We start from the raw sequence: 72,089 nt of genomic DNA on the forward strand, positions 1-72,089 counted from the left end.
AAGACTTTATGAGAACATTCTCTTTTCAGAAATTCTTAGCTCCTGCTTACCATAAAATGGAGCAGCATCTGTATTCAGCCCCATCACATTGAAGAGCACTTATGCCAAACATTTCAAACCATGCTGCAAACTGTTCGGCCAATAGTTGGCCTTCTATTCTGTAACAATGTACGAGTGTCACCTTCTTGTAGATTACTGCTGTATCCTGACTCTCCATGGCTAAAGTGAGGGCTGCACATGCTGGAGATTAGAGTCGAGACTGTGGTGCTGGAAAAGCACAGCAGCTCAGGCAGCATCCGAGGAGCAGGAAAATCAACGTTTCAGGCAAACGCCCTTCATCAGGAATGAGGCTAGGAGCCTTGGGGGTGGAGAGATAAATGGGAAGGGGGTGGGGTTGCTCAGATGCTACCTGACCTGCTGTGTTTTTCCAGCACCACCTCCTGTCCCTCCATGCCTGTTTGAAGCAACTAGATCTTGAGCCCTGAAATCAATTGAGTTTGCAGTCGGACCTCCTAGCACAGAAAGGAAAGGTTCCAAAATCAATAGAATTGAACTTTACTTCATCGTCATATTGCCAGTTTGCTCTATATTCTGTGTGACAGTTATGTAAAAATAAAAATAATAGTTTCTATGGTTGTAACGGGTTTCACTTATGTTGCTATAAAATATCTATTCCATGCTGTTGTCCTAACTTGCAGATGTTTCTACATCTTGTTCACTTTTCCCTGATTCTACCCCTAGGCTGACCCAATCAAGCAGTGAGCTTCATTAGTGAACAGATTCACATAATCAAACACCGAACAACCGATTACTGCACACACATTTTGAAGGAAGAGAAAACTGCAACACTGTATCAAGTCAGATTTGCACAGAACATGTACTGTTTGTTTTTAACAGAACCTACCTTTTGTCAGTGTCATAAACTGTTTGTGTTGTACAATATCAAGTACTGAAATTCATTGTACATTACCCAGGTGTAGTAATTGGAGCAGTTCGCACGGACTATGAGATGCCTGATTGGGGTTGTTAGCCTGGGCCGATCAGGAAGCCCTGGCTGACAGATATAAACAGGAGATTGAGAGAGCCTCCTCACTCTGGGGACTGCTCTGAGAAGGCTGGTCAGAGACCGTGTACCATACGCATGTGACTTGGTGACGGGGGATAGCAGCCTCTGAGGAGTTATTTCACCAGGTTTGTTGCTACTTTCTGTGTAACCATCATGGGTTGAATTCCCTTTATCCATCTACATAACTTCACCAGTCTACCAAATGAACTCTGCTTACACATGTAAACAAAGTTTCCGCTGTATTTCTGTTGCAGTTCCAGTAGTGTAGTAAGTATGTTCTGAGTAAACTCGCCCTTGACTCTTTGACCAGCTGTTTTTCTTGCAGAAGGATGCAGGGTTGACCAGTCTACGTCGTCAGATTTGCAATTACTGATGATGTTTGTGTACTCATGGTTAACAGCAGCATACCTTCTGAAGCAGTCAATGGAGCCTAATGAAACCGACACACACAATGGGTAGAGCTGAATTTTGAACTTTGAATGAGTTTAATTTAAAGTCATCTATTGATAGTAAGTTAAAAAGTCAATCACAGCCTTTAAAGTATTTTAAAATCCCCATTTTAATGTTATGGTATTAACGATCCTCAATCAATCTTTATGTTTCATGCAGTCTCAGCAATTTTCATTGTGTATTTTTGGACTTTTCCTAAAGGCAGTTCCTGTGTCTGGAGTCATTTTGACCCACAGAGCTTTGTTCTGCAGCAACATTAAGTGGCAAAGTCAGAGGTCATTCTGGGAACTGAGCTGGTAAGTTGCACTTTAATGCCATAAAGAACATTTTGTAAGTTTGGGTTCTTTCAAATTGCAATCACTGCACCAGCAACAAAAGTGCATTGTGTGATATAATAAATACTATATAGAAGCTCTGATATTATTCTGTAACATGCAGCGAAATCGCAATATTAAACTCTGTTCGAATCACATGCTGTGCTAACACGCCTGTTCAAGCTATGTTATTCAATCTAGAGATGGGGAAAAAAGAAGTGTTGAATCATAAACAAAGTAAAGCTTGCATCAATTATACAGAATAACAGACTGTGGAGTGTGTTCCTAACAATGATGCATCTCAGGAGTGAGATGCCATTGATAAAGGAATCAAACTGCCCTTGATTTATATTGTTCTTATCAAGTCTAATTCCCTTGTAACACTTTGCAATTGCTGAAAAAGAATTGAAGCATACATTCCCCCGTGACTCCCAAAGGGCAATTAAAAAGTCTGATTTGGTGAAGCAAGCCATTCTTTCCATGTAAAACAGCGCAAGGAATAATTTTCATGATTGAAACTCAAAATAGAGGAGGATGCTTGAGTGTTAGGCTGTGAAAATGAACAGTCATCACTCTGAATACTTGGAACTGAAATTCCATGCGAGTAGGTTTCTAAGACAGCCTGGGAAATGGTGTAACTAGGTAGCAGATCAGGATGGTTTCAGCTTGCAATTAAAACAATTAAAACTGCATTTGTATAGCGTTTTTAACATTGAAAAATGTTAAAGGTGTTTAAAGGAGTCAGACAAAATTTGACATCAGACTACACAAGGAAAGATTAGCATAGATGATGAAACACTTGGTCAAAGAGTTAGGATTGTAGGGCTGGACAAGGTTACAGAGAGAGGAAGGGATCGGGACATGGAAAGGTTTGTAAACAAACTATTAATATAGGTCAGTAAATTGAGAACTGATGGGTAGATCAGTGGTAATTTAGGGGAAAACTTCTGGATTAGCTCAAGTTTATTGATGTTGGACAATGGGAGGCTGACCAGGAGGCCATCAGAATAGTCAAGTCTAGATGCATATCTGACAAATGCATAAATGGAGATAAGCATGTTACTGAGGGTGAAAATGGGCAGTCATTAATGACAGAGCAGATATTTGGCCAGATGTTCCTCACAGTCTCAAATCTTTTCAAAGGAGGTTAAATGTAACTGGGGTTGAAGAGAATGGCGTTAGTCTTCTCCAGAATTAGTTGGAGAAACTCCTGCTTGTTCATGTTTGGGTGCTGGAGAAACAGTGCCAAGAACCAAGGACCATAGAGGAGGTGAAAGGAGTGAGGTAGAGTCAGGTAGCATTGTAGCACACATGGAAGGTGTACTTTTAGATGGCATTATTCATGGGCTTGATGTAAACGGGAAATCAAAGGGAGCAGATCCTTGAAGGACACCAGAAGATCTGGAGTGACAAAACAATACATTGCAGGTGGTTCTGTGGCTACAATTGGATTGATGAAAGTGACGTTTATGAACAAGAACAATCTCACACAGTTGATAATATGTGGCACTGGAGGAGGATGTTGTGGTCAATGTCTTTGAAGGCTGAAGACAGATTGAGAAGGACAAGGGAGTATAGCTTATTATAGTCACAAAGAATGTCATCTGTGGCTTCGAGAAGGCCTGTTCCAAGGTTGTCACAGGAGCAGAAGTCTGGTGTTACAATCCTGGTGAGGAACTATGGGAAAGGTGCACACAAACCTGAGTGCCAAGAACACATGTTGGGCAGCATCCAAGGAGTCTCCTGCTCCTCAGATGCTGCCTGGCCTGCTGTGCTTTTCCAGCACCACACTTCTCAACTCTGGTCTCCAGCATCTGCAGTCCTCACTTTCTCCCCTGACAAGAACACATTGAAGGACTTTGGGTAGGAAAGGAAATGTGGAGATGGAATGATCAGTTGTTGGGGTGGAAAGAACAAATATGCTTTCTTTTTGAAAATATGAGCAATGGCATCATATTTGAAGGGGAGGGGGATGGTACTTGAGGAGAAGAAAATGTTAACAATATTAGCTGACCACTTGCCAAGAAAGAATGTTAGCTGGTCAAATGTTTAGTGGGAATAGGATTGAGGGAGCAGGAGGTAGGTCTCATAGAAAAAAATTGAATTGTGAAAAGGGCTTTAAAAGAGATAGGAGAGAAACTAAACAAGGTGCAAGTTCAGGTTTAGATTTAATTACTTACAGTGTGGAAACAGGCCCTTCAGCCCAACAAGTCCACACCAACCTGCTAAAGCGCAACCCACCCATACCCCTACACCCAACACTACAGGCAATTTAGCATGGCCAATTCACCTAACCTACACATCTTTAGACTGTGGGAGGAAACTGGAGCAAACCCACATAGACACGGGGAGAATGTGCAAAGTCCACACAGTCAGTCGCCTGAGGCAGGAATTGAACCCAGGTCTCTGGTGCTGTGAGGCAGCAGTACTAACCACTGAGCCACCGTGCCACTCAGGTTTACCTGAGACATAGTTTGGTTTGGTGGGTGGGATGTAAAGGGGACAGATGCAGCAGAAGACGCTGACTGGATGGTATTCCCACATGATCCAGAGAGATGATTTGGAGATGCCGGTGCTGGACTAGCTAGTGTGCTTCCAATTAAACCTGTTGGACTATAACCTGGTGTTGTGTGATTTTTAACCTTGATCCAAAGAGAGGGAGTGTCTTTGACCAGCCATTGTAAACCCAGTGGTTTTAGAATTGGGAAGGAGCTGGAGGTAGGGATTCACAGTACCTGCAGCTCCCAGCTCCCCAGTGGCTATGTTGGGTGGGGAGTGTGTGTGTGTGTGTGTGTGTGTGTGTGTGTGTGTGTGTGTGTGTGTGTGTGTGTGTGTGTGTGTGTGAGACATCCTTACACTGGGAATCTTGTGTGGGGATTCTTGAACAGCCAGATAAGAAGTGTCGCATTCCCATGGAACCAGCAATTTGTCCCAGACTTTCTGGCCTCTAAGGCATGCAGATAACCTGGGTATGACCCACATGGTGAGGGTGTGAACCATTCGTAAGGAGCAAGAGGTAACATCCCTAGTCCATAAACGTTGACAAAAACAGAAGTGGAGCTTATGAGCAGTGAATCATTTATTAAGGAAACCCTGTAGAATTTCACCCCTTATTATCTTTAGATGGCAACTGTAAGGTGACATTTATACATCTTCTACAATTTTGCATTTTTAGTCAGCCTTTTGTGGAGGTGGCAGCTGTTGTCAAGGTATGCTGATGGTCATCAGATGATTGTCCAAATCTATTTCTCTCTGTGCAATTCTAATGGATTGTGTTGAATCACACAATCAACTAAGTCTGACCTGTCTTCAGCCAAATCCATAAGTGCCCACTTTCCAGCACAGGGCACTGGATTGTGATCAGCAGCTGGAAATGTGTCTATATTTTCCTCTGCCTTTCTTTTCTTTTCTCCCTTGCTGCCTGTTCCTTATCCTTCCAATCCTTTCAATCAGCTTTCACCCTTCCCAGAGCCAGCTGCTTCCTCCCCCTCCATCTTTGCTCCCCTTCAACTTTGTTCCAATTAACCCCTAACCTTTAAGCCTGTCTGACCAAAAATGGCACTTGGACTTGACACCCCATGGGCAACATTGCAGGACATCAAAACGTTTACATAAATGTAGATAGATTTGCCATAGATCCCTTTTGTTTAAGTTATTTATTTACATATGGAACACAGCACACTTTAAAAGAAATTAGTCAGTCACAGCTGGAAAGCCGAGATATAAAACACAAATGCTCCATCCTTTGCCAAACGCTTCCTGTATTGCTCTCCAAACCCTCACTGCTGGCCTTTAGTGATATCCTGCTCGGGTGGGATTGTTTGAACTTGATGCGTCTGCTACTTGTTAATGCCAGGAAGATGTGGGACTGTCGCTCTGAATGTTTCTGTTGCCTGTCAATCTGCACTGAGATCACAGCGAATTATGGAGATCTTTTCTCACAGCACAATCATTCCCTCTCTGTGTTTCCAAGTCTGCATCAGTTCCTGCTTCCAATTCCCTGGCTGCAGATTGCTTTAATGCAATTATACACTTCCTTCTTGAGCACAGCTTAAGACTCAAACCAGTATGCTTACAACATTTTGCTTTTGTTTAGTCTCCTGTCTATTTTTGAACCAGTTCAGCAAACATGTGAGGGAAAGCTTTGCAACTGCCAGGGTTTATTGTACTCTTTCACGAGTCACATTTCACATATTCTGGTAAAATCTAAACCTTCCTCAGTGCTTGGTTCTCCAAGAGTAAAAACAAGCTGCTCATTTTCAAGCCCAAACTAAATAAAACTGCTTCTTACTTGCCGACACTTTTCATCGTAAATGAACCTATGTGTAGTATTTCTGCACTTATATTTGCAAACTGCCTTTGATGTGGTAAATCTCAAACTTAAGGACAATCACAGGCCATCGTCACAGGCAAACAGCAACCTGAAGCAAGAACTGTTAGCACATGTTATCAAAGCGTGGTCAAAGAATGAGGTCTCAAGGAGGGTTTACAAAGTGGAGGGAGAGGTTTCGGAAAAGAACTACACCCAGAGGGACATTTCACTGAAGTACTGTGGGAATGCTGAATTTTTGGAGGTCTGGAACTGGAAATCTATGAGTGTTCTGTCGCACTCCTACCAATGCTCCAGCAGGAGTATTTAGGAAGCACGAGGACCTTTTTTTCTCTTTCTTCCCCAGGGACACTTGGGCCCTGACAGAGAATGGTTCAGTTTAAGCACAGACTGGGGTAGGGAGTTTGACATTAAGTCTAGATAGCTGTCCTATCTTGAAGTTATCCTGGTGCACCAATAGAGCAAGATGGAATCCATTTCCGAATATTCAATCCAATTCTGCCTCCTTGAGTGATCAGAACGGAGGGTCTCCCTCAATTCACTGACACCTTGCCATGTGACAGCAAGCTCTTGCAACCTAGGAAGAACGCCCACCGAGGCAGAGAGAGAGGCCCTTAATTACCACTCAAGCTCAATATGAGCCATGCCCACTACCCTTGCCCCCAAGGCAGCAGGAAGACATCAGGCTGGCCTGTCCACACTCGCCTGCTAGCCATCCCAGATCCTGAGCCATCCCTGAGTGGGCTGGTAAAATTCACCCGGTGCTTCAGATTGTCATTCCCTTTCCACTGGGAATCAATGTCCCAGAAGTTGAAAGTTTGAAGTTCACACAAGGAGTGGATCTCAGATCTTGTCAGTATGTTGATAAAGAGGGCAGATGTAGATTGGGCATTCAAAGGCAGCTGACCAGGTCAACAAGAGCAAAGCTGGACTGGACCTGTGCCACCATGTCCAAGCAAGAGTGCCCTAAGAAAGTAGCATTAAAATGAAAAATAAGCTATCAAAAACATTGCTCTAGGTTAGTGATATACTCAGGATTTTAATTATGTCTATTTTACTGACGATACTTCTGATCACAAATGTATCATATGGTCTCCCTGAAGTAGTTCTTTAATTGATCCCAATCATGTGCCAATCTCACCATCCACACAAGTATTTTGTATACTATAATGATGCATCAAATACTGTTCCATAACACAGCCTGAAACATAATGGGACTTTATGACGGGCTCAGGTTCAACATCCTAATGGGGTGGCACAGTGGCTCCGTGGTTGGGGCAGCACAGTGGCTCAGTGGTTAGCACTGCTGCCTCACAGTAATAGGGTCCCAAGTTCAATTCCAACCTCGTGATTGTCTGTGTTTGCAAATTCTTCCTGTGTTTACATAGGTTTCTTCTGAGTGCTCCGCTTTCCTCCCACAGTCCAAAGATGTGCAGGTTAGGTGAATTGGCCATGCTAAATTGCCCCATAGTATTAGGTCAATTAGTCAGAGGGAGATGGGTTACTCTTCAGAGGGTTGGTGTGGACTGGTTGGGCTGAAGGGCCTGTTTCCACACTCTAAGGAATCTAATCTAATAGCACAGTTGCCAGAATGTTGAGAGCGATATGATGAAGTCTATAGGAAGTAATTTTCAAGTATAGCCTTTTGAACACTGATCTAATTGAGGATTTTGGCAAAAATCATAAATTGCAAAACAAAATTAATGAGTTAAGAAAATTAACCCCTGTGATTACGTTATCTTCACCAATTCAATTCTTAGCTCCAATTTAATACTCTTGATACCTAGATTGACAGGTATGGATTCAAGGATCCTTTGGAATTTAAGTACATCCTCTAGACTGACATCTTAGTGCACTGTAGAGAAACTTTGATGAGGAGATGTCCGAGTCTGATAGGCCAGGTCCTTCACTTCCTGGATGCACACCATGTTCGGCAATAGTATGGACATCCAAATATGGACAAGGAAGGTGGAGCTAGCCAAAGAAGACCCAGTGAGACATATTTAAGGCTGACCTTCAACAGTGGCACACCACTTGGGCTGGAGTGAAATGGGTCAGGGCTGGGAACAGGGTCTTGCTAACCTTTATCGTGCATGGGATCAGAGGATCTAAGCTTAACTCTAAGTAAACTCTTGAAACAACCACAATGCCCACATGAGAAATGTCATGTGCTCAAGAAAATAATAGTAGTGTAGAAGAAACAATTTTGAACGATTTAACTGGGTCATTTTCTAGTTGGATTGGCATATTTCAGTTCTTGCTGATGCTTGATTCATCAGTACTTTGCTTGCTTTTGTAGATTCTATCATTACTGAATTGTGGTTTGTTCAACATAACGTTTGATGGCAAATTGTGCAGCAGAAATTAACAGGTGAATTATGACATGAGAGAAGATCTGGGGGAAATACAGTAGGAAGTCCATGTTACCACTTAAGTGACTCAAGAATATTTCATGGGAATGATTGACTGTTTTGAAAAAGATAATATTCTATCATACAACTAAGGTACAGGATTTCAACACTCGGGGGCATATTTTTAGGGTGAGAGAAGAAAGATTTATGAGGGGCAATTTTTTTTTTCACAGACAGTGGTTTGTATGTGGAATAACCTGCCAGAGAAAGTGGTGGATGCAGGTATAGTTACAACTTTCAAAAGACATTTGGATTAGTACATGAATAGGAAAGGTTTAATGGGATATGGGCCAAATGCAAGCAGGTGGGACTAGTTTAGTGTGGGAACATGATTGGTGTGGGCTAGTTGGGCCGAAGAGTCTGTTTCCGTGCTGTCTGATCTAACTCTATAACCCAGGCTGTGTTATCTTGTTGCCAAAGTAAAGTTAGTTCCTTTAAACCAATCAATATTTAGTCTAATTACCATTAATTAAATGGTGATATTCAGAGTTTATTTGTTTTTTTCAAGCAAAAGGCACAGTTACAGGTCTCTTTCTCTTTGAAATGTGATTGATGAAGTCACTAGGTAGTTACAGACATTTTAGCTTCCATGACTATCATTGTTGCTTTTTGCTTTGTTTTAATGAAGTGCAGCACAGAAATTTAAATCTGACCATTGAAATATGACAGTTGGCAAAGGGGAGTTTTAGCAGGGAGAAATAGTGATTTACATTCTATTGATACAGATAACTTGAGCCATTAAACTTCACAAGCTAAATTTAAACTTGCCTGGTTGAATTTCCAATGTCTCCATTTCTAAGGCTTTTTTAATGCAGAGAATACTTGCAATTATCTAGTGCCTTTCATGATCTTAGTAAATCCTAAAATGGGTAACAGCCAGTTAAGTCTCTGCCAATCATAAAGGTGCACAGCAAGGAAACAGACCCTTCAGTCCAACTTGTCCATGCTGACTAGATATCCTAAATTAAGCTAGTCCCATTTGCCAAGATTTGGCTCAAATTCCTCTAAACGCTTCCTATTCATATACCTATCCAGATGCCTTTTAAATGTTGCAATTGTACCAGCCTCCACCATTTCCTCTGGCAGTTCATTCCATACACGTATTACCCTCTGCATGAAAAAGTTGCCCCTAAGGTACCTTTGAAATTTTTCCCCTCTCACCTTAAATCTATGTCCTCAAGTTTTGGGCTCCCCTTCCGTGGGGAAAAGGCCTTCACTATTTAACCTATCCATGTTCCTCATGATTTTATAAACCTCTATAAGGTCACCCCTCAGACTCTGACGCTCCAGGAAAAACAGCCCCAGTCTATTCGGCCTCCCCCTATAGCTCAAATTCTCCAACCCTGCCAACATCCTTTTAAATCTTTTCTGAATCCTTTCAAGTTTCATCTCATTCCAATAGGAGGGAGACCAGAACTGAATGCAGTATTCCAAAAGTGGCCTAACCAATGGCCTGTACAACTTTAACATAACCTCCCAATACCTATACTCCATGCACTAATCAACGAAAGCAAATGTATCAAACACCTTCTTCACTGCTGTCTACTTGTGACTCCACTTACAAGAAACTATGAACCTGCGCTCCAAGGTCTCTTTGTTCAGCAACACTCCCTCGGACCTTACCATGAAGTGTCTAAGTCCTGCCCTGATTTGCCTTTCCAAAATGCAACACCTCACATTTATCTAAATTAAACTCCACCTGCCACTCCTCAGCCCATTGGCCCATCTGATCACGATCACATTGTACTCTGAGGTAACCTTCTTTACCATCCACTCTACCTCTAATTTTGGTCTCATCTGCAAACTTTCCAACCATAACTCCTATATTCACATCCAACTCATTTATATGTGTCCTCACCTATCACGTGCAGGATGTCAATCTGATCCTGATCTAATATACATGCATGTACACATTGAAAAGTCTCTTGATATGAGGTGAGGTATCTATCAGAAACCCACAAGCAGCAGAACACTTTACCCCAGGTAGAATTAAACCTCTGAGGCTATTAGTACAGAGGCAATAATTGAAGTGAATGGGTGGATTCAACGGATATGTTTGAGCTGATTTTATCCCCTATTGAATTGTAGCTTCTCTCACTATAACCAAGTATTCTTATGGTTGGTTTGTAAAACATTTATGCTGACTTGCTTGGAAAGGATTGACTCGGGAAAGCAACCAACATGGTCAAAGGGTTTAGAGGGGTATGGGGCAAGTGCTAGCAAATGGGACTAGATTAATTTAGGATATCTGGTCTGCATGGACGATTTGGACTAAAGGGTCTGTTTCCATGCTGTACCTCTCTATGACTCTCTGAATCTATAACCCCTCCTACTCAGTCATACCCTCTTCCACCATCTTCCATCAGGCAAAAGATATAAACTTTTAAACACACATATGTACAGTTTCAAGGATGGCTTCTTCCCCACTAGATATCCTAAATTAATCTAGTCCCATTTGCCAAGATTGGGCTCAAATCCCTCTAAACGCTTCCTATTCATATACCCATCAGGATTTTAAAGGACCACTCAAATATTAATGTTGATCTTTCTCTCTCTCTCTTCTCTGCATCTGGAACACTGTATTCTGCACTCTGTTCTGCTATCCTGATATACTTGGTATGGTATGGTCTGTCTGTACAGCATGTGAATCAACACTTTTCACTGTATCTCAGCACATGTGACAACAATAAAGCAATCAAACAATCACGAGAAAATAGTTGGATATTATTCTATAAAAGTCTCATTTGTCCTTCTTTGTGTACTGGTTCAACTGACATAACTGGCTGATGGGATATTACTACTCTTCCTTTTTACTGCATGTACTTTCTGTTTAATGTTCTCAGAGGTAATGTTCTCAGCTCCAAGACAAGCTCAATGTTGATCAAAATCCTGGCTGTCACTGTGTAGAGCTCACTGATATACTCCCTGACAGATTGACCCAAGGCAGAGAGTGTGCCCATCTCAACAATAAGGACAATAGCCCTGAACCCAAACCTACACTTTCTCCAGTTGAGCTGAATGCTGTTAAAAGTTAGCTCTATTGCAACAGGTGAAAAATTTTAATTGTGTGTCCAAATACAAGCCCTTTATATGGTTCTATGGCCCTTCATGTAACGTCACTGACAGTAACATTTACTGGTGCCATATTGTTCATTTTCAGTATCTGCATCTTGACTGACACCATGACTAATACATTTGGCTTCAAGACCATTATGACCAGCACAAAGACCAGTGTTAATGGACCAGTATGAACTACTGGTCGCACCTCTCATAGTACACTTGTCTTGTTTTAGACTTTAAGATCATAAGAAATAGGAACAAGAGGCTGTTTGGCTGCTCGAGTCTGTGCTGACATTTAATAGGAACATGGCTGATCAGACATTCCTTACATCCAATTTCCTGCCTTTTCCTTGTAACTCTTGAATCCCGCAACGATCAAGAATTTAGCAAATTCAGTATCCACAAGCACTCTGCCCCCAGAGCTGTCTCTGGCAAAGAGTTCCAAAGACTCACCACCCTCTGAAAGAAGAAATTCTTCCTCATCCCAGTCTCGAATTGGTGTCCCTTAATGATGAGACTATGGTCCGAGACACCCCAATGAGGGGAAGCACCCTCTCAGCATTGACCCTGTCACGCCTGCTCAGAATCCAATATGTTGCAATGAGGTAGCCCAGTACTCCTTCTTTTTGCTTCTGGGAGCAAAGCATTTGCATCAATGCAACACTTTGTGCACTGTTCTTGGAATAACTTATGGTAGGATAGAATAACTGTTAACTATTTTCCTGTTTATTTGGCACTCTCAAAAGGCAACTGTTTCAGGCTGAGCAAGTCACTCAATTCAAGGATAATTAGGGATGGCTGGCCTTGAATAAAGAGACCTTGGAGTGCAGGTTCATAGTTCCTTGAAAGTGTAGTCACAGGTGGACAAGATAGTGAAGAAGGCATTTGATATGCTTGCCTTTATTGGTTACAGCATTGAGTATAGGAGTTGCAAGGTTATGTAGTGGGTGTACGCGATATTGGTTAGGTCCCTTTTGGAATACTGCATTCAGTTCTGATCTCCCTCCTATAGGAACAATATTGTGAAACTTGGAAGGGTTCAGAAAAGATTTACAAGGATGTTGCCAGGGTTGGAGGGGTAGAGCTATAGGGAGAGGCTGAATAGGCTGGGGCTGTTCTTCTTGGATCTTCAGAGGCTGAGGGGTGACCTTATAGAGATTTATAAAATCATGAGGGGCATAGATAGGATAAATAGACAAGGTATTTTCCTGAGGGTAGCAAAATTCAAAACTAGAGGGCATAGGTTCAGGGTGAGAGGGAAAAGATGTAAAAGACACTCAAGGGGCAACTTTTTCACACAGAGAGTGGTGCATGTATGGAATGAACTTTCAGATGAGATGGAGGCTGGTACAATTACAACATTTAAAAGGCAGCTGGATGGTTATATGAATAGGAAGGGTTTAGAAGGATATGGACCAAATTCTGACAAATGGGACTCGATTAATTTAGAATATCTGGTCAGCATGGAGAGTTGGACCGAAGGGTCTGTTTCCATGCTGTACAGTGCTATAACTATGCTGACAACACCAATATTCCCAGAAAGAACTTAATAAAACTGGGACACAATATCTTAGTGCTGTCAAGAAGAGGAAAGACCGTGATTTTTTTTTGTTTCCAGCCAGTGAGAAAATACTCCCAAGTCAATGTTTTCAAAACACGAAGCAGCAGCCAAAACTCAATGAGTACAATGTGTGGGAAAAAAATTGAAGTTCATGACATTGTTTCAAAATAAGGTTTAACATGAGCCATTCCTGTCTTACATAGAATCATAGAGATGTACAACACAGAAACAGACCCTTCGGTCCAACTCTCCGTGCTGACCAGATATCCTAAATTAATCTAGTCCCATTTGCCAGCATTTGGCCCATATCTCTCTAATTCTTTCCTATTCTTGCAACCATCCAGATGCTTTTTAAATATTGAAATCGTACCAGCCTGCACCACTTCCTCTGGCAGATCATTCCATACACACACCACCCTCTGGGTGAAAAGGCTGACTCTTATGTCCCTTTTATATCTGTGCCCTCCAGTTTTGGGCTCCCTCACCTTGGGAAAAAGACCTTGACCATTTATACCCTATCCATGCCCTTTATGATTTTCTAAACCTTTACAAGGTCATCCCTCAGCCTTCGACACTCCAGGGAAAATAACCCCAGGCTATTCAGCCTCCCTCTTTAAGTGAAAGTGAGGACTGCAGATGCTGGAGATCAGAGTCAAGAGTGTGGTGCTGGAAAAGCACAGCAGGTCCAGACTTCATCCAAGGACCAGGAAAATCGACCTTTTGGGCAAAAGCTCTTTGTCAGGAATGAGGCCGGGAGCCTTGGGGATGGAGAGATAAATGGGGTGGGGAGGGGGAGATGGGGCTGGGGAGAAGGTAGCTGAAAGTGTGATAGGTGGATGGAAGTGGGGGTAAAGGTGATAGGTCAGAGGGGAGGGTGGAGCAGATAGGTGGGAAGGAAGATGAACTGGTATGATAGGTCATGAGGGTGATGCTAAGTTGGAAGGTTGGAATTGTGATAAGGTGGGGGGAGAGGAAATGAGGAAACTGGTGAAATCCACATTGTTGCTATGGGGTTAGAGGGTCCCGAAGTGGAAGGTGAGGCACTCTCCTACCAGGCGTTGGGTGGTTAGGGTGTGGCAATGGAGGAGACCCAGGACCTGCATGTCCTTGGCGGAATGGGATGGGGAGTTGAAGTGTTCGGCCACGGGATGGTAGGATAGGTTGGTGTGGGTGTCCTGTAGATGTTCTCTGAAGCATTCTGCGAGTAGGCGTCCTGTCTCCCTGATTTAGAGGAAAGCGCATTTGGGAGCAATGGATTCAGTAAATGGCATGTGTGGAAGTGCAGGTGAAGCATTGATGGATGTGGAATGCTCCTGTTGGGCCTTGGACAGAGGTGAGGGGGGAGGTTTGGGAGTACATTTTGCAATTCCTGTGGTGGCAGGGGAAGGTGCCAGGAGGGGAGGGTGGGTTGGTGGGGTGTGTGGACCTGATGAGGGAGTCGTGAAGGGAACAGTCTTACCAGAAAGTGGATGGGTGGGGAGGGAAATATATCCCTGGTGGTGGGGTCCATTTATAAGTGACAGAAATATTGGCAGATGATGCGGTTTTTGCAGAGGTCAGTGGAGTGGAAGGTGAGGACCTGGGGTGGTTTTGTCCTTGTTGTGGTTAGAGGGTTGGGGTTTGAGGGCAGAGGTGCAGGCTGTGGATGAGATGTGTTGGAGGGCATCATCGACCACTTGGGAGGGGAAGTTATGGTCTTTAAAGAAGGAGGCTATCTGGCATGTACTGTGGTGGTACTGGTCCTCCTAGGAGCAGATGTGGCAGAGGTGGAGGAATCATGAGTAAGGGATAGTGTTTTTACGGGAGACAGGGTGGGAGGAGGTATAGTCCAAGTAACAGTGGAGTTGGTGGGTTTGTAGAAGATGTTGGTGTTGAGTCGGTCACCGTTGATGGGGAAGGAGAGGTCCAGGAAGGGGAGGAAGGTGTCCGAGATGGTCCAGGTGAATTTAAGTTTGGGGTGGGATGTGTTGATGAACTGTTCACTGGGAGCACGAGGTGATGCTGCAAACAAGGACAGAACCCCTCTGATCCTCACCTTCCACCCTACCAACCTCCGTATACATTGCATCATCCTCCGACATTTCCGCCACCTACAAACAGACCCCACCACCAGAGATATATTTCCCTCCCCACCCCATCCACTTTCCATAAAGATTGTTGCCTCCATGACTCCCTTGTCAAGTCCACGCCATCCACCAACCCCTCCTCCCCTCCTGGCACCTTTCCCTGCCACAGCAGGAATTGTAAAGCCGGTGCCCACACCTCTCCCCTTACCTCCGTCCAATGCTCCAAGTTTCACCTGCACTTCCACACGTCAGTCAATGTATCCATTGCTCCCAATGCAGTCTTCTCTACACTGGGGAGGCAGGACACCTACTCGCAGAGTGCTTCAGAGAACATCTCTGGGATTCCTGCACCAACCAACCGCACTGCCCTATGGCTGAACACTTCAACTCCCCCTCCCACTCCGACAAGGACATGCAGGTCCTGGGTCTCCTCCATTGCCACACCCTAACCACCCGACACCTGGAGGGAGAATGCCTCATCTTCCGCCTTGGGACCCTCCAACCCCATGGCATCAATGTGGATTTTACCAGTTTCCTCATTTCCCTTCCCCTCACCTTATCCCAGTTCCAACCTTCCAACTCAACACTACCCTCATGACCTGTCCTACCTGTCTTTCTTTCTACCCACCTATCCACTCCACCCTTGCCTCTGACCTATCACCATTACCCCCACCTCCATTCACATGTCACACTATCATGTATCTTCCCCCTAAGCCCACCCCCTCCCATTTATCTCTCTAACCCCATCGGCCCACAAGCCTCATTCCTGATGAAGAGCCTTTGCCTGAAACATCGATTCTCCTGCTCCTCGGATGCTGCCTGACCTGATGTGCTTTTCCAGCACCATACTCTAGCCCCTCCCTGTAGCTCAAACCCTCTAACCCTGGCAACATCCTTGTAAATCTTTTCTGAACACTTAAAGACTTTCGCTAATCTCTACGCAAATTCAATCAAATTTCATTGTAAAAATTGTTTTTGTCAAGTTCCTCCCTTAAACTCTACAAACAATTGGCTTGAACCTGGATCTTAGCCTAAGCTCCCTATCAAGATTTTGGCAGCTGCAATTCTTTTCAACATTCTTGTAGTGTGTCTATTTGGGACAGACTTGAAAAGTTTCCATTGTTGGGGTACGAGATTTAATCTTACAATGTTGACAGCATGTATTCCTGCTTCTTCAGTGCCAACTCTTTTGCACACAGCCAAGATAGGTCTTTATTTTTGTGCCAGCTACCAACTGAGGTTACCTTGCTTCAGTGCTTATTTTGGTATCAGGAGCAGAGGTTCATCAGTGGTCACTCCTTTGCATGTGTGCCAGCACAGCTGGGTCCTCATGTCCCTTGACTGGGGTGGCACAGTGGCCAAGTAGTTAGCACTGCTGCCTCACCAGCCTCAAGCAACTGTCCATGTGGAGTTTGCACATCCTACCCGTGTCGGCGTGGGTGTGTTCCAGGTGCTCCGGTTTCCTCCTACAATCCAACGATGTGCAGGTTAGGTGAATTGGCTACGCTAAATTGCTCATTGTGTCCAGGGATGTGTAGATTAGGTGCATCCGTCAGGGGTAAATGTAAAGTAATAGGGTAGGGAATGGGTCGGGGTGGGTTCCTCTTCAGAAGATTGGTGTGGACTTGTTGGGCCGAAGGGCCTGTTTCCGCACTCTATTGTTTCTCCGTTTAATGTCCCATTCAGTTCACTCTGTTGAACTGTCAGCCTCTTTTGAAACTGTTGGTCAACATAGAAACATAGGAATGTTGAAGGTAGGGACAGGAGGAAGCCACTTGACCCCTCAAGCCTGATCCACCATTCCTCATGATCATGTCTAATCAGCAAGCTCAATTCCCTAATCCCATCCTCCCACCATATCACTTGATCTCTTTAGCCACAAGAGCTATATCTACCTCCTTCTGGAAAACATACAATATTTTGGCCTCACCCATTTCTGTTGCATTGAATTCCACAGGATCACCACTCACTGGGCAAAGAAAGTTCTCCTCATTTCAATCCCTGTTCTTAAACTATCTCTTACCTTAATGGGAAATCCCCCATTGACTATTCACCAGGACTCTTATAGAGCCAGAAATATAAGGAACTCCAATGCCAGATTCTTCACCAACCACTCCCACCCTGGCATCTCCATCTTTTAGACTAGTGACCTGGGGGAGCCAAAGAGGCTCCATCATTTCCAAGTTCCATTCAGTCTCTTGCATCTAGTCAGGAACTGCCTGATGTCAACCCCTTTCAGTGCAATACCATCCATAGGGTTGTGGACGTTCATCAATAAGAGGAGAGCTGGGAAGTGAAGCACTGAAAGACTTCACTCCCAATTCCTTGTTCCTCCCTCTCTGATTGCACTCCTGATCACCTGGCACACTGAAATATGAAGTCACCTCCTCAGACCCATCACATCATTTTTTTTAATATTAGATTAGATTACTTACAGTGTGGAAACAGGCCCTTCGGCCCAACAAGTCCACACCGCCCCGCCGAAGCGTAACCCACCCATACCCCTACATCTACATTTACCCCTTACCTAACACTATGGGCAATTTAGCATGGCCAATTCACCTGGCCTGCACATCTTTGGACTGTGGGAGGAAACCGGAGCACCCGGAGGAAACCCACGCAGACACGGGGAGAACGTGCAAACTCCACACAGTCAGTCGCCTGAGGCGGGAATTGAACTTTTCTACTTTAACTCATCTCAACTTCATCAATCTTTTACAATCATCAAACTTTCAAAATCGAGCTTAATCTTGCCCAGGTTCATTTGTGAAGAGCACTCATTGTACCGGTTATCTTACAGTACCTGTGAAACCGTGAGGCAATGAGGAAACCTGTCAGATTTTTTGGAGGTCAGAAACTTGTCTGGCTTGCTGCAAGGACATTCCACTTATGTCAGAGACAATATCTTCAGAGGAAGGTGAAGCACTGTCTGTAACAAAACAAACGCAAACATATATGAGGTAGGGGGGAAGAGATCAGAAAGTGCCTAAAGGGCAAATATGTAATTTGCTGCAATTTGCTTGGACCATGAGAGAATTCACATAGATTCACACCTTTTCACCAGAGCTGGTATCATCAGGATTTAGATGTACTTTTTTGCAATTGCGGTAAGGCGTTTTAAAATCAAATTACTTTTCTATCAGCTAAACCAGGGAGGTGTAGGGAGGAGAAATGAATTTCAATCGGTGAGAAACTTGAAGAATACACTATTGGGGAAAACAGAAGTCTCAGCTTCAATTTGCAGTCTGCACTTTCAGACAGCAATCAGTAATGAGGCCACTTTTAGAAAAATGCATGCAATTCTGATCACCCTGCTACAGCATGGATGTTGTTAAACCAAGAAAGGGTACGGAAAAAAATCTCAAGGATGTTCCCGAGGCTGGAGGGTTTGAGTTATAAGGAGAGGCTGGATAGGCAGGGACTTTTTTCTCCAGAGTGTCAAAGGCTGAGGAGTGACTTTATAGAGGTTTATAAAATCATGAGGAGCATAGATAAGGTGAATAGCCAAGGTCTTTTCTTCAAGGTAGGGAAGTCCAAAACTAGGAGGCAGAGATTTAAAGTATGGGGAAAGTTTTAAAAGGGACCTGAAGGGTAAGAGGCTTTTCACACAGAGGGTTTGGAATCAGCTGTCAGAGGAAGTGCTCGAGGCAGGTACAATTGCAGCATTTAAATGACATTTGGACAGGTACATGGATAGGAAGGGTTCAGAGTGATCTGAGCCAAACGCCAGCAAATAGCACTAGTTCAGTTAAGGATAACTGGTCCACATGGGCGAGTTGGACCAAAGTTTCTGTTTTGTGCTGTATGGCTCTATGACTGCATAATCTCTTCCATGATCGAGTGGTTGGTGGGAGGGGAAATCCGCTAAGATTTGCACCCTGACTCGATCTTTGGAATGTACCATTATGTAGTAAAGTCATAACCTGAGGAAAGTATGTGGTAAAGTACCAGGACTAACTTTAGTAAGAAATAAGCCTGAGCTGGAATGTGCCTTTAGATTGATGTTGTGTCAGATTCCCCAATTAGGACCCCCCTATTCATACAGACTGTTGGTATTGTCAAAGCAAAGAGAGGTCAATCAGACAAGGTAAGCGAGAATTAGATGCATTCTCACAACTTTAACGCAAAATCAATGATTTGGTGCCTTCAGGACAGCGAGGAAGAAAAATTGAGAAAATAATCAAAGAAGCCACTAAGAATTCTCTTCTGATGATGGGGAATTTGTGACAGGCTTTGTTGATCATGACAGAAAGTTAGCATGAGTAGGAACTACCATGAGAGATTGCACACCCATCTGTGGCAGGCGAACATGAAAGAACATTTAATTGCCACAGTTGTTGAAATGGTACAAGCCTCCACCTGTGCAGACTTGTTATGCCAAGGTGCCTAAGTGAGGCAACCAAGCTGATGTACAGTTTACCTGTGAAGTACAATTGGCCTTATGCCATTGACTCTTAAAATCAATTAATGTGCACAGAGAAAACTTAAAGTGATGCCTATTAACTTCTTGTGCCTAGTTTTGGTCGATCGAAAGACAAGCACCTAGGTACTAACAATCTTTTCCTTTCTCTTGGCTTTGCAGGCATGTGAGGTGAGTGAGGTGAAAGATTTGTCTGAGTTTATTCTGTGTTTTGACATGTCTGTACAAATCAAATCAGTTTTAATGAAGGAGACACAGATCCCAGAGACCCACCACAGCAACAGTCTCACTACAAATAAGAGACAGATGATCATATAGATCCATATGAGTAATTCAGACAGCAGTAATGATTTGTTAAAATAACAAGTCTAGACCACACACTCATGTTGTATTTACAATTTGATACAGATTCCCTCACAACCACATAATGCTATCTGACCAGAGATAATGACTCACTTTTAGCTGCTATGTTACATGTGACCTGCACACTAATGGCTCTTTTGCAGAAGTACTTAGCTGGATGGCAAACCTGATCTCAAAAACTGCAAATCCACTCTGAAATTGCAAGGACTTAACAAACACTTAAAAATAACAGCAGGAAAATCCTGCTCATTTCTAGTAACTGAGACTTTGGCAGCGAGTTTAATCGTGTGTGATAGATTTACATGCAGCAAATGAGTGTACGCAGTGTTGGCCAAGGAGGCACATTTTATCAATTAACACACCCAGCACAGAGCTCTGAGCAACAGGATCACATATCTGAGATTTGGCCATGAGGGCTGAAAACCTGTTGCTGGAAAAGCGCAGCAGGTCAGGCAGCATCCAAGGAGCAGGAGAATCGACGTTTCAGGCATGAGCCCTTCTTCAGGAATCCTCTTACAAGGATGCCTTCCTTGAAGAAGCTCTCCTCCTCCCTCTCTCCAGCATTTGCAGTCCTCACTTTCTGCTAGAAGATTTTAACCTACTGCGAATTCTCTTACAAGGATGCCTTCCTTGAAGAAACTCTCTTCCTCCCTCATTTCCAGCAGCACATTTTCAGCTCTGATCTCCAGCATCTGCAGTCCTCACTTTCTCCTAGAAGATTTGGCCATGAGGGTCAGGACATCCATCTGATTTTTAAGCCATGAAAATAATGTTGTCTGAATGCATGGTGAAACAGGGCTTAGTCAGCATGGCTTCACCAAGGCAATGCCATACCTAACAAACCTGTTAGAACTCTTTGAGGAGGTAACATGCAAGTTAGACAAGGGAGAGCCAGTGGAGGTGATCTATTTGGATTTCCAGAAGATCTTCAACAAGGTACCATGCAGGAGGCTGCTAAATATGACAAGACCCCATGGTGTTAGGGACAAGGTACTGCATGGAGAAAGGATTGGTTGAGAGTGGAGATAAGGGGGTCTTTTTCAGGATGGCAACCAGTGACCAGTAGAGTCCCACAGGGGTCAGTGTTGGGACCACAGTTATTCACATTACACATTAACAATCGGGACGATGGAACTGAGGGCATTGTTGCCGCGTTTGTTGGCAAAGATAGGTGGAGGATCAGGAGAGTGTTGAGGAAATGGGAGGATTGCAGAAGGACTTTGTACAAGCTAAGAGAGTGGGTAAAGAAGTGGTAGATGGAATGCAATGGTTGAAAATGTGAGGTTATGCACTTTGGTAGGAAGAATAGAGGTGCAGACTATTTTCTAAATGAGGAAAGGTTTCAGAAACCTGGAGTACAAAGGGACCTAAGAGTCTTCATTCACAATTATCTTAAGGTTAATATGTAGGTTCCATTGACATCTGAGAGGGCAAATGCAATGTTAGCATTCCTTTTGAGAGGAATAGAATAAAAGAGCAGAGAAGTACTGCTAAAGATGTATTTGACTCTGATCAGACCACATTTGGAATATTATGAGAAGCTTTGGGCCCCATATCTGAGGAAGGATGTGCTGGCCTTGGAGGGGGTCCAGAGACGATTCACAAATTGATCCTGGGCTTGAAGGGCTTGTCATAAAGTGGTAGTGAGGACCTCTACTCAATGGAGTTTCGAAGGATTTGGGTTATCTCATTGAAATTACAGAATACTGAGAGGCCTGGATAGAGTGCACATGGTAATCACTAGAGAGGGAGTTGAGGGCCTGAGGGCACAGCCTTAAAATGAAGGAATAACCCTTTAGAATTGAGATAAGGAGGAATTTCTTCAGTCAGAGAATGGGGAGTCTGTATAACTTATTGCAGCAGACAGCTATGGAGGTTAAGTCATTGAGATTAGATTAGGTTCCCTACAGTGTGGAAACAGGGCCCAACAAGTCCACACCGACCCTCTGAAGAGAAACCCACCCCCTATATTTACCCCTGACTGATACACCTAACACTACAGGCAGTTTAACATGGCCAATTCACCTAACCTGTGCATCTTTGGACTGTGGGAAGAAACCAGAGCACCTGGAGGAAACCACGCAGATATGGGAGAATGTGCAAACTCCACACAGACAGTTGCCTGAGGTGGGAATTGATTCTGGGTCCCTGGCGCTGTGAGGCAGTAGTGCTAACCACTGTGCCACCATGCCACCCATATTGAGTATATTTAAGACAGAGATAGATAGATGCTTATTTAGTAAGGGGGTCAAAGGTTGGGGGGAAAGCAGGAGAATGGGGTTGAGAAGCATATAGAACATAGAACATAGAACATAGAAAAATACAGCGCAGTACAGGCCCTTCGGCCCTCGATGTTGCGCCGACCGAAGCCTACCTAACCTACACTAGCCCAATAACCTCCATATGCTTACCCAATGCCCGCTTGAATGACCATAAAGAGGGAGAGTCCACCACTGATACTGGCAGGGCATTCCATGAACTCACAACCCGCTGAGTAAAGAATCTACCCCTAACATCTGTCCTATACCAACCTCCCCTTAATTTAAAGCTGTGTCCCCTAGTAACAGCTGACTCCATATGCAGAAAAAAGTTCTCACCGTCAACCCTATCTAAACCCCTAATCATCTTGTACACCTCTATCAAATCTCCCCTAAACCTTCTTTTCTCCAATGAGAACAGCCCCAAGTGCCTCAGCCTTTCCTCATACGATCTTCCTACCATGCCAGGCAACATCCTGGTAAACCTCCTCTGCACCCGTTCCAGTGCCTCCACATCCTTCCTATAGTATGGCGACCAAAACTGTACACAATACTCCAGATAAGGCCGCACCAGAGTCTTATACAACTGCAACATGACCTCAGTACTCCGGAACTCAATTCCTCTACCAATAAAGCCCAGTACGCCATATGCCTTCTTCACAGCACTATTTACCTGGGTGGCAACTTTCAGAGATCTGTGTACAGGGACACCAAGATCCCTCTGCTCATCCACACTACCAAGTAGCCTACCATTAGCCCAGTAATCCATCTTCTTGTTACTCCTACCAAAGTGAATGACTTCACACTTAGCTACATTGAACTCCATTTGCCACCTTTCTGCCCAGCTCTGCAACTTATCTATATCCCGCTGTAACCTGCCACATCCTTCTTCACTGTCCACCACTCCACCGACTTTCGTATCATCCGCAAACTTGCTCACCCAGCCTTCAAGCCCCTCCTCCAGGTCATTTATGAAAATGACAAACAGCAATGGTCCCAAAACGGATCCTTGTGGAACACCGCTAGTAACTGCACTCCAAGATGAACCTTTACCATCAACTACTACCCTCTGTCTCCTTCCAGCCAGCCAATTCCTAATCCAAACCTCTAATGCACCCTCAATGCCATACCTCCGTAATTTTTGCAGTAGCATACCATGGGGTACCTTATCGAATGCCTTGCTAAAATCCATATACACCACATCTACTGCTTTACCCTCGTCCACTTCCTTAGTCACCTTCTCAAAGAACTATCAACCATGATTGAATGTGGAGTAGATTTGATAGGCCGAATGGCCTAATCGTGCTCCAACAGCTCATGGTCTTATAGTATGGAGCTGAATTTACAATACATTAAAAGGAGAGCCGATGTGTAAAATTAATCCCAATGGTGAACAGTGATAGGTTTACATTGTGTAAGTAGTTTTTTTAACAATGCACATTACAAACAAAAGAGAATGTTATTGTCCATTCATTACATTCTGTTAATGTATGCTCTTCTCATTTTCTCATTCCTAGTTATCTATGTTATTTCTTTATGTATTCAGGATCTGACTGCTCCCAACTCAAGCTGTTAAAAAGAAAATAGGTGAGGAAATTTCCTAAAAGTGTCCAAATTGAGGAAGTTATAGCTTTCGGTTGAAAAATAATGAATATCATTTTTTCATTATTCATTTCTGAGATATGGATATCACTGGCTGGGTCAGCATTTATAGCCATCTCTAATTACAGCTTGAACAAGTGAGTCACATGACAGAATTTCCTTAAGGGAGGCTAGCAAACCAGGTGGGATTTTACAACAATCAACAATGGTTACATGGTGGCCATTAGGTTAGCTTTTTTTAAGCTTGATTCAAACTTCACCATCTGTGATTTGAAGTCCCCAGAATATTAGTCTTTGCCTCTGGATTATGAGTCAGTAACAATACCACGACATCGCCTCCCTGAGACCCCATAATAGATTCCCGTGCAGTATGATTTGTAACCTGCTCATTACATGCATTACTCCTGAAGGGGGCAAGAGTAGAACCAGGTAACTGCAGACCTTCCATTAATCAACAATTGTAGGGCAGTTATCACAGTCTGGCACTTTAGACAAAGTGAATGAGCACAAAGATAAGTACAAAATGCTGAAAAGGAAACAGCTTTGATTTGGGCGAGATAAGTCCAATCTGACTCATCTTGTTGAATTTTGTGAGCAGACCATGGGAACAGTAGGTGGGTAGGCGGATGTTCTGTATGTAAACTCCAATAAGCCTTTTGATAAGGTTCTGCATGTGAGATGATTAACGAAAAATAGAATGCCTGTTATTGGAGATGGGTTATAGAACATAGAACATAGATCATAGAACAATACAGCACAGAATAGGCCCTTCGGCCCACGATGTTGTGCCGAACTTCTAACCTAGATTAAGCACCCATCCATGTACCTATCCAAATGCCGCTTAAAGGTCGCCAATGATTCTGACTCTACCACTCCCACGGGCAGCGCATTCCATGCCCCCACCACTCTCTTGGTAAAGAACCCAAACCTGACATCTCCCCTATACCTTCCACCCTTCATCTTAAATTTATGTCCCCTTGTAACACTCTGTTGTACCCGGGGAAAAAGTTTCTGACTGTCTACTCTATCTATTCCTCTGATCATCTTGTAAACCTCTATCAAGTCACCCCTCATCCTTCGCCGTTCCAACGAGAAAAGGCCGAGAACTCTCAACCTATCCTCGTACGACCTACTCTCCATTCCAGGCAACATCCTGGTAAATCTTCTCTGCACCCTCTCCAAAGCTTCCACATCTTTCCTAAAGTGAGGCGACCAGAACTGCACACAGTACTCCAACTGTGGCCTAACCAAAGTCCTGTACAGCTGCAACATCACTTCACGACTCTTGAATTCAATCCCTCTGCTAATGAACGATAATACTCCATAGGCCTTCTTACAAACTCTATCCACCTGAGTGGCAACCTTCAAAGATCTATGTACATAGACCCCAAGATCCCTCTGTTCCTCCACCTGACTAAGAACCCTACCATTAACCCTGTATTCCGCATTCTTACTTGTTCTTCCAAAATGGACAACCTCACACTTGGCAGGGTTGAACTCCATCTGCCACTCCTCAGCCTAGCTCTGCATCATATCTAAGTCCCTCTGCAGCCGACAACAGCCCTCCTCACTGTCCACAACTCCACCTATCTTCGTATCATCTGCAAATTTACTGACCCACCCTTCGACTCCCTCATCTAAGTTATTAATAAAAATTACAAACAGCAGAGGACCCAGAACTGATCCCTGCGGAACTCCACTTGTAACTGGGCTCCAGGCTGAATATTTACCATCTACCACCACTCTCTGCCTTCGACCGGTTAGCCAGTTTTCTATCCAATTGGCCAAATTTCCCTCTATCCCATGCCTCCTGACTTTCCGCATAAGCCTACCATGGGGAACCTTATCAAATGCCTTACTAAAATCCATGTACACTACATCCACTGCTCTACCCTCATCCACATGCTTGGTCACCTCCTCGAAGAATTCAATAAGACTTGTAAGGCAAGACCTACCCTTCACAAATCCGTGCTGGCTGTCCCTAATCAAGCAGTGTCTTTCCAGATACTCGTAAATCCTATCCCTCAGTACCCTTTCCATTACTTTGCCTACCACAGAAGTAAGACTAACTGGCCTGTAATTCCCGGGGTTATCCCTATTCCCTTTTTTGAACAGGGGCACAACATTCGCTACTCTCCAGTCCCCTGGTACCACCCCCGTTGCCAGTGAAGACGAGAAGATCATTGCCAACGGTACTGCAATTTCCTCTCTTGCTTCCCATATAATCCTAGGATATATCCCGTCAGACCCGGGGGACTTGTCTATCCTCAAGTTGTTCAAAATGTCCAACACATCTTCCTTCCTAACAGGTATCTCTTCTAGCTTATCAGTCCGTTTCACACTCTCCTCTTCAACAATACGGTCCCTCTCGTTCGTAAATACTGAAGAGAAGTACTTGTTCAAGACCTCTCCTATCTCTTACGACTCAATACACAGTCTCCCACTACTGTCCTTGATCGGACCTACCCTCGTTCTCGTCATTCTCAGGTTTCTCACATACGCATAGAATGCCTTGGGGTTATCCTTGATCCTATCCGCCAAGGATTTTTCATGCCCTCTCTTAGCTCTCCTAATCCCTTTCTTCAGGTCCCTTCTGGCTATCCTGTATCCCTCCAATGCTCTGTCTGAACCCTGTTTCCTCAACCTTATGTAAGCCTCCTTCTTCCTCTTTACTAGACATTCAACGTCCCTCGTCAACCAAGGCTCCCTCACACGACCATTTCTTTCCTGCCTGATCGGTACATACATATCAAGGACACGTTGTATCTGTTCCTTGAAAAAGTTCCACATTTCCACCACATCCTTCCCTGACAGCCTATGCTCCCAATGTATGCTCCTCAAATCCTGTCTTACAGCATCGTAATTTCCCTTCCCCCAATTGTAAAATCTTCCTTGTTGTGCGCACCTATATCTCTCCATAACCAAGGTGAAAGTCACAGAATTGTGGTCACCATCACCAAAATGTTCACCCACTAACAAGCCCACCACTTGTCCCGGTTCATTACCGAGTACCAAATCCAATATGGCCTCCCCTCTGGTTGGACACTCTACATACTGTGTTAGAAAAGCTTCCTGGACACACTGCACAAACACCGCCCCATCCAATCTACTTGATCTAAAGAGCTTCCAATCAATATTTGGGAAGTTGAAGTCACCCATGACTACGACCCTGTGGCTTCTGCACCTTTCCAAAATCTGTTTCCCAATCTGTTTCTCCACATCTCTGCTGCTATTGGGGGGCCTATAATAAACACCCAACAAGATGACTGCACCTTTCCTATTTCTGACTTCAGCCCATACTACCTTATGATGGAAGTTGGAAATTGTTTGGGAGGTAGGAAACAAGAGAATCAAGATAAAAAGAAGGACCACAGATCAACAGCTTGTAATAAGTGATACTGCTTTGAATCTGTTCTGGGCTATCAGATTTTTATCATAAACACAATGTTTTAAACAATAGAGAGCATTGTATATTCAAGTTTCAGATGGTTACAAATTACAAAACAGGCTACACGCAGTGTTAACATTCACAGCCATGAGCGGTGCACTTCCAATTATGACCTGTTCACAGCACCAACACTCAGAATAATGACCAGTGAACAGCCCTGACAATCCCAATGATGACCAGTTCAGAGTGCTTATACTGCTAATGACAGGTAATTCACAACACTAACACAGACAGTGCACAGAATTAATACATTGATCACAGACAGTGCAAAGTATGGACATCTGTGATCACAGGTTAAATTGTTCACACTCCTGATCACAAAGTGTGCATCAGATGTGGAGGAGCTGGTGTTGGACTGGAGTGGACAAAGTTAAAACTCACAATGCACCAGGTTTATTTGGAAGCACTAGCTTTCGGAGCACTGCTCCTTCATCAGGTAGTTGTGGAGCAGGATCAGAGGACGCAGAATTGTTGGACCACAACCTGGTGCTGTGTGATTTTTAACAGTGTGCCTAAGAACACAGGTAAAAATCACACAACACATATGAACATGAGTCATTCCTTCAGTTCATTGAGCCTGTCCCACAAATCTGGATTATAGCTAATCATCTCCTTAATGCTAAATTCCTGCACTACCTCTGTCTCCCTGAATATCATTAGAATCCAGAAACCTATCAATTTCTGCCTTGTCTCTATTCCTTCGTTGAGCTTACATAGCTTTCTCAGGCAGATCATTCCAAAGATTCGCAACCCTCGGAATGAAAAAAAATTCCTCCTTATCTCAAGCCTTAAATTGCCTATCCCATATCCTGAGGCTATGTTCCTGATTCACTAGTCAGAGGAAGCATCCCGTCTTAACGTCACGGCCACATTTGACCAGGTTTGGCATCAAGGAGCCGAAGCAATAGAGGATGCAAGGGGAATCATGGGGAAAATGGTCCGCTGGTAGAATCACACCTGGTGCAAAGGAAAATTATTGTGGTTTTCACAGGTCAGTCACCTCAGCTTCAGAACTCTCTCGCAGGACTTCCTTAGGGTAGTGTCCTGGACCCAACCATCTTCAGCTGCTTCATCAATGACCAACCTTCTGTAATAAGGTCAGACATAGGATGTTTGCTGATAACTGACTGCAAATTTTCAACACCATTAGTGACTCTTCAGATATTGAAGCAGTCCATGACTAAATGCAGCAAGATCTGGACAATGTCTAGACATGGGGCTGGCAAGTTGTAAGCAACATTCGTGCCACACGAGTGCCAGGAACTCACCATCTCCAACAAGAGAGAATTAACTGTCACCCCCCCTTGACATTCAATGGCATTACAATCACTCTATACCCTACTAACAGCAGCCTGGAGGTTACCATTGACCAGAAAGTGAACGAGACTAGCCATATAAATAATATGGCTAAAAAAGCAGTTCAGGCGCTTACTTTAGAGTTAAGCCTCGAAACAAACTATGAGTGAAAGCAAAATACTGCACATGATGGAAATCTGAAATAACAACAAAAAAAGCTGGAGAAACACAGCAGATCCGGGAACAACTCCAACAAATTTCTTATTTTGAAATGGACTATGTTACATTCAAGTTCATGTAAAATTTGATCATAGTATGGTGAACACTTCCTACTGGATCCACTGCAGCAAGATTATGAATTAGTCCTGTCTTATTATACAACACTAAAAGCAAAATAACCCTGTATCTCATCAGCTTCTCGGCATAGATAAATGTGAGATGTTGCATTTTGGAAAAGCAAATCTTAACAGAAATTTATACACTTAATGGTAAGGTCCTAGGGAGTGTTGCTGAACAAAGAGACTTTGGAGTGCAGGTTCTTAGCGCCTTGGAAGTGGAGTCACAGGTAGATAGGATAGTGAAGAAGGCGTTTGGTATGCTTTCCTTTATTGGTCAGAATATTGAGTACAGGAGTTGGGAGGTCAGGTTGCGGCTGTACAGGACATTGGTTAGGCCACTGTTGGAATATTGTGTGAAATTCTGGTCTCCTTCCTATCAGAAGGCTGTTGTGAAACTTGAAAGGGTTCAGGAAAGATTTATAAGGATGTTGCCAGGGTTGGAGGATTTGAGCCATAGGGACAGACTGAATAGGCTAGGGGTGTTTTCCCTGGAGTGTCGGAGGCTGAGGGGTGACCTTATAGAGATTTATAAAATCATGAGGTGCATGGATAGGATAAATAGACAAAGTCTTTTCCCTGGGGTGGGAGAATCCAGAACTAGAGGGCATACTTCTAGGGTGAGAGGGGGAAGATATAAAAGAGACCTAAGGGGCAACATTTTCACGTGTATGGAATGAACTTCCAGAGGAAGCGTTGGAGGCTAGTAGGATTGCAACATTTAAAATGCATCTGGATGGGTATATGAATGGGAAGGGTGTGGAGGGATATGGGCCAGGTGCTGGCTGGTGGGACTAGATTAGGTTGGAATATCTGGTTGGCATGGACGAGTTGGATCAAAGGGTCTGTTTCCGTGCTGTACATCTCCACGTCTCTATGACCATGACTATATTCTTCCAGAAATCCAAGTCAGGCACTTTCGGACCTGGTACTCCACAGCTTTAATTCTGAATCAGTTTACACATTGCACAAAGTAGATTGAAATCACACCTTCGAACTGTATTGAACACATGACGCATATTACACAATTTCCTGAAGTATACCTTACCCAACATTCCCACTTCAGTTTGGTGTTCTATAAACAATAACAAGCTAAATGGTTATGCTACAAGAGATAAAACCAGTAAAACTTGCAAATGATGCATATTGGTCTGATTTGTCTTGAAAACCTCAGAACAATGCTCCAGCATAACCAGTACATTTTATTCCAAGTATTATTGTCTTTTTAACTGGTTAACTCCATCTCCAACAGCTCCTTCCATTGCATCACAGGAGGAGTCATGTACGGAATGGTGAAGAAAGTAAATAAAAAATGAAAGAAATGCACCCCCAAGTTTACAGACAGTGCACAGTGCTGATGCTCCTGGGCTCAGAGAGTGCAAAGTGCTCACCCTCTCAGTCCCAGACTGTGCCCAGTGCGGACACTCCCAGTCACACACAGTGCACAGTGCGGAGATTCCCAGTCACACACATTGCACAGTGCTGACACTCCCAGTCATACACAGTGCACAGTGCTGACACTCCCAGTCACTGACAGTGCACAGTGCTGACACTCCCAGTCACACACAGTGCACAGTGCCGACACTCCCAGTCTCACACAGTGCACAGTGCTGACACTCCCAGTCACACACAGTGCACAGTGCTGACACTCCCAGTCACACACAGTGCACAGTGCACAGTGCTGACACTCCCAGTCACACACAGTGCACAGTGCTGACACTCCCAGTCACACACAGTGCACAGTGCACAGTGCTGACACTCCCAGTCACACACAGTGCACAGTGCTGACACTCCCAGTCACACACAGTGCACAGTGCTAACAGTCCCAGTCACACACAGTGCACAGTGCACAGTGCTGACACTCCCAGTCTCACACAGTGCACAGTGCACAGTGCTGACACTCCCAGTCACACACAGTGCACAGTGCTGACACTCCCAGTCACACACAGTGCACAGTGCTAACACTCCCAGTCACACACAGTGCACAGTGCACAGTGCTGACACTCCCAGTCACACACAGTGCACAGTGCTGACACTCCCAGTCACACACAGTGCACAGTGCTAACAGTCCCAGTCACACACAGTGCACAGTGCACAGTGCTGACACTCCCAGTCACACACAGTGCACAGTGCACAGTGCTGACACTCCCAGTCACACACAGTGCACAGTGCTGACACTCCCAGTCACACACAGTGCACAGTGCTAACAGTCCCAGTCACACACAGTGCACAGTGCTGACACTCCCAGTCACACACAGTGCACAGTGCTGACACTCCCAGTCACACACAGTGCACAGTGCTGACACTCCCAGTCACACACAGTGCACAGTGCTGACACTCCCAGTCACACACAGTGCACAGTGCACAGTGCTGACACTCCCAGTCACACACAGTGCACAGTGCTAACACTCCCAGTCCCAGACAGTGCACAGTGCGGACACTCCCAGTCACACACAGTGCGCAGTGCTGACACTCCCAGTCACACACAGTGCACAGTGCACAGTGCTGACGCTCCCAGTCACACACAGTGCACAGTGCACAGTGCTGACACTCCCAGTCACACACAGTGCACAGTGCTGACACTCCCAGTCACACACAGTGCACAGTGCTGACACTCCCAGTCATACACAGTGCACAGTGCTGACACTCCCAGTCACACACAGTGCGCAGTGCTGACACTCCCAGTCACACACAGTGCACAGTGCACAGTGCTGACGCTCCCAGTCACACACAGTGCACAGTGCACAGTGCTGACACTCCCAGTCATACACAGTGCACAGTGCTGACACTCCCAGTCACACACAGTGCACAGTGCACAGTGCTGACACTCCCGGTCACACACAGTGCACAGTGCTGACACTCCCAGTCATACACAGTGCACAGTGCTGACACTCCCAGTCTCACACAGTGCACAGTGCTGACACTCCCAGTCACACACAGTGCCCAGTGCTGACACTCCCAGTCATACACAGTGCACAGTGCCGACACTCCCAGTCACACACAGTGCACAGTGCTGACACTCCCAGTCACACACAGTGCACAGTGCCGACACTCCCAGTCACACACAGTGCGCAGTGCTGACACTCCCAGTCATACACAGTGCACAGTGCCGACACTCCCAGTCACACACAGTGCACAGTGCTGACACTCCCAGTCACACACAGTGCACAGTGCCGACACTCCCAGTCACACACAGTGCACAGTGCTGACACTCCCATTCACACACAGTGCACAGAGCACAGTGCTGACAAACCCAGTCACACACAGTGCACAGTGCTGACACTCCCAGTCACACACAGTGCACAGTGCTGACACTCCCAGTCACACACAGTGCACAGTGCACAGTGCTGACAAACCCAGTCACACACAGTGCACAGTGCTGACACTCCCAGTCACACACAGTGCACAGTGCTGACACTCCCAGTCACACACAGTGCACAGTGCTGACACTCCCGTTCCCAGACAGTGCACAGTGCCGACACTCCCAGTCACACACAGTGCACAGTGCTGACACTCCCAGTCACACACAGTGCACAGTGCTGACACTCCCAGTCACACACAGTGCACAGTGCACAGTGCTGACACTCCCAGTCACACACAGTGCAAAGTGCAGACACTCCCAGTCACACACAGTGCACAGTGCGCAGTGCTGACACTCCCAGTCATACACAGTGCACAGTGCCGACACTCCCAGTCACACACAGTGCACAGTGCTGACACTCCCAGTCACACACAGTGCACAGTGCTGACACTCCCAGTCACACACAGTGCACAGTGCGGACACTCCCAGTAACAGACAGTGCACAGTGCTGACACTCCCAGTCACACACAGTGCACAGTGCAGACACTCCCAGTAACAGACAGTGCACAGTGCTGACACTCCCAGTCGCACACAGTGCACAGTGCTGACACTCCCAGTCACACACAGTGCACAGTGCTGACAGTCCCGTTCCCAGACAGTGCACAGTGCTGACACTCCCAGTCACACACAGTGCACAGTGCTGACACACCCAGTCACACACAGTGCACAGTGCACAGTGCTGACACTCCCAGTAACACACAGTGCACAGTGCTGACACTCCCAGTCACACACAGTGCACAGTGCACAGTGCTGACACTCCCAGTCACACACAGTGCACAGTGCACAGTGCTGACACTCCCAGTCACACACAGTGCACAGTGCTGACACTCCCAGTCCCACACAGTGCACAGTGCTGACACTCCCAGTCACACACAGTGCACAGTGCACAGTGCTGACACTCCCAGTCACACACAGTGCACAGTGCTGACACTCCCAGTCACACACAGTGCACAGTGCTGACACTCCCAGTCACACACAGTGCACAGTGCTGACACTCCCAGTCACACACAGTGCACAGTGCTGACACTCCCAGTCACACACAGTGCACAGTGCTGACACTACCAGTCTCACACAGTGCACAGTGCTGACACTCCCAGTCACTGACAGTGCACAGTGCTGACACTCCCAGTCACACACAGTGCACAGTGCTGACACTCCCAGTCACACACAGTGCACAGTGCTGACAATCCCAGTCACACACAGTGCACAGTGCTGACACTCCCAGTCACACACAGTGCACAGTGCTGACAGTCCCGTTCCCAGACAGTGCACAGTGCTGACACTCCCAGTCCCACACAGTGCACAGTGCTGACACTCCCAGTCACACACAGTGCACAGTGCTGACACACCCAGTCACACACAGTGCACAGTGCACAGTGCTGACACTCCCAGTCACACACAGTGCACAGTGCTGACACTCCCAGTCACACACAGTGCACAGTGCTGACAGTCCCGTTCCCAGACAGTGCACAGTGCTGACACTCCCAGTCCCACACAGTGCACAATGCTGACACTCCCAGTCACACACAGTGCACAGTGCTGACACACCCAGTCACACACAGTGCACAGTGCACAGTGCTGACACTCCCAGTCACACACAGTGCACAGTGCTGACACTCCCAGTCACACACATTGCACAGTGCTGACCCTCTCAGTCACACACAGTGCACAGTGCTGACACTCCCAGTCACACACAGTGCACAGTGCTGACACTCCCAGTCACACACAGTGCACAGTGCTGACACTCCCAGTCACACACAGTGCACAGTGCTGACCCTCTCAGTCACGCACAGTGCACAGTGCTGACACTCCCAGTCACACACAGTGCACAGTGCTGACACTCCCAGTCACACACAGTGCACAGTGCTGACACTCCCAGTCACACACAGTGCACAGTGCTGACACTCCCAGTCACACACAGTGCACAGTGCTGACACTCCCAGTCACACACAGTGCACAGTGCACAGTGCTGACACTCCCAGTCACACACAGTGCACAGTGCTGACACTCCCAGTCACACACAGTGCACAGTGCTGACACTCCCAGTCACACACAGTGCACAGTGCACAGTGCTGACACTCCCAGTCTCACACAGTGCACAGTGCTGACACTCCCAGTCTCACACAGTGCACAGTGCTGACACTCCCAGTCATACACAGTGCACAGTGCTGACACTCCCAGTCACACACAGTGCACAGTGCTGACACTCCCAGTCACACACAGTGCACAGTGCTAACACTCCCAGTCCCAGACAGTGCACAGTGCTGACACTCCCAGTCTCACACAGTGCACAGTGCTGACACTCCCAGTCACACACAGTGCACAGTGCTGACACTCCCAGTCACACACAGTGCACAGTGCACAGTGCTGACACTCCCAGTCTCACACAGTGCACAGTGCTGACACTCCCATTCACGCACAGTGCACAGTGCTGACACTCCCATTCACACACAGTGCACAGTGCTGACACTCCCAGTCACACACAGTGCACAGTGCACAGTGCTGACACTCCCAGTCTCACACAGTGTACAGTGCTGACACTCCGAGTCACACACAGTGCACAGTGCTGACACTCCCATTCACACACAGTGCACAGTGCTGACACTCCCAGTCACACACAGTGCACAGTGCTGACACTCCCAGTCACACACAGTGCACAGTGCACAGTGCTGACACTCCCAGTCTCACACAGTGCACAGTGCTGACACTCCCAGTCTCACACAGTGCACAGTGCTGACACTCCCATTCACACACAGTGTACAGTGCTGACACTCCCATTCACACACAATGCACAGTGCTGACACTCCCAGTCACACACAGTGCACAGTGCACAGTGCTGACACTCCCAGTCTCACACAGTGCACAGTGCTGACACTCCCAGTCACACACAGTGCACAGTGCTGACACTCCCATTCACACACAGTGCACAGTGCTGACACTCCCAGTCACACACAGTGCACAGTGCTGACACTCCCAGTCATACACAGTGCACAGTGCCGACACTCCCAGTCACACACAGTGCACAGTGCTGACACTCCCAGTCACACACAGTGCACAGTGCTGACACTCCCATTCACACACAGTGCACAGTGCTGACACTCCCATTCACACACAGTGCACAGTGCTGACACTCCCAGTCTCACACAGTGCACAGTGCTGACACTCCCATTCACACACAGTGCACAGTGCACAGTGCTGACACTCCCAGTCTCACACAGTGCACAGTGCTGACACTCCCATTCACACACAGTGCACAGTGCACAGTGCTGACACTCCCATTCACACACAGTGCACAGTGCTGACACTCCCAGTCACACACAGTGCACAGTGCTGACACTCCCAGTCACACACAGTGCACAGTGCTGACACTCCCAGTCTCACACAGTGCACAGTGCCGACACTCCCAGTCACACACAGTGCACAGTGCTGACACTCCCAGTCATACACAGTGCACAGTGCCGACACTCCCAGTCACACACAGTGCACAGTGCCGACACTCCCATTCACACACAGTGCACAGTGCTGACACTCCCAGTCATACACAGTGCACAGTGCCGACACTCCCAGTCACACACAGTGCACAGTGCTGACACTCCCAGTCATACACAGTGCACAGTGCTGACACTCCCATTCCCAGACAGTGCACAGTGCTGACACTCCCAGTCTCACACAGTGCACAGTGCTGACACTCCCAGTCTCACACAGTGCACAGTGCTGACACTCCCAGTCACACACAGTGCACAGTGCTGACACTCCCAGTCACACACAGTGCGCAGTGCACAGTGCTGACACTCCCAGTCACACACAGTGCACAGTGCTGACACTCCCAGTCACACACAGTGCACCGTGCTGACACTCCCAGTCACACACAGTGCACCGTGCGGACACTCCCAGTCATACACAGTGCACAGTGCTGACACTCCCAGTCTCACACAGTGCACAGTGCCGACACTCCCAGTCACACACAGTGCACAGTGCCGACACTCCCAGTCATACACAGTGCACAGTGCCGACACTCCCATTCACACACAGTGCACAGTGCTGACACTCCCATTCACACACAGTGCACAGTGCTGACACTCCCAGTCACACACAGTGCACAGTGCACAGTGCTGACACTCCCAGTCACAGACAGTGCACAGTGCTGACACTCACAGTCACACACAGTGCACAGTGCTGACAGTCCCGTTCCCAGACAGTGCACAGTGCTGACACTCCCAGTCACTGACAGTGCACAGTGCTGACACTCCCAGTCACACACAGTGCACAGTGCGGACACTCCTAGTCATACACAGTGCACAGTGCTGACACTCCCAGTCTCACACAGTGCACAGTGCGGACACTCCCAGTCACACACAGTGCACAGTGCACAGTGCTGACACTCCCAGTCACACACAGTGCACAGTGCGGACACTCTCAGTCACACACAGTGCACAGTGCACAGTGCTGACACTCCCAGTCTCACACAGTGCACAGTGCTGACACTCCCAGTCACACACAGTGCACAGTGCTGACACTCCCAGTCACACACAGTGCGCAGTGCTGACAGTCCCAGTCCCACACAGTGCACAGTGCACAGTGCTGACACTCCCAGTCACACACAGTGCACAGTGCGGACACTCCCAGTCCCACACAGTGCACAGTGCACAGTGCTGACACTCCCAGTCACACACAGTGCACAGTGCTGACACTCCCAGTCACACACAGTGCACCGTGCGGACACTCCCAGTCACACACAGTGCACAGTGCTGACACTCCCAGTCACTGACAGTGCACAGTGCTGACACTCCCAGTCACACACAGTGCGCAGTGCTGACACTCCCAGTCACACACAGTGCACAGTGCGGACACTCCCAGTCACACACAGTGCACAGTGCACAGTGCTGACACTCCCAGTCACACACAGTGCACAGTGCGGACACTCCCAGTCAAACACAGTGCACAGTGCTGACACTCCCAGTCATACACAGTGCACAGTGCTGACACTCCCATTCACACACAGTGCACAGTGCTGACACTCCCAGTCACACATAGTGCACAGTGCGGACACTCCCATTCACACACAGTGCACAGTGCGGACACTCCCAGTCATACACAGTGCACAGTGCTGACACTCCCATTCACACACAGTGCACAGTGCTGACACTCCCTGTCCCAGACAGTGCACAGTGCTGACACTCCCAGTCATACACAGTGCACAGTGCTGACACTCCCAGTCACACACAGTGCACAGTGCCGACACTCCCAGTCACACACAGTGCACAGTGCTGACACTCCCAGTCACACACAGTGCACAGTGCTGACACTCCCAGTCTCAAACAGTGCACAGTGCTGACACTCCCAGTCTCACACAGTGCCCAGTGCCGACACTCCCAGTCACACACAGTGCACAGTGCTGACAGTCCCAGTCTCACACAGTGCACAGTGCTGACACTCCCATTCACACACAGTGCACAGTGCTGACACTCCCATTCACACACAGTGCACAGTGCTGACACTCCCTGTCCCAGACAGTGCACAGTGCTGACACTCCCAGTCATAAACAGTGCACAGTGCTGATACTCCCAGTCATACACAGTGCACAGTGCTGACACTCCCAGTCACACACAGTGCACAGTGCTGACACTCCCATTCACACACAGTGCACAGTGCCGACACTCCCAGTCACACACAGTGCACAGTGCTGACACTCCCAGTCTCACACAGTGCACAGTGCTGACACTCCCATTCACACACAGTGCACAGTGCACAGTGCACAGTGCTGACACTCCCAGTCATACACAGTGCTCAGTGCTGACACTCCCAGTCATACACAGTGCACAGTGCTGACACTCCCAGTCATACACAGTGCACAGAGCTGACACTCCCATTCACACACAGTGCACAGTGCTGACACTCCCAGTCATACACAGTGCACAGTGCTGACACTCCCAGTCTCACACAGTGCACAGTGCTGACACTCCCATTCACACACAGTGCACAGTGCTGACACTCCCAGTCTCACACAGTGCACAGTGCTGACACTCCCAGTCTCACACAGTGCACAGTGCGGACACTCCCAGTCACACACAGTGCACAGTGCTGACACTCCCAGTCACACACAGTGCACAGTGCTGACACTCCCAGTCACACACAGTGCACAGTGCTGACACTCCCATTCACACACAGTGCACAGTGCTGACACTCCCAGTCTCACACAGTGCACAGTGCTGACACTCCCAGTCACACACAGTGCACAGTGCTGACACTCCCATTCACACACAGTGCACAGTGCTGACACTCCCAGTCTCACACAGTGCACAGTGCTGACACTCCCAGTCTCACACAGTGCACAGTGCGGACACTCCCAGTCACACACAGTGCACAGTGCTGACACTCCCAGTCACACACAGTGCACAGTGCTGACACTCCCAGTCACACACAGTGCACAGTGCTGACACTCCCATTCACACACAGTGCACAGTGCACAGTGCTGACACTCCCAGTCTCACACAGTGCACAGTGCTGACACTCCCAGTCTCACACAGTGCACAGTGCGGACACTCCCAGTCACTGACAGTGCACAGTGCTGACAGTCCCGTTCCCAGACAGTGCACAGTGCTGACACTCCCAGTCACTGACAGTGCACAGTGCTGACACTCCCAGTCACACACAGTGCACAGTGCGGACACTCCCAGTCACTGACAGTGCACAGTGCTGACAGTCCCGTTCCCAGACAGTGCACAGTGCCGACACTCCCAGTCACTGACAGTGCACAGTGCTGACAGTCCCGTTCCCAGACAGTGCACAGTGCCGACACTCCCAGTCACACACAGTCCACAGTGCGGACACTCCCAGTCATACACAGTGCACAGTGCACAGTGCTGACACTCCCAGTCTCACACAGTGCACAGTGCTGACACTCCCAGTCACACACAGTGCACAGTGCTGACACTCCCATTCACACACAGTGCACAGTGCTGACACTCCCAGTCACACACAGTGCACAGTGCTGACACTCCCAGTCTCACACAGTGCACAGTGCTGACACTCCCAGTCCCAGACAGTGCACAGTGCTGACAGTCCCAGTCTCACACAGTGCACAGTGCTGACACTTCCAGTCACTGACAGTGCACAGTGCCGACACTCCCAGTCACACACAGTGCACAGTGCTGACACTCCCAGTCACACACCATGCACAGTGCTAACAGTCCCGGTCCCAGACAGTGCACAGTGCTGACACTCCCAGTCACACACCATGCACAGTGCTAACAGTCCCAGTCCCAGACAGTGCACAGTGCTAACAGTCCCGGTCGCAGACAGTGCACAGTGCTAACAGTCCCGGTCCCAGACAGTGCACAGTGCTAACAGTCCCAGTCCCAGACAGTGCACAGTGCTAACAGTCCCGGTCGCAGACAGTGCACAGTGCTAACAGTCCCAGTCCCAGACAGTGCACAGTGCTGACACTCCCTGTCCCAACCAGTGCACAGTGTGGATACTCCCAGTCACACACAGTGCACAGTGCGGAGATTCCCAGTCACACACAGTGCACAGTGCGGAGATTCCCAGTCACACACATTGCACAGTGCTGACCCTCTCAGTCACACACAGTGCACAGTGCACAGTGCTGACACTCCCAGCCACACAGTGCACAGTGCTGACACTCCCAGTCACACATATTGCATAGTGCCGACACTCCCAGTCACACACAGTGCACAGTGCTGACCCTCTCAGTCACACACAGTGCACAGTGCACAGTGCTGACACTCCCAGCCACACAGTGCACAGTGCTGACACTCCCAGTCACACATATTGCATAGTGCCGACACTCCCAGTCACACACAGTGCACAGTGCTGACACTCCCAGTCACACACAGTGCACAGTGCTGACACTCCCAGTCACACACAGTGCACAGTGCTGACACTCCCAGTCACTGACAGTGCACAGTGCTGACACTCCCAGTCACTGACAGTGCACAGTGCTGACAGTCCCGTTCCCAGACAGTGCACAGTGCTGACACTCCCAGTCACACACAGTGCGCAGTGCTGACACTCCCAGTCACACACAGTGCACAGTGCTAACAGTCCCAGTCCCAGACAGTGCACAGTGCTGACACTCCCTGTCTCAGACAGTGCAGAGTGCGGATACTCCCATTCACTGACAGTGCACAGTGCTGACACTCCCAGTCACACACCGTGCACAGTGCTAACAGTCCCGGTCCCAGACACTGCACAGTGCTAACAGTCCCGTTCCCAGACAGTGCACAGTGCTAACAATCCCGTTCCCAGACAGTGCACAGTGCTAACAGTCCCGTTCCCAGACAGTGCACAGTGCTAACAGTCCCAGTCCCAGACTGTGCACAGTGCTAACAGTCCCGTTCCCAGACAGTGCACAGTGCTAACAGTCCCGGTCCCAGACAGTGCACAGTGCTAACAGTCCCGTTCCCAGACAGTGCACAGTGCTAACAGTCCCGGTCCCAGACAGTGCACAGTGCCGACACTCCCAGTCACACACAGTGCACAGTGCTGACACTCCCAGTCACCCAAGTACACAGTGCTAACAGTCCCGGTCCCAGACAGTGCACAGTGCTAACAGTCCCGGTCCCAGATAGTGCACAGTGCTAACAGTCCCAGTCACAGACAGTGCACAGTGCTGACACTCCCGATCCCAGACAGTGCAGAGTGTGGATACTCCCTGTCACTGACAGTGCACACTGTGCATTACAGTTTGCTGACACTCCTGATCACTGCCTGTACATGTCAACACAGTGGAGCTCTATCAGTAACAGGTAAAGCTGTGTATTCAGAATCATATTATTTGTTGCAACTTGAGTAAAATATGCACCAAGTTCTGCTCCCTTGTGCCTGCTGTGCCACGTGGATTTTTCATTGGAAATCTGGAACTCTGACATGACCCTTTGTGAAAGCTAGCAAAAGTTTAAATAGCTCCAGTGGCTGGATATTATTACAGAGCAGCGTCTTTACCAACAGCGTTGTTTGTGTTTCTGCTGTTGCCACAGCTGAAAATATCCACACCCATGCCATCAATGCCAACGCTATAGGACACAGTGAATGCTCCATGTAGATGGGAATTACATGGGTTTGCAAAAGGCATGTGGTTAAGATTTTCTTTCTAAATATTCTCTTTTTCAGGGCAGGGATACATTTGTTTTAAGTGTGTGCAGCCTGGGAACTTTGCTCCATGTTGACTGTCCTCAGGAATGCCATTAATTCACTGAAAGTAAGTGTAGCAGTGACCCTATTTCTGGGGGCAGCTCTGGGGGAAAACCCAGCCACAGCTTCAATTCACAGGAGTTAAGAGGCCAATGTGTCCTCACCATTTCAGGGAGTCCTTATCCCTCACCGATGTTCACTGTGTACCTCACCCCTACCAGCCCATTGGGTCCAAGTCCAACTGTAGGAATTCAACTCAGTCAAACTCACTGAGCGCACGTACCCAATTGTGTTACACAGCAGCACATCAGATGATGTCTTTAACCATGATGTTTTGGGAAGTTATCCAATGAGTTCAATAAACCCATGGATTACAGAACATGCTTGAAAAGCTCAGTAAGTATTTTTCAAACATCTTTTATAAAGCTTGCCATAACAGCTGTAATTTTGGTCTGTTGGGATGAGGTGACGCATATAGTGGTTGTGGTGTTAATCAGCCTGTGGAAACACACAATGCAGATAGCTATGGTAAGAGGCGGTCTGAATGCTGTGGAGTGGGCTACATCACTCAGCACCAAGCTGTGGCATCTTTGGCATGGCTCCATGGAAAACATGCAGTACACTGTGAATTGATAGGCTGGAACAGGGACTGACACGTCAGAGTGGGAAATCAACAGATCAGAAAAGAAATCCTCAGTTGAGAGTGGGAATTGCCAGACAGGAACATGAATCAACAGGTTAAAATTAGCGAAAGTGAAGACTGCAGATGCTGGAGATTCGAGTCAAGAGTGTGGTGCTGGAAAAACACAGCAGGTCAGGTAGCATCCAAGGAGCAGGAAAATTGATGTTTCGGGCAAAAGCCCTTTGTCAGGAATGAGGCTGGGAGCTTCGGGGGTGGAGAGATAAATGGGAGGGGGGTTTGGAGCTGGGGGAAAGGTAGCCTGAGAGTGTGATAGGTGGAGGGAGGTGGGAGTCAAGGTGATAGGTGGGAGGGGAGGGTGGTGCAAATTGGTGGGAAGGAAGATGGGCAGATGGGGCAGGTCATGAAGACAGTGCTGAGCTGGAAGGTTGATGGGAGGGGAAATGACAAAACTGGTGAAATTGAGTTTGTTTGAGGATGTGGCTGAAGAGCTTCAGGGCAGCAGAGATGACCGGGGTGGGGTGGGGGTTGCAGTGAGAGAGAGAGAGAGAGACTCACTGAGATCTTTGTAAAATTGGCACTGACAGTTCAGAGCAGGACTCAATAGATTAGAGTGGTGCTGAAAAAGCACAGCAGGTCAGGCAGCATCCGAGAAACGGGAAAATTTACGGTTCAGGCAAAAGCCCTTCATTAGGATTTTCCTGCTCCTCAGACCCTGCTGTACTTTTCCAGCACCACTCGAATCTTGATTCTAATCTCCAGCATCTGCAGTACCCGCCTCCGCCTAGATCAGAGTTTATATCAACACATCAGAATAGAAATTGATGGTTTGGACGTTAAAACAAAATGCCATTAACTTAAAATCAGGATCTGCTGCAAGGGAATTCTCGACTCACAGTATCAAGCCAGCAAAGGATAATCATTTGCAATATCAGTTTTTAATCAGTGAGATGAATAGTGTACAGTTCAGTGGAATCCCCAATGTGGCAGAGAGGCAACATTATCAACCTTTTTGTTAATTAAGAGCATGTTCATACATATCAATTAAGTCGAGGTGTTAATTGTTGGTTGTTTGAATGTCTATATGGTGAGTGCTGGTTATTGTAATTGTAATTGTAATTCAGAGTAGCTCAACTATCTGTAAACTGACACATAGAACTGAATTTGCAATTGGTTTTGCAATTGAAAGGAGTTCTGAATCAGCCTCCTATTTATTCTCTGCTAACCTCCTGTTAACTCTTTGGCTGCTTCTAATCTCAAAGTCAGGAAGCAGTTTCTGGCCCCTGAATTGTTGTTAAATCCATTTTAAGAAGTTTTCAGCACAAGTGCTGGGGTGGTGGCTCACTATCAACCAAAGATAAAACTGGTGTTAAAAAAACAGTGAAACCAAGGTAAATTACTGCAGATGACGGAAATCGGAAATAGAAACAGAAAACATTGGAGGAACCTCAGCAGATTAGGCAGCATATCTGAAGAGAGAGAAAAAAACAGAGTTGAAAGTCAGATTGATAGCTCTATCATCAGATTAAAATTAACACAGTTTTTACTTCATAGACAATGTTGTTACACTGAGGGGATGTGAATGATGGTGTGGAATGGCATGAGTCACTGTCTTGCTCTCTTAAAAATTTGGATAAAAGTATTTTACTCTAAAGTTGCTTTAACAGCATGGCACCATTTTGGTCTTGTCCTCCTCATTCAGAATTCCATCCATCTCCAGTGTCCATCAAATATCAGGGAAGATCAAAAGACGTTGAAGCAGAAATAGGCCATTCAACCCATCAAGGCTGCTAACCATTGTATGAGATCATGGCTGATCTTATATTCATCAACTCCAATTTCCCGCCTTTTCTGCACAAGCCTTGATTCCCTGACAGATTAAAAATCTGTCCCTGACAGCCTTGAATATACTTTATGATCCAGCCCTTGACACCCCTCTGCAGTGAAGAATTCCACATGTTGACTGCCTTCTGAGTGAAAAAAAAGTCCATTTGTGGGCGGCACGGTGGCGCAGTGGTTAGCACTGCTGCCTCACAGCACCAGAGACCTGGGTTCATTTCCCACCTCAGGTGACTGACTGTGTGGAGTTTGCACATTCTCCCCGTGTCTGCGTGGGTTTCCTCCGGGTGCTCCAGTTTCCTCCCACGGTCCAAAAATGTGCAGGTTAGGTGAATTGGCCACGCTAAATTGCCCATAGTGTTAGGTGCAGGGTAAATGTAGGGGAATGGGTGTGGTGGGTGTGCTTTGGCGGGTCGGTGTGGACTTGTTGGGCCGAAGGGCCTGTTTCCACTCTGTAAGGAATCTAATCTAATCTAATCTAATCTCTCTTAAATGTGCGTCCCCTTACCCTGAGATTATACTCTCTGGTTCTACACTCTCCCTGAGGTGATGTAACCTTTCCACATTTACCCTGTCAAGACACTATGCTGCTTATAGGATCTGAAACCCATGGAAAGTACAAGCCTGTTACTATGGGAAGACAGTGAGTCAGGAGTTTTATTTTCTGTGTACGACAAACCAAAAGGTCAACACACTTCGATAATAAAACAAGTTCTCATGAAGCCTCAGTAGCCAAGGTCTTTTTCCGAGAATAAGGGGAGTCCAAAACTAGAGGGCATAGGTTGAAGGTGAAAGGGGAAAGACTGAAAAGGGACTGCTCGAGGAAATGGTGGAAGCTGGTACAATTGCAATATTTAAAAACAATCTGGATGGGGATATAAGTCGGAAGGGTTTAGAGGGATATGGGCCAAGTGCTGGCAAATGGGACTGGGTCAGATTGGGACATCTGGTTGGCATGGATGAGTTGGACTGATGGGTCTATTTCCGTGCTGTATAACTCGATGACTCAAAAATGTTAACTCTCCTTTCTTCCCAAAGATGCTGCCAGAACTGCTGAGTTTCTCTGGGAATTGCTGTATTTGTATTACACTTCTTCCTTTGGTTATACTCTGTCATTTTATTGTTATTGATAAATTAGAATTGTCATCTGATATGCCACTCTGGTCTAGATATCCACTCGTGTGATCTGTTGATAGCTTGTCACTGTCTTTTATTCTGTTGTAATCTGTTGCAGTGATTTTACTGTGAATTAGTCAGGTAATTCCACTTGGGTTACTATGTATTGTAACTGCACGTTGAATTGGAGAACATGCCGTTCTCCCAATACTGGTGCCAGGCTGTGAATGCATCTTAAAAATGAGGAGTGAAGTCTGGAACCCTGCCAGTTCAGTTGGATACAAATCCAGGTCTTAGAGATGGAAGGGCAGTGTGTATCACCATACAGACTTTATATTTCCCTATCCCGAGTGGAATGTAATATTGTTTATGAAGCAAAAGCAGGTTTTAACCACTAATTCTGATTAAATAGCACATGCCTGAAAGCTCAGACTGTTTCTCTCTCTGCTGCCTGGTGCTTTAATTTCAGATTTCTAGTCTGTTTATTAAGTTCTTCTCGAAAAGCAATCTTCTGGTAACATTTGTCTTATGTCCCTCATTTATGCAAACCCTCATTTTTAACAATTCCAGCTCATGTATTCCACCGCTGTGTGAAGGCGTAGTCATTCCATCCTTAGCGAGCGGAAAATTAAACAGCATATGAACGGTTTGATCTTACTTTTCTGCTTTTGAACTTCTTTTGATTGACATCCCATCATTCCTTGGAGCCCTTTGGGCTTACTAATTAGACTTTACTCCAAAACAGCTCCAAGTAGTTCTGTGAGCATTTTTCACAGTGATTTAATTTCCAAGAACCATGCAGCTAAAATATCCAAAGCATAGTTTTTTTTTGATCTCAGCCTAACTTATCTCTGCTCTTGTTCAGAGATCTTGAATCATAAGTTGCAGGTTAACCTTCCATGAACCATGCCCTAAGCCCTCATCCAGCTGAGTTGCACTACAAATGTATCTCCTTGTTGACATCAAAGTATTTCAGCATTGGTGTTTGAAAGTTAATTATCTTGTTCATGTCTCAAGCCTACTAAATCTATTCCTTCAGTAGGTATGAAGGTAATCAATTAGCTGTAACAATCTTGCAGATAGTTTAAAAATTCTAATAATGTGCTGGACACGTTGTTTATCAATTAAATACAGCTTCAATTTCAACAAGGAATAGCTTGTATTCATCTGCAGAGCACATCACTTCTCCTTCCTTGAAATCCATTTTATCTTTGCTCATTTTGAACCTTTTCCTTGGTAATGCTTCAGCAGTGACCCCATTTCTTTTCACAGTCCGACCTTTCACATAGCGAAATCCCACCTGAATTACAAAGATTCATTGGCCTGAAACAGTAACTCAGTCTCTCCTTCCACAGGGGTAGCACGCTTAGTCAATGACAGCATTTGTGCAATAATTAGAAATTACATTGGTTCAGGAGATCAGGATGTAGGGTAAACAGTCACTAGTGGGAGAGGTCCACAGGCCCTGTAGTAACAATCACAATAAGATCAGAAGAACTAGGAACAGGAGTAGGCCATTTGGCCCTTTGAGCCTACTCTGCCATTTAATAGGATCATGGCTGATTTGACTTTCCTCACGTCCACCTTCCTGCAGTTTCCTCGTAACCATGCTGACCAACAATCCATCTCAGCCTCAAGACATTGCCCCAACAGCTCTCTGTGGCAAGGAGTTCCAAAGGCTCTGCGAGAAGAAATTCCACCTCATCTCAGTCTTAAGTTGGTGCCCTTTATTATGAGTCTATGCTCTCTGATTCTAAACTCTCCCATAAAGGGAAATATCTTCTCAACATTTATTTACCCTGTAAAAATCCTATATGTTTCAATGAGATCATCTCTCATTCTTTGAAACTCCAGTGAATAAAATTCCAGCTTGTTTAGCCTTTGCTCATAAGACCAGTCCTTCATTACAAGGATCACTCTCGTGAACCTTCTCTGGACTGTCTCCAATGAAATAATGATTTTCCTTAAAGAATGGGACTGAAAATACTCATAGTACTCCAAATTTAGGATTAGTGGTGCTGGAAGAGCACAGCAGTTCAGGCAGATGCTGTCATCTGCAAACATACTAACTGTACCTCTTATGCTCACATCCAAGTCATTTATATGAATGATGAAAAGTAGTGGACCCAGCACCGATCCTTGTGGCACTCCACTGGTCACAGGCCTCCAGTCTGAAAAACAACCCTCCACCACCACCCTCTGTCTTCTACCTTTGAGCCAGTTCTGTATCCAAATGGCGAGTTCTCCCTGTATTCCATGAGATCTAACATTGCTCTTCCAGCACCACTAATCCAGTATTTGGCTTCCAGCATCTGCAATTATTGTTTTTACCTCGTACTCCAAATTTAGTCCCACCAACATCTTGTCCATTTGCAGTAAGACATCCCTACTCCTATATTCTAACCTTCTTGAAATAAAGGCCAACACTCCATAAACATTCTTGATTACCTGCTGCTCCTGTATGTTAGCTTTCTGCGTTTCATGTACAAGAATTCACCCAAATCCCTTTTAGCAGTTTTTCTATACTTAAATAATACTATGTTATTTTGTTCTTCCTTTTAGAATGAACAAGTTCACTTGTTCTCACATTATATTCAATCTGTAAACTGTCTGTCCACTTACTTAGCCTATCAATATCTCTGTAAACCAATTGTATCCCTCTCAGAGCCTGCCTTTCCACCCGGGCATGAACCTGAACTAGCTGACATGATCTGGGATTTTGGGTTCGCAGATAGATCAACAGATGAGTGGCAGGAACTTAAGGGAATGGTTCAGAATGGCCAGAATAAGAACATTCCTACTGTAAAGGAAAATTCTAAAGGAAAGACCCACTATCTGTAACTAATGAAAGGAGGTAGGGAAAGCATTCGACGTAAAGGAAAAAGCATATAACTCCACAAAGGTGAGCGGTAGACAGGATGATATTCAGAGAACAAAACACAGCAGAAAATGACCAGAGCATAATTGGGAAGAAGAAGTTAGAGTATGAGAGGAAGCTAAAAATGAAAAAACAATGGGAAAGAGTTTCTATAAGTATGTAAAAAGAAAAAGAGTAAGCTAAATGAATGTTGGTTTTATAGAGTGAGAATTCTAGATTATAATGAAATGGTAGATGAAATTAGCAAACATTTCACTTCTACACTTTACTGTGGTGCATACAGGAAGAGCTACAAATTAGGAGGTGAAAGGGAGAGAAGGACATTGTGAAAATACAATCACTAATGGAGTGCGACTGTACAAATCGTTGGAGCTGCAAGCTGACAAGATGGAACTCCCGATGGACTTCATCCTAGGGTCTTAAACAAGGTGCTGAATGAGGCAGTAGATGCTCAATGAGAAGCAAAACACTGGACATGCTGGAAATCTGAAATAAAACAGAAAGTGCTGGAGAAACTCAGCAGGTCTGGCAATATCTTTGGAGAGACAAACACAATCCATGTTTTGAGTCAGACAGAGAGTCATAGACTCATAGAGATGTACAGCACGGAAACAGATCCTTCGGATCAACCCATCCATGCCGACCAGATATCCCAATCCAATCTAGTCCCACCTGCCAGCACCCGGCCCATATCCCTCCAAACCCTTCCTATTCATATACCCATTCAGATGCCTTTTAAGTGTTGCGATTGTACCAGCCTCCACCACTTCTCTGGCCAACCATTCCAAACACGTACCACCCTCTGTGTGAAAAATTGCCCCTGAGGTCTCTTTTATATCTTTCCCCTCTCACCCTAAACCTATGCCCTCTAGTTCTGGATTCCCCAATTCCAGGGAAAAGACTTTGTATATTTACCCTATCCAAGCCCCTCATGATTTTATAAACTTCTGTAAGGTCACCCCTCAGCCTCCAATGCTCCAGGAAAATCAGCCCCAACCTATTCAACCTCTTCCTATATCTCAAATCTTCCAACTCTGGCAACATCCTTGTAAATCTTTTCTGAACCCTTTCGAGTTTCACAGCAACTTTCCAATAGGAAGGAGACCAGAATTGCATGCAATATTCCAAAAGTGGCCAAATCCATGTCCTGTAACATGACCTCCCAACTCCTGTACTCAGTACCTAACAAATAAAGGAAAGCCTAACAAATGCCTTCTTCATTATCGAACTACCTGCGACTCCACTTTCAAGGAGCTATGAACCTGCACTCCAAAGTCTCTTTGTTCAGCAACACTCCTTAGGACCTTACCATTAAGTGGATAAGTCCTGCTAATATTTGCTTTCCCAAAATGCAACACCTCTCTTTTATCTAAATTAAACTCCATCTGCCACTCCTCAGCCCATTGGCCCATCTGATTAAGATTCCATTGTAATCTGAAGTAACCTTCTTCACTGACCACTGCTCCTCAAATTTTGGTGTCATCTGCAAACGTACTAACTGTACCTCTTACGCTCACATCCATGTCATTTATATGAATGACGAAAAGTAGTGGACCCAGCACCGATCCTTGTGGCACTCCACTAGTCACAGGCCTCCAGTCTGAAAAACAACCCTCCACCACCACCCTCTGTCTTCTATCTTTGAGCCAGTTCTGTATCCAAATGGCGAGTTCTCCCTGTATTCCATGAGATCTAACATTGCTAACCAGTCTCCCATGAGGAACCTTGTTGAACACCTCACTGAAGTGCATAGAGACCATGTCAACCACTCTGCCCTCATCAATCCTTCTGTTATTTCTTCAAAAAACTCAATCAGTTTTGTGAGACATGATTTCCCACACACAAAGCCATGTTGACTATCCTTAATCAGTCCTTGCCTTTCCAAGTACATGTACACCCTGTCCCTCAGGATTCCCTCCAACAACTTGCCCACCACTGACATCAGGCTCACTGGTCTATAGTTCCCTGGCTTGTCTTTACCACCCTTCTTAAACAGTGGCACTGCGTTAGCCAACCTCCAGTCTTCTGGCACCTCACCTGTGACTATCAATGATACAAATATCTCAGCAAGAGGCCCAGCAATCACTTCTTTTGCTTCCCACAGAGTTCTAGGGTACACCTGATCAGGTCCTGGGGACTTATCCATTTTTATGCGTTTCAAGACATGCAGTACTTCCTCCTCTGTGATTTGGACATTTTTAAAGATATTACCATCTATTTCCCTACATTCTATATCTTCCATGTCCATTCCATAGTAAATACTAATGCAAAATACTCACTTGGTATCTCCCCCATCTCCTGCAGCTCCATACAAACACTGCCTCGCTGATCTTTGAGGGGCCCTATTCTCTCCCTAGTTAGCTTTTTGTCCTTAATGTATTTGTAAAAACCCTTCCGATTCTCCTTAACTCTATTTGCCAAAGCTATCTCATGTCCCCTTTTTCGCTCCTATTTCTCTCTTAAGCATACTCCTACTTCCTTTATACTCTTCTAAGGATTTATTCAATCTACACCTGGCATATGCTTCCTTCTTTTTCTTAATCAAACCCTCAATTTCTTTAGTCATCCAGCATTCCCTATACCTACCAGCCTTTCCTTTCACTGTAACAGGAATATACTGTCTCTGGATTCTCGTTATCTCATCTCTGATGGCTTCCTATTTTCCATCAGTCCCTTTACCTGCGAACATCCGCCCTAAATCAGCTTTTGAAAGTTCTTGCCTAATACCGTCAAAATTAGTCTTTCTCCTATTTAGAACTTCAACATTTAGATCTGGTCTATCCTTTTCCATCACTATTTTAAAACTAATAGAATTATGGTCACTGGTCCCAAAGTGCTCCCCCACTGACACCTCAGTCACCTGCCCTGCCTTATTTCCCAAGAGTAGGTCAGGTTTTGCACCTTCTCTAGTAGGTACATCCAAATACTGAATCAGAAAATTTTCTTGGACACACTTAACAAATTCCTCTCCATCCAAACCCTTAACACTTTGGCAGTCTCAGTCTATGTTTGGAAAGGTAAAATCCCCTACCATAACCACCCTATTATTCTTACAGATAACTGAGATCTCCTTACACATTTGTTTCTCAATTTCACGCTGACTATTAGGGGGGTCTATAATACAATCCCAATAAGGTGATTATCCCTTTCTTACTTCAGTTCTACCCAAATAACTTCCCTGGATGTATTTCCGGGAATATCCTCTCTCAGAGCTGTTGTGCTATCCCTTATCAAAAATGCCACTCCTTCTCCTCTCTTGCCTCCCTTTCTATCCTTCCTGTAGCATTTGTATCCTGGAACATTAAACTACCAGTCCTGCCCATCCCTGAGCCATGTTTCTGTAATTGCTATGATATCCCAATCCCATGTTCCTAACCATTCCCTGAGTTAATCTGCTTTCCCTGTTCGACCTCTTGTATTGAAATCAATGCAGTTTAATTTATCAGTCCTACATAGTTCTCTACTTTGTCCCTGCCTGCCCTGAGTGTTTGACTCACTTCTGTTCTCAACTGTACAGTCAAGGGTTGTTCTCTTTCCTCACTATCTCCCTGGGTCCCACCTCCTCCCCCTCCCCTCCCCTCTGCCCCATTACTAGTTTAAATCCTCCTGAGCAAGCTCTAGAAAATTTCCCTGCCAGTATATTAGTCTCCTTCCAATTTAGGTGCAATCCGTCCTTCTTGTACAGGTCACCTCTGTCCCGAAAGAGATTCCAATGATCCAAAAATGTGAATCCTTCTCCCATACACCAGCTCCTCAGACATGTATTCATCTGTTCTACTCTCCTATTCCTGCCCTCACTAGCTCATAGCACTGGGAGTAATCCAGATATTACTACTCTCGAGGACCTCCTTTTTAAATTCCTGCCTAACTCTCTGTAATCTTCCTTCATCCTTTTCCCTTCCTATGTTGTTGGTTCCAATGTGGACAATGCCCTCGTGCTCACCCCTCTCCCCCTTGAGATCATTCTGCACCCTCTCTGAGACTCTAAAGAAAATGTTAAAAATCACACAACACCAGGTTATAGTCCAACACGTTTAATTGGAAGTACATTAGCTTTCGGAGTGACACTCCTTCATCAGGTGATTGTCATTCGCTAAAGAAAATGGTCATTTTTATGCTATAGGCAGAGGGGAGCAGGCGTGAATGAAGCAGATGGTAAAGATATCTAGAGCAATAGGCAAAGGATAGAAAGCTAGATGGATGGATGGATGGATGGATGGATGGATGGATGGATGGATGGATGGATGGATGGATGGATGGATGGATGGATGGATAGATAGATAGATAGATAGATAGATAGATAGATAGATAGATAGATAGATAGATAGATAGATAGATAGATAGATAGATAGATAGATAGATAGATAGATAGAAAGAAAGAAAGAAATTTATTGTTACACGTATTTGTGAATATACAGTAAAATGTATATAAGTTGCCACATAAATTATATATTTTAAAAAAGAGACAAAGTTAAAACAAATATAATTTTACTTCATTTCATAGCCGCTTGGTTTCACCAATCCGCCATTGCAGAAGATCAGAGCCTGTCCAACTGCTAAGGATCCGGGCCTCTCGAACCAGCCAAGGACCAAGGATGGGCCTTCTCCAACCAGCCAAGGATGGGCCTCTCAAAGATGCTAGATGGGCTGAATCTCCTTCTCCTGCTCCTACTTTCTACATTTCTATGAAGTACTAGTAAACCTAGACTCCTTATGTGTCCACCTCATTGTAGAAACACAACCAGACTTTAATGCGGTTGCTCAATGCTGTTGAGCACAGATGAGCAAAGCCGCAGCACCGAAATGATACATGATAATGATGTGGAACAGGCTCTTCGTTTAGCCAATGTTGACTAGGCCCAGAAAAACAGGCCCAGGTTGAGGAGAAGATTAACTACATCCTGGTGCATCAACAGTTGGAAACAAAGCAATGGTAGCACAAACTGAGAAATGCCAGGTACTTTTGGAATGCTGAAGACTATTTTAATCAGTGAGCCAGTTTTTGCAGGTCCAAACTTGAATCAAACATTCCTCCTTCCGGAAGACGTACCTGGACTAGAGACCAATCGGGGACTTCTCCAAAATAAAAACTAAACAAATATCGGAGACTGCACTCCACATTCAAAAAGGAAAACCATCGCTTTCTGACTGGCTGTCCAACTCAGAACCTCAAGTTATTCAGTTGAAGCTTGTTGATTCACTTAAAACTCACCCTCATTGCCGGGAGATTGGAGAAATTCATCAGGTTGGGCAGTATCTGTGGAAATAGAAACAGCATTAATGTTTCGAGTCCAGTATGATTTTTCTTCAGAATTGTGGCCTCCGTTAAATTTGTGAGACAGAAGTCCCCACTGGGTGACCAGTTTGCAGAACACCTCTGCCTGACCTGCCCATCGCTTGCCAGTCCAATAAATCACTTTGTTTTCATATTAACATTTCGGTCAGGGATTACTGCAATTTTCCAACAAAGTACAACACAAGCTCAAGGAGCAACATCTCATTTTCCAACTGGACACTTTGGAGGCTCAAGGTCTCAACATTGAACTCCTAACTCCAGAAACCGACTGCAATTGTCCATTCTCTATTCTCCTACATTGCCTCTTCCCTCCACAGCCTTATCTTTAAAAAAGTAGTTCTGAAGCAGACTCATATCAGACTCGGAACGTTAATTGTGTTTCTCTCACGGTAGATGCTGCAAGTCCTATTGTTTCCCCAGTATTATTTCCCAGTATGTTTGTTGCAGACCTCCAGCATTCACAATATTTCGCTCTTATTGACGGGAAGTTGAATGTGATTGTGGATGTCCTGACCAGAACTTAAAGAGATTCAGTTAGAAATGAAAAAAATAATTGAACAAGGCGAGAGGAATAGGAATGTGTATTTCTGTGTCTTATGTTTATGCATATATGTGTATGAGGTTTAATTTTGTTTATTTCTCCTTTTTAGTGACTGAATTCCTCAACATTCCTAGCCTCTGACTCGCTCTTGTAGCCACAATATTTATATGGCTGGTCCAGTTCAAAGATAACTTCCAGGATGTTGATAGATCGGAATTTAGTGATGGTAATGCCTTTAACTGTTCAAGGATGATGGCTGGATTATCTCTTATCGGACAGTCAATGTCTGACACGTGTGCAATGTCGAAGAGTATGGTGCTGGAAAAACACAGCCAGTCAGGCAGCATCTGAGGAACAGGAGAGTCGACGTTTCAAGTATAAGCTGTTCATTACTGATGAAGGGCTTTTGCCCGAAACGTCAATTCTCTTGCTCCTCAGATGCTGCCTGACCAGCTGTGCTTTTGCAGGACCACACTCTTAGACTCTGATCTCCAACATCTGCAGTCCTCAGTTTCCCATATGTGTGCAATTTGAATGTTACATTCTGCTTTTCTTCCCAACCTAGATGTTATCCAGGCCTTACCACACAAGTATCTAATGACCCACAAAATAGTGCTGTGCACTGTACATTTTCCAGCAAGCATCCAATGCGTGAATTTATGATTGAAGGTAGAGCAATGGAACAACTGAAAGTGATCAGATCTGAGGCACTGTGAGGAATTCCCGATATTCTGATTACTTTAGATGATGGACCTCCAACATCTACAACCCTTTTCTTTTGAGCTAGGTATGTCTCCAGCCATTGGAAACATCCCCCACTGCCAATTCCCATTGACTCCAGTTTTGCTTGGGTTCCTTGATGCAACATTCAGTCAATTGTTGCCTTGATATCAAGGGCAATCACTCTCACCTCATGTCTGGAGTTCAGCTCTTTCGTCTGGACCTAGACTATAATTAAAGTAGGAGCTGAGTGGCCCAGGTAACACCCAAACTCAGTGTCAGTGAACAGGCTATTACTGAGTTGGCAGATCTCAGCTGCAGTAGTGGTATGTGTAGGACAGCAGTGGCCTCAGCAATCCTGGTTAAGAGAGGGGAGAATTTGACAAGAGTCAGAACCACAATGCAATGAATGATGTCTCTGATGGAAGTGTGCCAACATCAACAATAGAACTTAGACTTATGTTTTTAACACAGTAAAAAGTACCAAGTGCTTCAGCAGAAGGTAGGATCAGACTTAGCTATTAAGTTAATAAAGGTAAGCGTGAAGTCGTCACATCCCCAGAGGATCATAATGCTGCTCTCTCTGAGAGAGACAACGTGAGCTGAGGTTTCACTTGAGGGTCACTGTGCCTCAGGCATGGTGCGAGGTTGAGAAAGGAGGACCTTCACAGTGACCGTAGCCAGTATGAGAATTGAACCTACTCTGTTGCCATCACTCTGCATCACAAACAGCCTTTCAGCTCACTGGATGAATAACCCATTAACCCATATGTTGACTTAGCACATTTATGAATGATGACTACTTTGGTGAGATACCAGAGGGCACCTGAGAATTGCACCTCAAGGAGGAGGGAGACAATGCTGGTGAGAATTATTTAATTTCCCTTTCTTCTTATGAATGGCAGCCCTCTTCCTCTGTATCTTTTAGAATCTGCAGGCAATCAGAACACCCACCCTGCCCCCGCCTTTCTGCCCACTGTATCCTCAGCTGGGATCAGTTAACTCAGTACAGAGCAGCTATTGAACTCTGGTCTTCTCTGTTCTGTGTATCTCAATACCACATCATGCTGTTCACGTATTCCCTATGGCATCTGGGACTTAAGTTTAAATTTGCTTTAAACAAAATAATACTGTCAATTGTTAGATTCTTTATCATGTTGAAACTGTTTGAAATACTGCACACAATGAATTGCTTTCAGAGCTGAGTGACTTTTGTTTCAAATCTGAACTATTCGGCACTAGTAATACCCTTAGAACAGTAATGCAATGAATGGCAGGTTTTGTTTGTGTAGCCATTGTTTGACGAAACTCCATGCTCTTTTACAAATAGAGTAATGGGCCCTTGAACATACACTTGAAACACTGGAATAAGCACTGGATAATTTAACATCTCATCCATTGTGTTGACAGTTCAGTCGTCCCTCAACTCTGCTTTTGGGGGTCCAAGTCGGTTAAACATTCCTGTATATCAGGGAACTAGGATGCTAAATAAAAACACCATGGTCCAAGGGAATAGACACATGAAGTAAATTAGTCAACACAAATAATTGCACATACAGGGAATAAGTTTCATTTCAAGAAACCATTTGGTTAAGAAACAGCCATCATTGGTCATCCAGGAGTAATGCTGCAGGCAATCAGGCAACTTGCCCTTAGTTGCTATAAAAGGAGGTAAACCTCCATTAACTGCTTGAAGCTGGATAAAACTAAGTACATTAAATTTATCCAAGCATAATCACTATCATGAACTATAATGCAAAGGAGGAGCTGATTAGAAAGAGCAGATATTGTTCAAAGATTTGGTACAAACAAGCATATTCAGGTGTTGCCTGTACAATAAACAAGATAAAATCTGTTTTGCTTCAGACTCAGACGTGTTGGTATGGTCACAATGGAAATAGAGTTGCAGTTACTGGAAAATAATGGGATTATCTACATGATTTGTAGCAGGTATGTACCTCAAAGCAGCAGAGTTATTTGTAGGATCTGTTTAAGGCCAAGCCAGTTCTGCCAAAAGGCCAGAATGTTTCTCCAATAGGGAGAAGAACAGGAAGTGGGAATCTCACGCATCCCCCCCCCAGTAGCTGGAACTTAGCAAAATTTGAGAATGCTGGTGTGCTTGCCTTTCCAGTGTATGACTAGTTTACTGCCCAGCTGTGGAGCAAATTCTCAGGCATCGTTTTCATTCCTTTCCAACATATGGAGTAAGAAAGACAAGCTGCTACAATTGCTTTGTTTAAAAGTGTTATGATACTTTAAAACAGAATTACTTTCAATTAAAATGCAAATAAAGCTGATTTGAAGAAATCAGCAGAACATGTGGTGTCAATTAGTGTAATTTTGACTGTGTGAAAGGACTGATAGGAAACTGGCACTCGGTTTTACATCTCTTGTTCCTCCATCTGCAAAACTTGCAGATGCTGCCTGATCGGCTGTGCTTTTCCAGCACCACACTCTCAACTCTAACCTCCAGCATCTGCAGTCTTCATCTTCACCTAGTTGACTGTTAGACCTGGTCAAGGGAAGAGGAATGGTGGCAGAACCCTTTTACCCACAAGTATAGGAAGTCCTGGAGAAGTCTATTCCTTTGTCTTCTTACCCTGAAGTATTCTAGATCAGTGGAACTTTGATCTTTCCCATCACCTCTGGGCCCCACTTCGACAATAGCCATTTCTCACCACCCCATAACTGTGAGGATTTGCCAGATATCTCCCGATACAAATATTTTATGGGTAAATATTTCTCCTGAAGACAGTTCACTTAACTGTTTCATCGTGACATAATAATTGGTGAAGAAAATGGGACACAAAAAGCACCAAAAAAAATTAAATACAGTCCGTTCAGAAATACATTAAATGTACAGACACATGCATGTTAAAATCCCACATCACTGATATCTCCCAGTTGGCCAATCTCAGTGTTCAGTCTTCATGCAAGCAAGTAGTCTGAATTATTCACTTTATGGTCAAGCTCTTCTTCACTCACTTATCTGGTTTCACCCTGAATCCTGACTTAATTTTTATCTAAACTAGTAATCTTAGAGTTCCAGCACCCTTGCAATTCCCTGTGTAAAAGAGTTTATCCCGCTCCTAGATTTCCTGGACTTCTGTTTTCAGTTTTGTCACAGTGAAGGTGGGAGGCCCTTCATAGTTTGAAATGAAAGATGAAGGAATCTGTACACCTCTCTGTGGTGGTGGGTTTTAATATTTGAACACTCAGCTGCCGAGATGGAAAGGGCGGCATCTGCCTTTGAAGCCCATAGCTAGTCGAACACCCAGTTGCCTGTTGGATATGCACACAGACCTGCACTCCAACTTTCCAATCATGCGTACCCATCATCACTGGGCAACATGAAAGGTGGATGAAGCCTCACCTCAGTGCCATTTTCTCTCACGGAGACAAGATGGTGCCAGTCAGCACCCACAGCGAGCTGTTGTGACAGACTGATACCCGAGAAGCTTCTCCGCATGACTGTCCAGAGGTGCCCTGTCTCTCCATCTCCCATGTGCGACGTCCCCTTTACCTGTGAACAAAGTCAGAAGTCACATGACACCAGGTTATAGTGGCTCGGTGGATGGTGGCTCAGTGGTTAGTACTGTTGCTTCACAGCGCCAGGAACCCAGGTTCGACTCCAGCCTCGGGCAACTGTATGTGGAGTTTGCACATTCTCCCTGTCTCTGTGTGGGTTTCCTCTGGATGCACCGGTTTCCTCCCACAGTCCAAAGATGTGCAGGTCAGGTGAATTGGTCATGCTAAAAATTGCCGATAGGTTTAAATTAGGTGCATTAGTTAGGGGTAAATGTAGAGTAGTAGGGGAATGGGTGTGGGTGCGTTACTCTTCGGAGGGTCGGTATGGACTTGTAGGGCCAAATGGCCTGTTTCCACATTGTAGGGATTCTATGATTCTATGATAGTCTGACAGGTTTATTTGAACTCACAAGTTTTTGGAGCGCTGCTCCTTTGTCAAGTGAAGCTCTGTGTCCACAGAAGACACCTGCTAATGTCTTCATGGACATCAAGGTGTACCAGTCAGCAACCCTCCTCCACCCCAACTTTGAAAGTTAGGCAATGTCTAGATGAAATGGTAGGCAAAGGAAGAAGAAATCATTTGAAGGCACCTTAATTAATGTATGGAAATGTAATACATGAATATATATATATTCACTGTTACTGTTCTCGTGATTGCTGTTGACCCTCTCCCTGCTGGGTGCCGACACAGTTGTACAGAGTGAAAGTAGTACAGCATTCTCCCCATTACAAGAAGATGCTGTGCTTCCCTCAGGACACCTTTCAATGCCTCACGGATTCAGCAACCTGCTTTCCTTCTCATAATCCGATGAACCATGCATTGAGCATTTGGACGGGGCGGTCAAAACTTCAGAAGCAGAGTCCAGAGAGCCACACTTTATCCCATCATCATTTCAACAGCAGGATATTGGGCCTGGGACAGCCACATTGTTCATGAAAACGTCTTGCAGAGAGGTGACTGGAATCTACAGGGGTGCAGATAGTCTTCTGTTGGCCCGGGATGTCCAGATCAATGTTGGTGTTCTCACGATACGGGATAGGCAAAAAACACTTGAGAGGTGACTCTCACTATTATCTAGCGCATGTAGTATCTGTGGGAAGTATTAGCGTTTGTGCAACTCTTGATACTGGAAGCTGAGAATGTGCAACCATTGCAATGGTAGAGTGTAGGATGCTAACATTTTACAGCACTGTCAGGAGACAAAGGGTAGATTAGGGTTAATGACATCAGGCAGGATGTCATAGAGCTGGGGAGCCTTCATTCACGATGAATGCTCTCCGATCAGCCTTCTCTTTAATAGAAGGGTGGCCCCACATATCACAGCCCTTGGGGAGGGCCTACTCACAGGAGTACAGGTTATATTACGACTGCAGCTGCTCTTAGTCAGCACACAGCCAAGAGGTCTCTCAGCTAAACTTCCTGCCTTAAAGTTGTCACATCTCAAGCAGATAGAAGATGAACTGCTTTTATTGCAAATGATAGTGCAAATTGAAATGCTACTCAGTCCAACTAGATGGGTTGAATAAAGGACGTAGTGGCCTTCCAGTCAGTGCTTCCACAACAAAAAAAAAGCAGTAAAAGAAATCTGTTTTGTAGCTCAGCTTCCCTGCTAAAAACAGCTGGCTCTGATGTTTTCACATGCCTTTCTGACCCATTGAATCACAAGCCTTTAGGCCTCCTAGGCCATCTCGGCTTCATGTGTCAGCTTCTTCCTCTGAGGAGACTTCCTGTTCCTGTCTCTTGTCGACTTCCAATACATTGAGCCTTTGTCAAGCCAGGTTGTAGAGGTGTGCAGTAAATGATGCAGGACTCTCTGCATTGTACTGCCCGATCGGTCCAGGCAGCTGAATCTCATTTTTCTGATCCCCCATGGTTGGTTCTACAATGACCCATGTGGAAATATGGATATCACTGGATTTCACCTTCACATTAGTCGGTGAGTTCCTGACAGATATCAGTTACCAGGAGTTGAGAAGAGTAGCCCCTGTCAGAGACGAACCTTCCCCTTGTGTACCAAAGGTATTGAAGATGCCAGTATATACCAGCATTCCAGACTGTAGGCATTGAGAAAGCTTCCTGGATAATGGGCACAAGACGGCATTATCAGATTGGAGGGATCATAGAGATTACTACAGCATTGTCCTCCACACTCCCACCCCCCAGTGACTAGAACTCGCCCCTCCTCCCCACCCTGTGACTGACTGGTGCATTCCCGCTTCACTGCCACCCCCAAACTAATCGGAGCACACCCCTTCTCCGCACCACCAAACTGACTGGAGCACATCCCCCAACTCCCACATTGACTGGAGTACACCCCCCACCTCGCAGACTGACTGGAATACACCCCCCACCTCCCACATTGACTGGAGTACACCCCACACCTCCCAGACTGACTGGAATACACCCCCCACCTCCCACATTGACTGGAGTACACACCCCACCTCCCAGACTGACTGGAGCACATCCCCCACCTCCCACATTGACAGGAGCACACCACCCACCTCCCAGACTGACTGGAGCACACTCCCCACCTCCTAGACTGGCTGGAGTACACCCCCCACCTCCCACATTGGCTGGAGTACACCCCCCACCTCCCAGACTGACTGGAGTACACCCCCACCTCCCACATTAACTGGAGCACACCACCCACCTCCCAGACTGACTGGAGCACACTCCCCATATCCCAGACTGGCTGGAGTACACCCCCCACCTCCCAGACCAGCTGGAGCACACCACCCACCTCCCAGACCGACTGGAGCACACTCCCCACCTCCTAGACTGGCTGGTGTACACCCCCCATCTCCCACATTGACCAGTACAACCCCCACCACCCATAGTGATTGGAGCACACTCCCCACCTCCCATATTGACTGGGGTACACCCCCCACCTCCCAGACTGACTGGAGCACACTCCCCATATCCCAGACTGGCTGGAGTACACCCCCCACCTCCCAGACTGACTGGAGCACACTCCCCACCTCCTAGACTGGCTGGTGTACACCCCCCACCTCCCACATTGACCAGTACACCCCCCACCACCCATATTGACTGGAGCACACACCCCCATCTTCCACATTGACTGGAGCACATACCCCACCTCCCAGACTGACTGGAGTGCACCCCCCAACTCCCAGACTGGCTGGAGTACACCCCCCACCTCCCACATTGACTGGAGTACACCCCCGACATCCCAGACTGACTGGAGCACATCCCCCACCTCCCAGACTGGCTGGAGCACACTCCCCACCTCCTAGACTGGCTGGTGTACACCCCCCACCTCCCACATTGACCAGTACACCCCCCACCACTCATATTGACTGGAGCACACCCCCACCTCCCATATTGACTGGGGTACACCCCCCACCTACCACATTGTCTGGAGCACACTCCCCACCTCCTAGACTGACTGGAGCACACCCCCCACCTCCCACAGTGACTGGAGCACAGCACCCGCCTCCCAAACTGACTGGAGCACACTGTCCACCTCCCACATTGACCGGGGCACACCCCCACCTCCCAGACTGACTGGAGCACACCCTCCGCCTCCCAGACTGATTGGAGCACATCCCCCACCTCCCACACTGACTGGAGCACACCACCCACCTCCCAGACTGACTGGAGCACACTCCCCACCTCCCAGACTGACTGGAGCACATCCCCCACCTCCCAGACTGACTGGAGCACATCCCCCACCTCCCAGACTGACTGGAGCACACCCTCCACCTCCCAGACTGACTGGAGCACACCCCCCCACCTTCCACATTGACTGGAGCACATACCCCACCTCCCAGACTGACTGCAGCACACCCCCCACCTCCCAGACTGACTGGAGCACACTCCCCACCTCCTAGACTGGCTGGTGTACACCCCCCACCTCCCACATTGACCAGTACACCCCCCACCACCCATATTGACTGGAGCACACACCCCCATCTTCCACATTGACTGGAGCACATACCCCACCTCCCAGACTGACTGGAGTGCACCCCCCAACTCCCAGACTGGCTGGAGTACACCCCCCACCTCCAACATTGACTGGAGTACACCCCCGACATCCCAGACTGACTGGAGCACATCCCCCACCTCCCAGACTGGCTGGAGCACACTCCCCACCTCCTAGACTGGCTGGTGTACACCCCCCACCTCCCACATTGACCAGTACACCCCCCACCACTCATATTGACTGGAGCACACCCCCACCTCCCATATTGACTGGGGTACACCCCCCACCTACCACATTGTCTGGAGCACACTCCCCACCTCCTAGACTGACTGGAGCACACCCCCCACCTCCCACAGTGACTGGAGCACAGCACCCGCCTCCCAAACTGACTGGAGCACACTGTCCACCTCCCACATTGACCGGGGCACACCCCCACCTCCCAGACTGACTGGAGCACACCCTCCGCCTCCCAGACTGATTGGAGCACATCCCCCACCTCCCACACTGACTGGAGCACACCACCCACCTCCCAGACTGACTGGAGCACACTCCCCACCTCCCAGACTGACTGGAGCACATCCCCCACCTCCCAGACTGACTGGAGCACATCCCCCACCTCCCAGACTGACTGGAGCACACCCTCCACCTCCCAGACTGACTGGAGCACACCCCGCCACCTTCCACATTGACTGGAGCACATACCCCACCTCCCAGACTGACTGCAGCACACCCCCCACCTCCCAGACTGACTGGAATACATCCCCCACCTCCCAGACTGACTGGAATACATCCCGAATTCCCAGACTGACTGGAGCACACTCCCCACCTCCCAGACTGACTGGAGTGCACCTCCCAACTCCCAGACTGACTGGAGCAAACCCTCCACCTCCCAGACTGACTGGAGTACACCCCCCAACTCCCAGACTGACTGGAGCACACACCCACCTCCCAGACTGACTGGAGCACACTCCCCACCTCCCAGACTGACTGGAGTACACCCCCCAACTCCCAGACTGACTGGAGCACACACCCACCTCCCAGACTGACTGGAGCACACTCCCCACCTCCTAGACTGGCTGGAGTACACCCCCCACCTCCCACATTGGCTGGAGTACACCCCTCACCTCCCACATTAACTGGAGCACACCACCCACCTCCCAGACTGACTGGAGCACACTCCCCACCTCCTAGACTGGCTGGAGTACACCCCCACCTCCCACATTGACTGGAGCACATCCCCCACCTCCCAGACCGGCTGGAGCACACCCCCCACATCCCAGACTGGCTGGAGTACACCCCCCACCTCCCATATTGACTAGAGCACACCACCCACCTCCCAGACTGACTGGAGCACACTCCCCACCTCCTAGACTGGCTGGTGTACACCCCCCACCTCCCACTTTGACCAGTACGCCCCCCACCACCCATATTGACTGGAGCACACCCCCCACCTCCCATATTGACTGGGGTACACCCCCCACCTCCCACAGTGACTGGAGCACAGCACCCGCCTCCCAGACTGACTGTACTCACCTCCCACCTCCCAGACTGACTGGAGCACACCCCCCCACCTCCCAGACTGACTGGAGCACACTGTCCACCTCCCACATTAACCGGGGCACACCCCCACCTCCCAGACTGATTGGAGCACACTTTCCACCTTCCAGACTGACTGGAGCACACACCCCCAACTCCCAGACTGACTGGAGCACACACTCTACCTCCCAGACTGACTGAAGCACACCCGCCACCTTCCAGACTGACTGGAGCACTCCCCCCACCTCCCAGACGTAATGGAGCACACTCCCCACCTCCCAGACAGACTGGAGCACACCGCCCACCTCCCAGACTGACTGGAGCACACCGCCCACCTCCCAGACTGACTGGAGCACACCCTCCGCCTCCCAGACTGACTGGAATACATCCCCCACCTCCCAGACTGACTGGAGCATACCTCCCACCTCCCACATTAACTGGAGCACATCCCCACCTCCCATATTGACAGGAGTACACCCACCCCCTCCCAGACTGACTGGGGCACACCCTCTCTTCCCATATTGACTGGAGTACACACCCCCCTCCCAGACTGACTGGAGCACACTCCCTCCTCCCATATTGACTGGAGCACACCCCCCACCTCCCACATTGACTGGGGTACATCCCCCACCTCCAAGACTGACTAGAGCACACCCCCCACCTGCGATATTGACTGGAGCACATACCCGGCCTCTCAGATTGACTGGAGCACACCCCCCACCTCCCAGACTGACTGGAGCACATACCCCGACCTCCTAGACTGACTGGAGGACACCCCCTACCTCCCAGGCTCGACTGCAGCACACTTCCCACCTCCCAGACTGACTGGAGTGCACCCCCCAACTCCCAGACTGACTGGAGCAAACCCCCCAACTCCCAGACTGGCTGGAGCACACCCTCCACTTCCCAGACTAACTGCAGCACACTCCCCACCTCCCAGACTGACTGGAGCACACTCCCCACCTCCCAGACTGACTGGAGCACACTCCCCCCCTCCCAAACTGACTGGAGCACACATCCCCTACCTCCCAGACGGACAGCCGCACACCTCCCACCTCCCAGACCAACTAGAGCACATCCCCCACCTCCCAGATGGACTGCAGCACATCCCCCTATCTTCCAGACTGACTGGAGCACTTCTCCCACCTCCCACATTGACTAGAGCACATCCCCACCTCCCATATTGACTGGAGTACACCCCCACTAATCCAGTATTTGCTTTCCAGCATCTGCAGTCATTGTTTTTACCTCATGGAGTACACCCCCGCCTCCCAGACTGACTGGAGCACACTCCCTCCTCCCATATTGACTGGAACACACCCTCCACCTCCGAGACTGACTGGAGCACACCCCCCACCTCCCACATTGACTGGAGTAAATTCCCCACCTCCCAAACTGACTGGAGCACACATCCCCTACCTCCCAGACGGACAGCAGCACACCTCCCACCTCCCTGACTGACTGGAGCACATCCCCCTATCTCCCAGACTGACTGGAGCACACCTTCCATCTCCCACATTGACTGGAGCACATCCCCACCTCCCATATTGACTGGAGTACAACCCCCACCCCACCCCCCCCCACCCCCGACTGACTGGAGCACACCCCCCCACCTCCCACGTTGACTGGAGTACATCCCCCACCTCCCAGTCTCCCAGTCTGACTGGAACATATCCCCCACCTCCCAGACTGACTGGAGCACATACCCCACCTCCCAGACTGACTGGAGCACACCCCCTCTTCCCATATTGACTGGAGCACACACCCCCCACCTCCCATGTTGACTGGAGTACATCCTCCACCTCCCAGTCTGACTGGAACATATCCCTACCTCCTAGACTGACTGGAGCACACCCCAAACCTCCCTCATTGACTGGAGTACATCTCCCACCTCCCAGACTGACTGGAATACATCCCCCAACTCACAGACTGACTGGAGCACACCCCCCACCTCCCAGACTGACTGTAGCACACTCCCCACCTCCTAGACTGACTGGAGCACACCCCAAACCTCCTAGACTGACTGGAGCACACCCTCCACCTCCCAGACTGACTAGAGCACACTCCCTCCTCCCATTTTGACTGGAGCACACCCTCCACCTCCTAGACTGACTGGAGCACACCCCCCACCTCCCTCATTGACTGGAGTACATCCCCCATCTCCCAGATGGACAGCAGCACACCTCCCACCTCCCAGAATGACTTGAGCATATCCCCCACCTCCCAGACTGACTGGAGCACATCCCCCTATCTCCCAGACTGACTGGAGCACACCTCCAACCTCCCATATTGACTGAAGCACACACCCCCACCTCCCACATTGACTGAAGCACACCGCCCCACCTCCCACATTGACTGGAGCAACCCCCACCTCTCAGACTGACTGGAGTACACTCCCCACCTGCCACATTGACTGGAGCACTGCCCCCAACTCCCAGACTGACGGGAGCATACTCTCCATGGAGCACAACCCCCAACTCCCATATTGATTGGAGCACACCCCCCACCTTCCATATTGACTGGAGTACACCCCCCACCTCCCAGACTGACTGGAGCACACCCCCTCCTCCCATATTGACTGGAGCACACCCCCCACCTCCCATATTGACTGGAGCACACACCCACCTCCCAGACTTACTGGAGCACACCCCCCCACCTCCCAGACTGACTGGAATACACCCCCTCCTCCCATATTGATTGGAGCACACCCTCCACCTCCCAGACTGACTGGAGCACACTGCTCACCTTCCACATTGACTGAAGCACACCCCCCAATTCCCAGACTGACTGGAGCACACTGTCCACCTCCCAGACTGACTGGAGCACACCCCCACCTCCCAGACTGACTGGAGCACACCCCCACCTCCCAGACTGACTGAAGCACACCCCCCACCTCCCAGACTGACGGGAGCATACTCTCCATGGAGCACAACCCCCAACTCCCATATTGATTGGAGCACACCCCCCACCTTCCATATTGACTGGAGTACACCCCCCACCTCCCAGACTGACTGGAGCACACCCCCTCCTCCCATATTGACTGGAGCACACCCCCCACCTCCCAGACTGACTGGAGCACATCCCTCCACCTCCCAAACTGACTGGAGCACTTCTCCCACCTCCCAGATTGACTGGAGCACACCCCCCACCTCCCATATTGACTGGAGCACAACCCCCAACTCCCATATTGATTGGAGCACACCCCCCACCTCCCATATTGACTGGAGTACACCCCCCACCTCCCAGACTGACTGGAGCACACCCCTCCTCCCCTCCCCCTGACTAATTGGAGCACTCCTCCCCCTCAAGACTGACTGAACCCTCCGCATCCCCTGCCCCCCACTCTAATTGGAACATTCTACCCCGAGACTGACTGGAGCCCTCCCTACTCCACAGACTGACTGAAGCACATCCCCCAAATCCCACTGTCCAGATTGAGCTGAGCACAGCTCCCCAGACTGACCGAAGCATGCACCCTGGATTGACCGCATCCCGTCCTTTCCTGTCGTATCCTTCCCCTCTCTTCACAGGCCCCAATTCTGTTAAGTCGGAGGCCAACCCCTTAGGCCTGTGCCAATTGGATTTGGAGCTGCTCTGGTGAACCGGCTGCCTGTGTTCACTTGAATATGTCGACTGTACTTGGAAACGCGACAGTGCACGTGACACTCAGCATCATCTGAAACTGTATCACTTTAAGGAGAAAGAAAAAATTAGTTCCCCCGAGGTTGATGAAGAAGTGCATCTCGCCAAGTACGCTCCTGCTCTCTGATGTTGGGTTTCTGAAGCATCAAGCTGCGTAAAAATTAATTGGGAAGGCAAAGCCAATTTCAATGCGCTTTGGTATTAATGAGATGCATTAATGTAGACCTGAAGGAGCAGAACCGAATCACTGAAGTTTATTTCCACAGAAAGAATTCGATTTCTTCCCTCACCATTCTTCATGCCATGGTGAGGACTGGGAAATGCCACCTTATAGGTATGATTCAGCCATTTGCAACTTTATTAATATTCCTTTGCTGTTTTCTTTTATCCTCAAAAAAAATTAACTCTGTTAATGGTACATTTTGATTATTCAGATCCAGACCGAACAATGCCTCTGTCTTTGTAACCTACTGTTCTCTTATTCGTGGAATATGGTATCACTGCCAAGATTAGTATTTGTATGTCATCTCTAATTCCTCTTTTTGATTTCTTATTCATATTATGGAATGTGACCGTGGCTGCCTGGCCAGCATTTTACTGCCCATCCCTAGTTATCCTTGAGAAGGTGGTGGTGAAGCTGCCTCCTTGAACCGCTGCAGTCCACCTGCTGTGGGTTGACCCGTAATGCCATTCGGGAGGGAATTCCAGGATTTTGACCCAGCGACAGTGGAGGAATGGTGATATGCTTCCAAGTCAGGGTGGTGAATGGCTTGGAGGGGAACGTGAGGGGGATGGTGTTCCCGTATAACTGCTGCCCGTGTCCTTCCAGATGGAAGTGCTCGTGCAATGGAAAGGTGCTGTCTGAGGATCTTTGGTGAATTTCTGCGGTGCATCTTGCAGATAGTATGAGTGGATGCTTGTAGATGCAGTGCCAATCAAGTGACCTGCTTTGTCCTGGATTGTGTCAAGCTTCTTGTGTGTTGTTGGGGCTAAACTCATCTGGGTAAGTGGGGACTATTCCATCCATCACACTCCTGACATGTGCTTTGAACTGAATGGCTTGCTGGGTTATTTCAGCCGGCAATCAATTGTCAACTCCATTGCTGTGAACCGAAAGTCACATGAGGGCAGACTGGTAAGGAATTTAGATTTGATTGTGTGAAGGACATTAGTGAAGCAGATTAGTTTTGATAACAATCTTTAGTAGATTTGTGGCCTCATCACTGTCACTTCATATTTCTAAATTCATCAATTGATCCAGCAGTGCCATGGTGGGTTTTGAACCCACATCTCGAGGGCTTCTGGATTATTAACTTAGCGAATTACCAATTCACTATTCCCTCCCTGTCACTAAAGCAGCAGGTAATAGAAACCTGAAGTGCGGAAGCAGGTCCCATTGTGTCCATACCAACCTGTCCATACCAGAGCAGCCTAACCAGACCCACATCCCACCCACCCTACCCTACCCCAGAAACCATGCATTACCCATGGCTAACCCACCTAGTCTGCACAGTCTTAGACACAATGGGCAATATAGCATAGCCAATCCACCCTATGGGCTGTGGGAGGAAGCTGAAGCACCCAGAGGAAGTCTATGTAGACAAGGGGAGAATGTGCAAACTCTGCATAGACAGTTGCCCGAGGCTGGAATCAAATCCACATCCTTGGTGATGTGAGGCAGGAATGTTAAACACTAAGCCATTATGCTATCCCCAGTAAGTGATTCTATTCCCCTTCTTCTATTTTCTTTCTCTCTACTCCAATCCATAAGTAAATGATAAAACTCACTCAAGATAATAAAATTGTTATTCTTTCTGACTTCACAGATAACTCTCTGAATTTATGTAGTGAGTAGCAGAACCAAAGAGCCCAGAAATTTTTCTCCAACCACAGAATCTGCATTGAGTTAACTAATCTCAACCAGGCTGTCAGGAAACACACCGGCATTAGTGTCAGCACTTCCAGGTTAGAAGAGGGAATATTACTCAACGTATCAATCCTGACCACTCCTGGCCAGTCTCTGAGCGGATTCTGGCCCGTCTCTGAGTGGAAATGTGATGCGTAGGTACAGGTTGAGAGCAGATTGAGATTAGACGCATTGTTACTGTATGGTCAAATAGCCTGACAATTCCCATTGTCACATCTCACATGTAAATAATTATCACTCTGGCCCAATTACACATTTGTACCTTAGCAAGAAGTGGATGTCTTCACTAGGAGGGAAAAATTCTGTCAAGTGGAAGAACAATATAAATGGAGCAAAGTCAGCAAGAGGTGGAATATTAGAAGCAGCTGTCCAATCAATGTATGCTCCAATGTACTGATTAGCATTTAAAGTGGAAAACAGGAATAGAGTACAAGCAGTTCCACTTAATAAGAATCAGAAGAACACATTCCACTGAAGAACAGATTTTTATCAAGTTTCTGTTTAATTTCTCTTAATTCCTTGGTCTTCCTTTTTTAAAAATAATTTTGTCTTCATTTCTTCTTTGTCCCAACCTAACTTTCTTTTTTGATCTTCCCTTTTTTTTCAGTAAGTGCTCACTTTTACTGGGATATGGGCACAAAAGTGTTGGCACATTCTGATAGCATTTTGTTTTGTTAATTCATTGTATTTCGTTATATTTTGTTCAGTTCAGGTTTAGATAAGTAGGGTGCGTGTAGACTGATGTGGCACTTAGACATCATTACATTCTTGTAATCTCTCGGCAATGCAATGGACTTCCTTCCTCATGTCAAAGCCCTACTGATCCTGAGGACACCATGGTAGGCCAATGCTGGTATGGATCTTTGATTCTGCAATGTGCTCAATGTAAGAATGCAAACAGTGGGAGCATATGCACTCTCTTGCATGCTCACAACCTGGACTAGTGTGCGCTAATTCCACAAGTTCCCCAAGATAGTTCTGCTGAAACCAAGAACATACTGGAGTTACCACAACCCTGCATGTCACTCTATCAAGCTTCAGCACGGGAGTGGTGATTCACGAACAGATGCATAATTGATTATGTACATTCAGAGCTTGAGTTTACAGCAGTCAAATTGGTACGTTTCTCGAATGATTCACTGTGGATTGTAATGGACTGTGACAATCAAGTATTCCGTGGAAAGAACTCATTTGCATTTCAACAGCTTTTAAACAAATTATTAGATGACATATAAGCTATGAACAATTTTTTTTCCCTGTGGATTCTAAAAGGACTTTTAACTCCAAGACAGCTGTCATAAACAGTTTACGCATTCCTTGATACGATTCAGGCACTGGAAATGTGAGAGTGATGTATTGAGGAAAGGAGAGGTACCTGTGTGTGGATAATTGAGAACTAAAAGTTCTTGAGTCTCTTGGAAGAGCCTGCAAAAAAGCAATATATTTCTATTTCCTTTCTTAGAACAATATGCACCTCTTCTTTTTGCTTGCTCACCTCCAAAACACAGCCAATCCCTTACCTAGACCTTTATCACAAAGCTGCCCAAGGCTAAGGATAACTTTATTTAGATCAGAGCGGTGCTGGAAAAGCCCAGCAGGTCAGGCAGCATCCGAGGAGCAGGAATATCGATGTTTCATGATGAAGGGCTTTTGCCCAAAACGTCGATTTTCCTGCTCCTCAGATGCCGCCTGAACTGCTGTGCTTTTCCAGCATCACTCTGATCTAAACTCTGGTTTCCAGCATGTGCGGTCCTCAGTTTTGCCTAGAAGTAACTCTGACCTGTTTCTCTCCTGCACTGGCTGCTCATAAAACTCTGTCATTTTCAGAACATATTCAACATAGCTCAGAAAGGAAATCAAGTGTATTTAGCTATTCAGCCTCTCAAGCTTGCTCTCCCATCCAAACAAATGGAGGCTCATTTCTACCTCAACTGATCCGTTACCCTAAATATCCTAAGCCAACTAAAAATCTGTTGAACTCAGATTTGCAAGTTTTAATTGATGGGAAGAGAATTCAAGAAATCTGACTCCCTTGTGGGAAAAAAATGCCAACTATGTTCACTCTTAAACACCTGGTTATAATTTAAAACTGTGTCCCCTCTTTCTGGACTTCCCCCACCAGAAATATAGTTGATCTGTACGAACTCTTTTGAACCCATCTCCCAGTTAGATCGTCCATCACTGTTTCATCTCAAAGGACTGGAAGCCAGAATTGTTCAGCTTATCCATTTCATAGAATCCATACAGTATGGAAACAGGTCATTTAGCCCAACAAGTCCACACCGACTCTCTGAAGAGTAACCCACCCAGACCCATTCCCCTATCCCATTACTCTATGTTTTCCTGTGACTAAAGCACCTAACCTACACATCCTTGAACACCATGGGCAATTTAGCATGGACAATCAACCTAACCTGCTCCAGGTCTCATTATGGTGAGTCTCTGTTGCACTACTCCTGGGCTAGGGTATTCATTTAAAGTTGCAGTGCCCAGAACTGATTACATTGCTGCACAGAGTGTTTCCACAAGTCGGCTTGCACAGAGGAATTATTCTTCTCCTAAGGATTCCAGGCATAATTTTCACTAATTTCGCTGCTCGTTGGAGGCTGCCTGAACTGCTGTGCTCTTCCAGCACCACTAATCCAGTATTTGCTTTCCAGCATCTGCAGTCATTGTTTTTACCTCATAATTTTCACTCTGCCCAATTTCCTTTTCCATACATTTACAACGATAAGTTATATCAGGCTTTTAATATGATTAAATGTAAGCACTTTGCAGGATTGTCATAAGAGAAAGAGAGGAGTTGGGGGGGAGAGGGGGTGAATTAAGAATATTCAAGAGCCCAGGCAGCTGGAGGTGTGTCAATGAATGATGCAGCATTTAAAATACAGGAGGCACAAGACGCCAGAATTAGAGAGCACAGATATCTCAGGGGGTTATTAGTTGGACAAGATTCAAAGGGAAGGAGTGGCCAGATCAAGGAGGGAT

General features: G+C 46.8%; 1 long non-coding RNA gene across 2 annotated transcripts; it reads left to right on the top strand.

The window, feature by feature from the left end:
* The first annotated feature begins 1,126 nt into the window (after nucleotides 1-1,126).
* Nucleotides 1,127-54,120, top strand: LOC140455136 (uncharacterized). 2 transcript variants are annotated; one of them, XR_011952785.1, is made up of 3 exons: nucleotides 1,127-1,191; nucleotides 1,718-1,812; nucleotides 52,472-54,120. It is a non-coding gene; the product is annotated as an uncharacterized lncRNA (long non-coding RNA). The 2 variants fall into 2 exon arrangements; XR_011952782.1 differs by lacking the exon at nucleotides 52,472-54,120 and adding an exon at nucleotides 48,251-48,397.
* Nucleotides 54,121-72,089: the final 17,969 nt, after the last annotated feature.

Source organism: Chiloscyllium punctatum, chromosome 3 (assembly GCF_047496795.1).
Source record: "Chiloscyllium punctatum isolate Juve2018m chromosome 3, sChiPun1.3, whole genome shotgun sequence".
Taxonomy (NCBI): Eukaryota; Metazoa; Chordata; class Chondrichthyes; order Orectolobiformes; family Hemiscylliidae; genus Chiloscyllium; species Chiloscyllium punctatum.